Here is a 59111-nt window from a genome sequence, read left to right as displayed (position 1 = left end):
CCATTGTCAGTGCCGTGACCGCAGAGACAATTTTATTTTAGTATTATAATATTCATTCATATGTAACATATATGTCTATTAGGTATTTATAATATATGCCGTTAAAAGCCTGAAAAAAAAGCTCTTAAAATATGTCCACACTAAACTCCTAATTCCATAGCCCTTTTTTAATTAAATGAAATTATGTACCCGCATCCATTAACGGTTTACGCTGGCGGGGCACCAGTGGAGGATGATAAGATGAGCATGAGGTCAGGTCAGTTAGTCCATCGTGACAAATCGAGGAACCGCGTGGAGGTTTACCTGACATGGTATATATTATGAGCAATGGGTTCACTATACGACATTACTTACAATTTCTACTAATGGGATACCTACAACTAGTAGGCCTACATCTAAACCAAAAGTACTACATACTAGTAGGCCTACATCTAAACCAAAAGTACTACCTACTAGTAGGCCTACATCTAAACCAAAAGTACTACCTACTAGTAGGCCTACATCTAAACCAAAAGTACTACCTACTAGTAGGCCTACATCTAAACCAAAAGTACTACCTACTAGTAGGCCTACATCTAAACCAAAAGTACTACCTACTAGTAGGCCTACGTCTAAACCAAAAGTACTACCTACTAGTAGGCCTACATCTAAACCAAAAGTATATATAGTAGGCCTTGTCTATATACTACCTACTAGTAGGCCTACATCTAAACCAAAAGTACTACCTACTAGTAGCCCTACGTCTAAACTAGTGACAACTACTAACGACAAAACTACCAGAAAACTCATCAAACTTTGACACATACACGCCGTATATCCACGACCGCGATGGACTGTATAAAGTTACCTGCATCTGTATCTATATCATATAGATATATGAGGCATTGTTATATACATACCTATCGTTGATTAAATAGAAAAATTACATTTTTCAAAATTATTCTGCGTCAATTCAAAGCTTTAAAGGAAAAAGAATTTAAATAAATAAAAAAAACAAAAACTTTAATTGCTTGTTTTGTAAAAAAACTTACGTTTTGAATACTGCCATTTTTGTATTTAACCGATGATATATGGATATCGTATTCTTTGTAGTTTGTTTTGATTGAAGGTAATATATTCTCTGTTTCCTTTCAGGCTGTTATGTAATCACCGAATTGTATTGAAATAAAACAGCGCAAGTTTATAGAACATAATTTATTACATATTGTCTAACATAATATAACACTATATGTACGAGACCAATGTACATAACAATAAATAAACATGTCACAGCAAATTAAGTTTATTTTATTTACAGACTAGCTGTGTCCGCGTGGAATTTAACTTTATTTTTCTAAAATAAAAGTAGCCTAAGTAATTCCTTATTTCATAAGCTACCTGTCAATAAAAGTCCTCTCAAAATCGGTTCAACCATTTCAGAGATTAGCCGGAACACACAGACAGAGAGACAAAAATTATAAAAAAAAATATTTTGGTGTATGTGCTGTATTTATATTCATATGCATATAGTAAAAAACTGTTATTTCAATATTAAAAACAGATACTCTAATTATTTATATGTATAGAGTATAGATTTCACAGATTTTATTTTCTCAAAGACACATTTAAAGTTTATAAATTATCAATAACTCTATCGGTGTTTTTACTCTATGGTCAGATGTCCGCCATTTTGCAATGATATTTAATTATTCGAATAGGGCGCTAAAGCACGCACGATAGAAGGACGCGGTAATGTGTTCAATGTTCAATATACGCGCGGCCTCTGTCCTTCTCTTTGTCTACATTTACATGCACATTCTCTCCAGCGAGAAAGCAGATTCACGCGTGACAGGACGTTACGTCTAAAAGCAACTAATGACAGTTTTAAAACCCGGTGCAATGATTCTGGACTTTTCTAATAACAAATTCTCATTGAAAAGCTGAGTTTCTTGTCAGTTCTTACCTTGAAAGCACTAAGAACTGACGGTAGATTTGAGACATCATAAGAGTCTGTAATAGACCTACATGAATAAAGATATTTTGACTTGATCCAGCGGACTTGGTTATGCCTCTTATGATATGATGAATGGCATATCTAGATGTTGCCATTCCAGAAAACTTGAACGTCTTGCTTTTCCGTAATGCATAAACTAAAAGCCAGTGACATCTCTGATGGCTTTCTCTTCGTCGTGAGGAGACATCTGCTGGTGGGAGTGGAACTCCATGGTGAAGGTGGCCAGTCCTGAGCTGAGGGAACGCAGCGTGGTCGAGTACCCCAGCAGCTCCGACAGAGGCGTCAGGCTGTCGATTACCTGTAAGTATATACACATATATTTATTTATGAACATTACAATACATAGACACCCTAATATCACTGATGAAGAGTGACCTAGATTCTACATGGATTTTGGTGTCAACCAAACGCAATGCTCCAACGCTGATGTAGCGGAAGGTGCACCAGCGCCGGCAACGTGACTTCGCGGTTGTGTAAATGTGCAACCGAACCGGGCTTCCGTCCGCCATTTCTATCCTTGCCTCGATAGAGTCACCTCTTTTTATTATAATTAGTAATAAATAATTTTGAATATACTGTAATTATAAAATAAATTTATATTTAAATAATTTTAGTATTTATAAGTCCTAAGGCTGCGATTTACGTAATTAACAATTTACATTTTTTTATTGTATATACTTTCAATTTCTGATAAAGAATGTCAATATGATTAATAAATTAGATACGTAATAGGGTAGATTCATATTAAAAGACGTTCTGTTAAAATAAATGACAGTAAGTCTCCGTAAGACGGACGGACGTGTATACACACGCTTCCACATGTGTGTTGCGTGTGGCAGAGTGTGTGTGTGGGAACGTATGTGTTTTGCTTGTAGAAGTGGGAATGTAATAATATAATAATAATAATCTCAGGACAATTCACACAGCGCCATCTAGACCCAAGTTAAGCTATCTAAAGCTTGTGTTATGGGTACTAGATAACTGATACTAATACATAGATATTTTTTTAGTAAATACATACATATTATACATAGAAAACACCCAGACGATACAAACAATCATATTCATGAATACAAATGTTTGTGCCGTGCGAGGAATCGAACCCGCGACCGTCGGTCGTAAAGCGGTGTGCTTGACCGCTAGACCACCGAGGTCGTCATGTGATGCATGTAGGAGCTTGTGCGTGCGTGTAATCCGTGTGTTGCGTGTACGTGGGCGCGCGTGTGTCGAGTCGGTGGGAGGTGTCGCAGTGTGGAGACCTTGTGTCCGTGCCGCAGGTGCACGTGGTGCAGCGCGGCGCGTCGCCGGGCGAGGTCTGCCAGCACCCGCGCCGAGTGAGACTCCGGACACGACACCTGCAGCCGCATCACCGGCTCCAGCACCGCGCACCCCGCCTGCTCCAACAGCTAGAGCCACATCAATATATATTCAAATTAAAAACATATAATTCATATAGGACCTTCGTAATAGTACCCAGTAGCGTTCCTCAGGAGACTAACTGCCGTTCGCACAGAGGTTATAAATTAAACTGAAGTACTCGCGTTGCGCTAGCAGTTACCTCGCATTTGTATTGCGCAAATTATGTGTGATGTTAAGTGGTAAACAGTCAGGTTAAGTTTTTTTCGGACTACTGTAATTGCAGCTGGCCTTTACAGCTTCACCGGACGATAGTGGGCGTGTGCAGATGACACTCCAAACCAAAGGAAGACCCATGGAGCGGATGGAGGCCAACACCCCTCGGACGGATACGACTTTAGTCTGAGGGTACCGCTAGGGGTTCGAACTGCGGCTTCGGCCGTCGTAATTTCGATCCCCGTTTGAATTGGACGGGGGACCGATCGGAGGGAGGTGGTAAAGTGTATTTTTATTTCGTATATGCATGAGTATGCAGTACAGCCACATATGTGTAGTGGCGTTTTCTTACTCTATTTAATTTTTTCCCAGTTTTTTCATTTGGCAAAATTGAGTATTATAACTACAAATGTCAATAGAATAGTCGCGGACAAATATACGGTCGATCTGATGGTGAACGGTCACCAAAGTCTCAAGCTATCTATTGACCTATCAAGGAAAAATAATATTTTTTATTACTTACCTTTCGCAAGCATTGTGCGACAGTGGCCGTGACTACCGATTCGGAAGTGCCCCTCGCGGACTCGAACCAGTGGAGCGTCACTTGTACGTCAATAATCTACAACGTCAACACATCGTCACACAATTATGCTAATAAGTGATTGACAAATGTCAAACTTCTTTTTATAAACGGCCGTGGCTTCGGTAGTCTATGACAGCGCTTTACTTCCGATGTCACGGGTTCGATTCCTCGCACGGCACAAATATTTGTATTCACGAGTATGATTGTTTGTATCGATCTGGATGTTTACTATGTATTTGTATCAGTTATATAATAGTTAGTTAGTACCCATAACACAAGCTTTAGCTCGCTTAACTTTAGTCTAGGTGGCGCTGTGTAAATTGTTTACTTAATCACAGATTTCGCTAAGCGGCTATTATTTTTTATTTTTTCAAGCAAATCATATAAAATTTAAGTAATTAATTTTTTTTATACTGCTATGGTTGCAAACAAGGAAACGGCCCATGTGATGGTAAATGGTTACCGTTGCCTATGGACACCTGAAACATCAGGGGTTGCCAACCCTTAAGAAACCTTAATATACCCTTCTTAAAAAATTCCATGCTGTAGTCTTGTGAGAAAACCTCGGCAGGTTCATTGCACATTAAGTGTACGCGGGAGGAAGCTACTCTGAAACCGCACTGTTTGGGAGCACTTAGGTTCCAGCGTGTGGGGCTGAATTCCCTGTCGATTGCGAGCGGTGCGATGGTAAAAGGTAGCCGTTGTCTGGAGATATTATTATTATTGTATTATGTGTACCGGGCAACCAATTTTGGGTCCATGCTGCAAGGCGGAGTGTACACCTTGACGGATGGCCTGCAGGCTGCGAGGATGCAGGTGGGACAGGTTTGCAGCGCTGTCCTGCGATTTATCCAATCTACAACAATTTAAAAAAGTATTAATGCATTAATGCAATTATTTATATTAGAGTTTTAAAACTTGTATATTACTAGATGTGCACGCGACTTCGTCCGCGTAAATTGTCGAAACTTCCATGTAACTTTCATTTCCCCTTTCAACCCCTTACAACCCTTTTTTCGGATAAAAAAGTAGCCTATGTCCTTTCTCAGGTTCTAGACTACCTGTGTACCAAATATCATTTAAATCGGTTCTATAGTTTTGGCGTGAAAGCGAGACAGACAGACAGAGTTACTTTCGCATTTATAACATTAGTAAGGATTGTATATTTATATATATAAATATGAAATATATATATGTAAATGAAAGTCATTGACATTCATTATTTGAATTTGGCGCGCATTTGTAGGTGAATTAAATTTAAACGTCAGAATGACGTACGTCATTTGTCGAGGAAGTTTCTAGATGTTTCTAACAGTATATATATATATATATATGGCGCATATAAAATATAAATCATTCATACATATAAATATATATATGTATGTATGTATAAATATATATATGTACAAGAATTTAATGAATTTACTATCCCCCTCAGATCGAGTCCCCGTCCAATTAAAACAGGGATCGAAATTTCGGTAACCTAGTGTCCTCGGACTAAAGTCGCCGTCAGGCGGGAGTTGGACTTCAGCCGCTCCGGTTTCGAGTGCCATCTGCACTTATCCCGGAAGTCCGGCTGTGGCCAACAGCATTAGAATGGTTCGAATAAACAGAACTTGCTATGTTTCCATCTTCCATGATAATTGTTTGGACTTCATCAGGGCGATTCGAGTGCCATCTGCACTTATCCCGGAAGTCCGGCTGTGGCCAACAGCATTAGAATAGTTCGAATAAACAGAACTTGCTATGTTTCTGTCTTCCATGATAATTGTTTGGACTTCATCAGGGCGAGGACGGTGCATCCATTACAGTATAACACCTCGCATAATTATCTGCCTTTACACGCTTTTTCACGTGGAAATCTGCTTTCATGCAGGAAATCATGTGCATGTAAATGTAGACAAAGAACGAGAGAGACCGCGCGCAAACAGTGAGCGCGTTCACACGTACAACAATCGTGCGTGCTTTAGCGCCATTTTGTAATAATTATCATTGCAAAATGGCGGACAATTTTTTAATTTATAGCCTATATGTTATTTGTGATACGTAAGTTATATTATTGTAAAGTTTGATCAAAATTCGTTAGTAATATTTATGTGAAACAGTAACAAACATACATTCATCCATACTCACAAACTTATGTGTTGGTGTGGTGTGTTATAAACATGGTGTGTTATAAACACGGTGCGTTATAAACACGGTGTGTTATAAACACGGTGTTATAAAATCTACATCTACTGGATTGTTTACGACGATTTATGACGACCTCGGTGGTCTAGCGGTCCAGCACACCGCTTTACGTCCGATGGTCGCGGGTTCGATTCCTCGCACGGCACAAACATTTGAATTCATGAGTATGATTGTTTGTATCGGTCTGGGTGTTTTCTATGTATAATATGTATGCATTTACGAAAAAAAAATCTGTGTATTTGTATCAGTTGTCTAGTACCCATAAGACAAGCTTTAGCTAGCTTAACTTGGGTCTAGATGGCGCTGTGTGAATTGTCCTAAGATTATTATTATTAAAAAAGCAACACACAAGTTTCTTGCTCGTACTTCTTGTGATGAGACAGCTTTCCGAATGAGCGATCGTTTAAAAAAAATATTATGACTATTCAAAAGTGTTTAAATTAAGTTTATTTGAATGACTGGTTTTCTATTCTATTCTAATATCCTTCTCATACAATTCTAAATGCACTCACTTGAGGATCCTATCGGCCGGAAGACCAGGCACTGGGGCGACGGAGAGATCAACCTTGAGGACTTGGCGCTGACCACCAATCTTACGGTCGACGGCGGAGGAGCCTCGTGCGGAACTCTGCAGCATCTCCTTGTAGGCAATCTGGAGGGGTCCAAGATCTACATCGATCTTGTACTCGCGGACTATCCGCTCCTTTATGATTTCCAAGTGCAGTTCACCCATACCTGCGTGCAATAAATAATAATAATAATCTCAGGACAATTCACACAGAGCCATCTAGACTCAAGATAAGCTAGCTAAAGCTTGTGTTACGGGTACTAGATTACTGATACAAATATATAGATATTTATATATTTTTTTCGTAAATACATACATCTCCGATATCCAGACCGATACAAACAATCATACTCATGAATACAAATGCTTGTGCCGTGCGAGGAATCGAACCCGCGACCATAGGGCCTAAAGCGGTGTGTTAAACCGCCAGACCACCTAGGTCGTAAAATATAACTAGTTTGTTCATTTGTACTTAGTAACTTAGTAAATTCATAGCGCTGACAATGTTATCTGATTGAACAGAGATTAAGTGCGTAGCGGTTTCTATGTTGATTGTCGCATGCCTAACCCCTGTTAATGTAAATCTAATTAAAACAATACTTATTTAAAAGTGCAACACATAAGTTTCTTGCTCATTCTTCTTGTGATGAGTCTACATTCCGAATGAGCGGTAGAATAAAAAAAAATGTGAAATAAAGTACTTATATCAAATTTATTTCAATAAAGATTATTTCTATTTCTAATGATTATCTTTGCACCGCCAACAAGAATAGCCCATCCCAGGTAATAGCTAGTGCTAAATGTAGCACAAAATATGCGTAGTAATATATGCAATCGTTACCAGCCAGCACCATCTGTCCGGTGTCCTCGTCGACGGACACGTGCAGGCTGTGGTCTTCCCTCTGCAGCTGCTGGAGCGCTGTTTCTAGCGCGTTCTGTGCTGCTGCGCTGGGCGGCTCGATGGAGCACAGGAACACCGGCTCTGGAGCCGTTGTACCTGTTCCATTGAAGCATACAATCCTTACATCATTACTAATATTATAAATGCAAAAGTAACTCTGTCTGTCTGCCTGTTTGTCTCGCTTTCACACCAAAACTAATGAACCGATTTCAATGAAATTTGGTACACAGATAGTCTAGACCAGTGATTCGCAAAGTGGTCTATATCTGCCTCCAGGGGTCTATGACAAACTGCAAGGGGTCTACGATAGCGGTCATCTTGTTGTTTTTACTTTATGTTTTAACACTAAACTTTACTACAGTTAGAAATTTACAAAAAACAATACCAGGTAAGAATGGGGTTCTCCCCAAAACCGAAAAATATGACAAGGGTTCTACGACTTAAAAACGTTTGGGAACCTCTGGTATAGACCCTGAAAAAGGACGTAGGCTATTTTTTAATGCGAATAAAGGGTTGTAATGGGTTGAAAGGGGAGATGAAGGGTTCTATGGAAGTATGGTCATTTTTAAAACTAGAATCTTGAAATTAATTTTTAGGCTGTTCATTAAATATAAATAAATATGACTAAGTTTGTAAAATTTTTACCCTTAAGGGATAAAAAAATGGGGATGAAAGTTTGTATAGAAAATCGTCATTTATGAAACTATAACGAGGAATCTTTTTTATTTGCCTTTTTTGGGTTAGATTATTAAATATTTTTTTCTATATTTGGTTAAGGTCATTATAACACGCGGACGAAGTCGCGGTCACAACTAGTTACATGTATATTTGATTAAACTGGTGACCCATATTATAGTTTATACTTATATCAGACTCCAGTTTCCCACAGCTATTAATTGTATTATAAATTTCGTATTGTTAATAGTATTTTTTATACTACTTTGATGGCACAACAACAATGGCACACCTGCGTATATATTACATAAGCTGTTGATTATCTAAGAAATTCAGAAAAATAATTACCAATTCCCAGCAGTATGTTGGCCAGTTCTTCCCTGGTGGGCTCTTCCAAACCCTGGATCCGCTGGCGGGCGCTCGGCAACGTGAGCCTATCCAACTGGTTTCCATCTGCCAGCGTGGTAGCCAATTGCTTCTTGGCCCGGTTCGCAGCCGCCTGGGAAGACGTCACTAGATCCCCGGTCATAGTTGCCTGTAATAAAAAAAAAATATAGCGGGGTAATTATTTATTGTAAAGGGAAAGTAGGTAAGTGGGATTACTCATTTCCAAAAAACAGCAAAATTTATAACATTAATAGCATTCAACCGGGCGACAGCGCGCGCCCGGGCGCTCCACACCGGCGCCCCCGGTCGCCCCTCCGATCGATCCCCCGTCCAATTCAACGGGGATCGATGTTACGACGGCCTGAGCCGAGGCTCGAACCCCTAGTGGTGCTCTCAGACTAAAGTCGTATCCGTCAGGCGGAAGTTGGCCTTCAGCCGCTCCATATGTCCTTCCGCGGGTTTGGAGTGTCATCTGCACTCGCCCCCTATCGTCCGGTGAAGCTGTAAAGGCCAGCTGCAGCCAACAGCATTAGAGTAGTCCGAAAAAAAAACTAAATTTAAAAACAAACTTGCTGTTCCTAAATATCGTTTAGAAAAGTCAATGGGTCTTTTATGGGAATGGGTACAAAAAATTACAAAAAGATACCGAAGGATATACTGGAATTACCCTTAAATAACATCTGTTAAATCATATGTACAGTGCAGAGCCTATTACTTACTAAACGATTACTTGAATGGTGATGACGAGCGTGCATGGCAATAGTTGTTCAAGCACGAGATTTTCATTTCATGCTAGACATAGACACCTATATAAGTAAAATGTACCTATGTCAAATGTATATTTATATCAATAATGGTTGCCAATAAATAAATTTATTTATTTATTAATAAATAAACAAATAAACTTTTTCTTTCTTTTTCTAAATAATGTAAATAAGCTGCCGTTTAAAAAATAAAAAAGGAAGTAAATTGAGTTTCTTGGCAGTTCGTTTCAATTGAATCTATATACTGAATTGGATGGTAGGGAAAAAATATAATACAAAAAATTTAATGTTCATAAGCAACTAAAATGTCCTACATGAATATATGATTTTTAAATTTGCATTTGATTGTTAGTAATGTGGACGTATAACCACAATGCTAGCAATGTACTATAGCAGTTGACATCCACGTGGTTCCCCCTGGAAACCATCATGACAATACATGATGAATTTACCACGATGTGCTAACTGACCTGACCTCATCCTCCACTGGTGCCCAGCCAGCATAAATCGTTAACCATGTGGGTGCACTATATTGGAGAAAAATATTATTAAAGAAAACAACACGTATTGGTAGACATTTGTAAAATTGTAATACAAGAAGTAGAATGACAATCGACGTCAAAATATTATAAACCACTAGCTGTCCCGGAAAACGTTGTTTTGCCTTAAAATAAAAAAAAAAATAGTGTGTTAACCCCTAACATTTAGGGGGAGAAAATATATGTTGGCCGATTCCCAGACCTACTCATACGCTCACAAAATTTCATAATAATCGGTCAAGCCGTTTCGGAGGAGTATGGGAACGAAAACTGTGACACGAGAATTTTATATATAAGATTGAGTGATTTGTTACATGCTACAACACACCATTCCATTATCATCAAGAGCTATTGTAAGTACAATAATAAGAATAACATCTCAGGACCAGGACACGCAGCGTGATCATGACCACAATGCTATAAAAAATTACCTTAAGTCCGCTTACGACAGCTATGTTACCAGGTGTGACCATCTCCACCTGTTTGTACTCGTCTGCCAGCGCTACGTACAATGCACCACCCTGGTAAAGACAACTAGTTTTTACTCACGTTTTTCCCTACTTCACCACAAACTTTCGTGATAAGATTTGGTACAATAAAATAGGGGATTTTATTGTACCAAATCTTATCACTACGACTGATTTAATCTTATTGTATATTTATATCTGACCCAAAAAAGGTAGTTTGTATTCACACGTTTCGACTTGTAAATGTAAACTTACAAGGATTATTTAAAAGAGCAACACACAAGTTTCTTGCTCATTCTTCTTGTGATGAGACGGCTTTCCGAAAAAGTGGTAGATAAAAAACAAATTTAAAAGTGCTTAAATTAAGTTTATTTGAATGATTTTCTATTCTATTCTATTCTATTCAAATTTGTAAACAATTTGAATGTCATTTCATCAACAGCTTAAAAAATAAGTTTCGAGCTTTTAACTTTAAAAATGACGTTACTTCCATACAACCTTTTATCTGACCTTTCAACCCCTTACAATCTTTTTTCGCATTAAAAAGTAGTCTATGTCCTTTCTCAGGTTCTAAACTATCTGTGTACTAAATTTAATTTAAATCGGATTAGTAGTTTTGGCGTGAAAGCGAGACAGACAGACAGAGTTACTTTTGCATTTATAATATTTGAAAAATATCAGAGCATTACTCACCTGTTCACTCTTGTCCCTGGCCAAGTTATAAATCTTCTGGGCCTTACTGATCTCCCCACTGTACAGCCTCAGAAAAGTCAGCACCCCTCTCTGATCATCATGCTGTACCTTAAATGCTCTCGCTGACAAATCTGTACCAAAACTCTTATACAGCTCATTGCACTCCAGTGGTGATGGGAGATAATTAATCACAGCATCCATTAGGGTCTGAACACCTATATTCTTATACGAACTACCACAGACAATCGGAAACACCGTCATGTCTACGCAACATCTTCTAACAGCAGCCTCAATTTCTATATTTGACAGATTATCCATAGACTCCTGTTGTATAATTTTATCTGCTAGCTTGTCGTCTAAAGAGGAGAGTGTATCTACGAGTTGTCTATGGTCATTCACAGAACTCTCCCATAGAGCTCCGTCATCTTTTTCAGTGAGTTTCCGCCGCGTGAAGTTCCTCCCGCGACCTTGCGTCCATATTATTTCTTCTAGGGTGATCAAGTCAATGAGCCCTAAAAATTGATACTGGTATAAAGATTTTCAATAAATTTACTTTGCACAAACTCAGACTCAGAGTGCGTAGAGGCGACCACAAAAAGTATAATCTACGAAAGCAATCAATCATAAGGCCCGTCTGATGGTTACCATAACCTATGGGGGCCTGAAACACCAGGGTCATATGCGTGTTGCCGACTCTTAAAAAACCTTAATATACCCTGCTGAAAATACCATGCTGTAGTCTCTAGAGAAAAGCTGGACAGGTGGTTCATTCCGCATAAGTTATTTATTTGATTGTAAATAATAAATTCCAAAAATACTATGCATACTTTAAAAATTATATTTTTTATTTGATTGTAAATAATAAATTCCAAAAATACTATGCATACTTTAAAAATTTCAGCTACAATACGCTAAATTATCAACGAGTAGCACAGACTGTATTTAAACTAGCTGATCCGCGCAATGTATGCATCATACTGACTTGACATTTATCATTATATATGTTCAAAATCTACCCTGTACCATCGTAAGCACAGATTATTATATTAGAGTCCGTTAGTTTCTGTTCCCCTCCCTTACCTAGTACTGAACTGACCGTACAGCGGCCTTGACGCGCGCGCGCATTGTGTTGTGAATTAAAATAAATTAGACCTGTGAAACCTACTGTGAAACTGGAAAGCTAGCGAAAATATCTTCGAAACCCTGAAGCCCAAGAAATCCGCAGAACCATACAGGTACGTGACAGACGTTTCCACACATATTTTTCCCTATATATATACATAGTAAATTCCCTAACATTTTGGTGCCAGAGAGTATATTCCCTAACAATATATTTAGTCTTGTGTATAAGCTATCTTACTGTAAAGTTTCATCAAAATCCGCTCAGTAGTTATTACGTGAAAGTGTTACTTCCATCCATCTCTTTTATAATATAAGCAGATTGAACAATATGGCAACATCTCATACACCTATAAGCCGATCCTGGATCCGCACCGGCTGATGCAGCAGTAGGGGGGTGGCGTGGAGACGATCTCGTATGGATTGAAGGCAGGCGGCGGTATCGGCGCCGGGCCGGTCCATCTTGTTGAGGTATACCAACCGCGGCACCCGGTAGCCGGTGGCCTGCCGCCACACTGTCAGGGTCTGGGCTTCAACTCCTGTATGTAAATATTTTTATAAATTGCTTTAATTGATTAATGAATGTAACTCTATTGTTCCTCTCACATAAATTACAGTTATATCCACAATTGTGAGTAAAGAGATAAAAATAAATAAACACGATAAAGAGATACCAATGGGCAACATTATAATGTTAAAGTGACTTCTTTTAGGCAACCTTACGATGGTTAAGAGTGATTAGACTTGCTTCTGGTACATGTGCAACAATATTGGGAGAAGTGATATTACTATAATTTATTAGTGGTAGATAAAAAACGGAGAAGAAGAAAGTTGATGCGTTAGAGATGTGGTGCTGGAGACGGATGCTAGGAATATCGTGGACAAAGTTTCGTACAAATGATTCCATATTAAAAGAACTCTGCATCAGACAGCGCCTATCATCCACAGTGCAATCACGCATTCTGACCTTCTTCGGCCACGTATCTCGAGGTGGTAATGACTCCATAGAGCGTCTCGTAGTGCAGGGAAATGTGGAAGGCACCAGGCCACGTGGTAGATCACCAATGAGATGGACAGACCAGATCAAGGCCGCAACTAAGTGCTCAGTTTACGAATGTACCCGGAAAGCTACAGTCCGCGACGAATGGCGCCGTATTACCAAAAACCTCACTCATCGTGATTCAAAACGTTGACCACGACCACTCTGACAAGAGTGTACGGACTAAGAAGAAGAAGAGATAAAAAATCAAATTGTTATGACTATTGAAAAGTGCTTAAATTAAGTTTATTTTAATAAATGATTTTCTATTCTATTCTATAAATATATACACATATTAACTTTTTTATTATAAAAATCTAAAATAAAACCAGTTATTATACTTGAAAATGTCTTTTAAAAGCAGTCCAGCCGTTCCAGAGATTTAACAGACAGCAAGAACAAATACATAGACATATATATTTTTTTAAATACTTTTTTTATGTAAGTACCTCATTTACTGAAACAAAATGCTTACACTAAATTCATATGAAATACAGTATATATTATATATAAACAAAAATATATTTATTTAATTTAGCAAAGCTGTTAATTTAAAATAACAGATAGACACTTTAATTTTATTTATTTGTATAATGTTAACCTTGGCATATATTTTTATAGATCTTACCCGCAGATGCATCTAGGACCACAACAGCGCCGTCTAGAACAGCGAGGCTCTGCTCCACCTCCATTGTGAAGTCTATATGGCCAGGTGTATCTATCAGATTAATTTGATTTCCATTCCATTGAAAGGATACAGCTGCAGCTGTAATAAAAGTTTAATATGCAGAACTGACTTGTTAAACAAAACACCGCTGACGCTCGCACTGGCCACTCTTAATGAAATAGCAGAAAGAAAAGGTTTGTTTGTGAGTAGTCTGTGTGAATTCACATAGTAGAAATAGAAATAGAAATAATCTTTATTCAAATAAACTCATTACAAGCACTTTTGAATAGTCATATTTTGATTCTACCGCTCATTCGGAATGCAGATTCATTACAAGAATGAGTAAGAAACTTGTGTGTTGCTCTTTTTATTAGATACACTGTTCTATTGGGCTTAGGCCTGTAATAATAGTTGTGTAAATAAATAAATATTTTTTTATAGTTACCACATTTTCCTTTAGGCAAAGAAAAAAAAATCCTAAAGATAACCATTTTTTACATGCATATGAATATAAATACAGTACATACATCAAAATAACATTATTTACAATTTTTGTCTGTCTGTCTGTTTGTTCCGGCTAATCTCTGAAAGGGCTGGACCGATTTTGACGGGTTTTTTTAACAGATAGCTGATTCATTAAGGAGTATCTTAGGCTATTTTTATTTTAGAAAAATAAGGTTAAAATCCACACAGACGAAGTCACGAGAACAGCTAGTTTATAATAATAACTATTAAAATTGCATTGAAATATACACACAACTATATGAATAGCCTGAACTTACAAGTGATTGTGATGCCTCGCTGCCTCTCCTGCTCCATGTAATCCGTGACGGTGTTCCCATGGTGCACTTCACCCATGGACCGGATGGTCCCTGAGTAGAATAGCATCCGCTCTGTTGTTGTTGTTTTGCCTAAAACCAAATATCCCATATACCTTCCCATGTACTTTCTTCTTTCTTTAATGTATTGTTATATTTTAAAGTATCTGCTTTTAATATTGGAGCAATAAAGGATTATAAATAAAATAAGAATAAATATAGGTAGATAGATAGATATAAAATAAAACTTTTTATAGATAGCTGGCCAGGTCAATGTGTTCCCTCTAATATGGTTGAGTGCAATGATGGCTGGCTCATCCGTCATACTCGTGAACGGGTGCTGCTTGTGGGGACTGGTCTGTTCAGTTTATGAACACTGATTGGACTTTTTGCTTTTGCAATATCATATGGTCACTCTCATCATCGATGGGTCGGCGTAATATGTTTTTCGCTTCCATTCACCCCTGTTCGCAGTCATCGCGTGGTATGGTATCAATATGGTCACTCTATTCTCCCAAATTTTAATTTATAATGAATCTATATTATTGTAAACATGTATAACATTTATTTGAAAAGAATACAAGCTGAGATTCTTGTCAATTCTTCTCATCTCGAAATCATTCAGAACTGATGGTAGATTTGACATATCATAAGTCTGTAATGCACCTACATGAATAAACATATTTTGAATTCGCAAATTTGAATTTCCAATGTACAGAATATTTACACTCTTTGTCCTGAAAAATTTCTGTTAGTGTTAGCACTAGTGAAGGATGATGGATGAGTATGACGTTAGTTCTCCCTTCATGGGGATTTACAAGTAATAATTTTCATGTGGAGAAAGCTTTATTAATTAACATGTCAGAGGTTTATATAATACATTAGAGCATACAACAGCAATATAGAAATACTAGACAGGTTCTAGGTTTTACTTTATCCTTACTAATATTATAAATGCAAAAGTAACTCTGTCTGTCTGTCTATGTCACTTTCATGACAAAACTACTGAACTGATTTAAATTAAATTTGGTACACATATAGTTTAGACCCTGAGAAAGGACATAGGCTACTTTTTAATGCGAAAATAGGGTTATAAAGGGTTGAAATTGGGGATGAAAGATTGTATGGAAGAATCGTAATTTTTGAAGCTAAAACATTGAAACTTATTTTTGAGGCTGCTAATTAAATATAAATAAATATGACATAAAAAGTTTTTAAAAATTTTACTCTTAAGGGGGTTAAATAAATTAGGGGATAATTTTTTTTATGTACTTAAATTTGTCATTTTTAAAGCTAGAAACTTGAAACTTATTTTTGAGGCTGTTGATTAAATATAAATAAATATGTTGTTCTAAGTTTGTAAAAATTTTAAGGGGATAAAATAAAATAGCGGATGAAAGTTTACAGGTCACTATTTTATGCGACCAAAGTGGCGGGTACAGCTATAAGAAATATGTTCAATATTCCACAATACCCAATACCAATTACCAATAAGCAGTATTAAAAATAAAAAAAAAAGAATGTGGTCACCATTAGTATTTCCCATTACTACTAACTAACAATATCTTACCATCTGGGGCGCTTATTAGATAGTATAGTTTTTATGGACATAAGTGACCTTCAATAGTTATTGTTCAAACAATGTTTGTCTTATTTGTAGTGTTTAGAATCCTATTGTATATTTCTAACAATAGGATTCTAAACACTACAAATAAGACTGACACTGCATTTGAAGAGACTTAGAGAACGTTTCAATTATCATATTTTCCATATTAATATTTCTAGAACATTAATATTAAGGCCATAAATTTATTGTTAAATCATATAATAGTATATACTAGCTCCTGCCCGCGTGACTGATTAATAGGTACAAAAAACAGCTTCTTCCCCAATGTTAAAAAAACTATTTTTACTTATTCCCAAATGTTAAATAAAACAAGGCAGACAAATTAACATGGTCATTTTTCATTTATAAATTTATAGTAAGGATTTATAGTAAGTTTTTATGTAACCAAAACAATAAATTCTAACCTGCATCTATATGCGCTAGAATGCCGATGTTACGAATTTTGTCGACTGTAAGTTTCGCTGCATTTGTACAATACTTTCGTAAAGTTGTATGTCTTAAGAGTTTCTTATAATACATAATTACACCAAAGTTCATAAAACATATAATAAATAATTAAAATAATATTAAATAAAATTATTTCAATATTTGATAATATCACAGATAATAGTCAAAAACTGACAGCTGACAGCCCTGACATGGGTACAGACTAATTAGAATTTGGCCTTGAAACCATCTATTTTTTTTTATTACTAAGATTACGTTTTTTATTACTAAGATGTAATTAAAAAAACGTAAATTAAACTTATTTTTTATATTTAATATCTTTTACCATAGATCATAGGGAAAATATTTTCCAGTGAAATTGTTAATTGTTTAATCTGTATTATCCATAGAGTAAATATATTTCTGTCTCTGTTTAACCGTCTTTGTCTCGCTTGCTCTCAAAACGCGATACTGTCGATTTGTTTGTGTTGAAAACTTTTAATTATTTATTTCTATTTGACAGAAAATTATAATTTCATCAACAATTATTAATTAAGCTTTCAATATGGGAGTTCCAGCATTCTTTCGCTGGCTAAGTAGAAAGTACCCAAGCGTCATTGTCGAATGTATTGAACAGAAGGTAAATATATAACCTCAAAATATTTACTTTGTACTATGATAAATACAGAAATTTTCGTATTATTTTCGGTTTTACCTATACCGGCTTGTACGATTATCTGTGTCCTAACTTTTTTATAAATGACATTTATTAGCTTCAGACAAATTATCTACAAATCTATACAGGAGCGATAATTGCTGGCACTCTAGATCATTAACATGGTTTTTTTTGTTGATGATGATGGAATGGTTGTTTTGCTTGTGCTATGGTTAAACCTGGCGAGGCACAATTCAAGGATGAAACGGACAAAATTTCATTAGGTCTTGTTTCTAACGTTATAATTAATATTTTATATTTTTTATTATGAAAAAAAATAGAATTTATTTATAACTAGCTTGGCCCGCGGTTTCACCCCCATTAAATTTCAATAAAAAACAGCCTATGTCTTATTCCGATGCATTAGCTATATTACTGTAAAGATGCATCAAAATCTGTTTAGTACTTTTTAGGTGCATGAATTGAATGAATAACAAACATCCAAACTTTCCCGTTAATAATATTATTAAGATACAGAATAGTCTAATAAAGATTTTGGCAGATACAACAGGTCTTTTAACCCATGTATTAGTCAGTTTTTGTTAATGAATGATAATGGTTTGGTTCACCCACCTGCTAATGGTCTACACTGGCAGGGCAACCGCAAAGAAAATGAAAGTAGTTTGGTACCCATAACACAAATTCTTAGCTTGGGACTATATAGTGCTGTGTAAATTGTCCTGAGATGTTCTAATTATTCTAGTTACTAAAATAACCTGATATATTTTACCAAGATAGTCAGATAGGACTGACTTTTTAAGAATGAGGAGCTGCTCTGTTGGAAGCGGCACTATACCTGTTATATAGGGAACACCACATCTGCTTATAGTCCATGTGACTGATTGCAAGATATCTAATAGGAAAAAAAAAAACTAAAATAACCTATTTTAAATTATGCAGCCAACAGACGTAGACGGTGAACTGGTGCATGTGGACTCTTCACTACCAAATCCCAATGGAGTAGAATTTGACAATTTATATTTGGACATGAATGGGATCATCCACCCATGCACACATCCTGAGGACAAACCCCCGCCCAAGGATGAGGATGAGATGATGGTTGCTATATTCGAATGCATTGACAGATTGTTCCGCATCGTGAGGCCTAGGAAGCTACTGTATATGGCCATTGATGGAGTTGTGAGTATTCATTTTTAATATTTATGGTTTGTTTCAACATCGCAACACAAAACTCTATGGTACATAAACAATATTCTTAACAAAGCAAATTAATAATCATTTATTCCTGTAAACATTGTAGCCGTTTATGAACCTCAAGTTTTTTGTATTAATAATTTTTCCCCACATCCAGTGTATTATACAGATTCAATTGAGAAGAACTGACAAGAAACTCAATTGAATTTCTTTTTATATAAAGCTAGTTTATTTACATTATCTAAATATATATATATCTAAATATACTCAAAGGTGACTGATATAGTGGTCTATCAACGCACAGCCCAAACCACTGGATGGATCGGGCTGAAATTTGGCATGCAGGTAGATGTTATGACGTAGGCATCCGCTAAGAAAGGATTTTGATAAATTTCACCCCTAAGGGGATAATACAAGGGATGAAAGTTTCTATAAATCTTCTTAGGTTTCCAACTGATTGAACTGAAATTAAAGAGCTACTATTATGAAGATGTTCGCTTAAATAGGATTTTGATAAATTCAACCCCCATGGGAATAAAATAAGGGATGATGCAGGATGTAAATGTATTAGTTTGAACCTATCAGTACCTAATGGAATGAATAAATTAAGACCACGAACAAAGTAACTTTTAGTTCTTAAGGCTACTTTTATGTTAGAAAAATAGAGTTGAATTCCATGTGGATAATGTCGGGGAACAGCCAGTATACTTATATACATATGTATGTCTAACATTAGATGAATATCCTGTGACAACTATTGTATGTATACCTGTCAACTAATATCATGCATATTTGTCATTTAAGTAATTGTTTAGTGAGTGATGCTTTACTCAAGAAATATTATATGATTTAACTGATGTTTTACCTGAAACTATAATAAATGTCAGAGCCTGTTTTATCTCATGTCTTGGTCATAATTTTAACTCTACAATTAATGCATTTGCTTCAAATTTATTAAAACTTGATATAGCTACTGGTATCATCTAAACAGATTCAGAGATTCTTGATTCTACTTATCTGTTCTATATGTGTATAATAGAAATGTTGATTGCTGTTCGTACATTTAAAATATATGACAAATTATTTTTGGAAGTTACAACATAATAAGCAACATAGATCTAACATCTATTCTATGCACCACCTATGGTTGCCTGGTATAATGGTGCATGCCGCATGGTGTTAAGAATAGAATAGAATAGAAAATCATTTATTCAAATAAACTTAATTTAAGCACTTTTGAATGGTCATAACAATTTGTTTTTTTATCTATCACTCGTTCGGAAGTCCGCCAAATGTACTTTACTATACTTTGTATATTGTGTGCATTGAAGTTAAATAAAATAAAAGAAAAGTCTTAGCATCTAGAAATAACCCTAAGTACTCCATAAAAAAATGTTAGAATGTTTAGCAGTGTTTGTGTGCAAGCTAATATCAGAAAAGGCTTAACTGTTTACTGTGTGTTTATCACTAATGTATTATTGTAAGTTTGACTTAAAGTTTTGTGTTTATTTAATTCCAATTGGTTAGCAAACAAACGGTTATACAGGTACAAAGATCAAATTGAATGCATCAATATTTTATTATTTCAGGCACCGCGCGCAAAAATGAATCAGCAGCGCTCACGTCGTTTCCGAGCCTCCAAGGAGACGCAGGAGAAGATTGAGGAGGTGGCTCGCATACGATCCGAACTGCAAACTAAAGGGGCGTATTTACCCCCTGAGAGGCCCAAGGAGGCGCACTTTGACTCCAACTGTATCACACCTGGTACACCGTTCATGGACAGACTGAGCAAATGTTTACATTACTATATACATGACAGGTGAGTATATCTATACATATAAATAAAATTGGAGTGTCTGTTCGTTATATTGAAATAACCGTTTTTTACTACATGCATATGAATATAAATACGCAACATACACCAAAATAACATTTTTTATCATTTTTGACTGTCTGTCTGTTTGTTCCGGCTAATCTCTGAAATGGTTGGACCGATTTTGACGGGACTTTTATTGGCAGGTAGCTGATGTAATAAAAAGTAACTTAGGCTACTTTTAGAAAATTCAGATGTATTCCATGCGGACGAAGTCGCAGCTAGTGTATAATATGTATAATAGTGATGTTATAATTCATAACATCACTATTATACATTACACTTGACGTTCTCGGTAGTCTAGCGGTTTAGTAACACCGCTTTACATCCGATGGTTGCGGGTTGCATATAGCAGCGGCTGTCCGCTCGCGGACACATTCTAGAGCCGCACGCGCGTCTTTAGTTTTATTAACGTTCTGTAATATTAACAAATTAAGAGCGGGGTAAGTATTTGTACTCCTATTAATAACTCGGAACGGGTATATATACCGGCCTCGCTCATAATGTGTTGATATCCGGCTAAAATAGATAAGTAATAAGCCAGTTGGAGATCTTTCATAATCCACTATTTTATTTCTTGACGCGAACATGGTCCTTCGAGCCGGATTATCGGTAATTTTCGGTTCGAACGCGCGGTGCACGAAAATTATTACTCGGTATATTTCTACGAATTATCTTTTGTTTTACTTATAGTATTATGGGTGCTATATTCTGTCCATATACATAGATAGACGGTCCCACTGTAAGCAGTACTTATCATATAGACAACAGATACTTAGATTTTTTTTAAAATAATATACATAGAAAACACCCTGACTAATTAAAACAATATTTATTTAAAATAGCAACACACAAGTTTCTTGCTTATTCTTCTTGTGATGAGTCTGCATTTCGAATGAGCGGTAGAATAAAAAATATTGACTATTCAAAAGTGCTAATATTAAGTTTATTTAAATAAAGATTATTTCTATTTGTATTTCAAATATTGTTTATTTGTACTCAGATTAAACAGTGATCCAGGGTGGAAAGGCATCAAGGTTATATTATCAGACGCCAACGTTCCGGGTGAGGGTGAACACAAGATTATGGACTATATACGCAGGCAGAGAGGTCAGTGGTTTACAGAACTACAGTGGTTGACGTTGAAATAACGTATTTTAATGTATAATTTTAAATAATGAGCATTCTGCACTTCTTCTCTATATAGACTACAGTCCGACCGCTCAGAGTTTGCGTTTCTGACAGATCGGGATCCAATGGGCTATGTGACTTTGAATTGATGTATAATTTACGGAAAAATTTTAAATATCTTATATAACATAAAAAAATTAATAATTATTCCAATTTACAATAAACGTATTAATATTGTGCTAAAATTATTATTAACTACTTAACAAATATAAAAACAATAGTTTTAAAAGTCAAACCACATCAAACTACGCTGTTTCAAGGTTATATCAAGTGTTTATTTTTGATCACTACAAAATCAAGCAGTTGATATAACCTTGAAACATTTAAAATTTTGCCGGAAATTGTACGTCAGTTCAAAGTTACATCGCCCATTCGATCTCGACCTGTCAGAAACGCAAACTCTGAGCGGCCGGACTTTATAAGTGTGTGATATTTCATATACCTCATAAATACATACATCTATACATAGAAAATATTATATGTGTAATATATATGTATTTAAGAATAAATTATATATCTATGTATATGTAATAGTTATCTAGTACCCATAGCACAAGCTTTAGCTAGCTTAACTTAGATCTAGATGGCGCTGTGTGAATTGTCCTGAGATTATTATTATGATTTCAGCCCAGCCCGACCACGACGCGAATACCCAGCACGTGCTGTGCGGCGCGGACGCGGATCTCATCATGTTGGGGCTCGCAACCCACGAGCCCAACTTTACCATCATCCGCGAGGAGTTCAAACCCAACAAACCGCGACCCTGCGACGTGTGCGGACAGCTTGGTAAGGATATGGTGTATGCTAAGCTATAGGACATAGTTACCTACATATATATCTCTCAGTCTTGAATCTTGATGTATATATACCTACATATATATATATACATCAAGATTCAAGACTGCCTCGGTGGTCTAGCGGTTTGGCACACCGCTTTACATCCGATGGTCGCGGGTTCGATTCCTCGCACGGTGCAAATATTTGCATTCAGGAAGGCTTATATATATAATACATGTGCACCCGTGTGAACCTGGGGCTGGGGCTAGTTACATATATATGATACTCGTATATATGTAACTAGCTACTCAGCTAGCTACAGAGTTAGTACGAAAGGGTATACTAGATTAAAAACATCTTTAAGTTTCCCAACTGGAAATATCAATATCCATTTATTCCCAGGGCACGAGATGAAGGAATGCACAGGTACCACCCCGGACGCCTCACTGGTCCGGTCAGACCCAGCTTTTGGAAACCAGGACAATTTCATCTTCGTCCGTCTCTCAGTGCTCCGGGAGTACCTCGAGAGGGAACTGCAGATGCCTAACCTGCCATTCCCGTATGACTTTGAGCGAGCCCTGGATGATTGGGTGTTCATGTGCTTCTTCGTGGGCAATGACTTCCTGCCGCATCTGCCCAGTCTGGAGATCAGGGAGGGAGCTGTGGATCGACTCGTGAATCTGTATAAGAAATGTGTTTATAGGACGAAGGTAGGTGTCTCTTATTTTTATATGTATTTAAAAATCAAAATCATTTACTCATATAGAACACTTTCGGTTGATTACGCATTTTTACGTCCAAATTGTCCTCAATTACCGGCTTGAAGGTCACGGCCCCGCTGAGCAGAGTTTGTGTTGTGGGTACTAGACAACTGATACATAATATGTATCATTTCAAAATGTACTTAAATATATTATATTTAAGTACATTTTGAAATGCATGCTCAATTCTTTATTGTACCCACACATCTACACATATAAATAAAATTAGAGTGTCTGTTTGTAATATTGAAATAACCGTTTTTGTTGTAGTAATGCATATGAATATAAATACGGTACATACACCAAAAAACCACTTTTTAAAATTTTTGTCTGTCTGTCGGTCTGCTTGTTCCGGCTAATCTCTGAAATGGCTGGACCGATTATGACGGGACTTTTTTTGGCAGGTAATGGATGTAATAGGGAGTAACTTAGGCTACTTTTGTTTTAGAAAAATAAAGTTAAATTCCACGCAGACGAAGTCACGGGTGCAGCTAGTAGGAAATAAAAACAGTAATACAATAAATGTAATGTACAAGGGCAAGTTTATCTCTAAAAAGAGATATTTAGCTCACCTATTGTATAAACTGTTGCGAATATACCTGATTGTCCGCTCCAGAGGCACTGGATAACGTTGCATTGTGGACCCAGTGCTTCTGGACGTGGACAATATATGAAACGTACGTATATTATACAATAAAATCAGAATTCAAATTAAAATAAATAAATAAAACTTTCAATAAAGTTTAAATAAATAAAGCTCAATATACATAGAAAACACCTAGGCCGATACAAACAATCATACTCATGATACAAATGTTTTTATCGTGCGATGAATCGAACCCGCGATCATTGGAAATAAAGGAGTGTGCTAAACCGCTAGATCCCCAAATCTGTAAATTCAAAGGAGCTCGTAACAAAATCTTATTCTAATTTTTAGATAATATACTACAAAATAAATAAAATTCAAATATATATCCAGGGCATATATCTAATTATTACTATTTTTTTTATTGGAGGGTTTTGGACTATAGCATGTTACACTGTGATTTGTATAGATCGACAGCCTCGGTGGTCTAGTGGTTTAGCACACCGCTTTACTATCCGATGGTCGTGGGTTCGATTCCTCGTACGGTACAAACATTGGTATTCATGAGTACGATTGTTTGTATCGGTCTGGGTGTTTTCTATGTATAATATGTATTTATGTAGAAAAAGTGTATCCATGTATTTATATCAGTTGTCTAGTACCTATAACATAAGCTCTGCTTAGCTTGGGACTAGATGGCGCTGTGTGAATTGTAGGGAGATATTATTATTATTATTGTGCTCGCTCTTTCTCAAAGCTCTCTACCTAGACTCGTCAGGGACAACAATTGAAGGATATTCTTAGGAGCGATGGTTTTTATCACCTCCGGATAGAGTGTAAAGTTTCCAAAGGAGATATTTCGTTTATGCATGAGTGGGCTACAACCACATAAGATGCGTGGTGGCGGAAGGTCCGTTGCTACTACGTGGGCCGGTGCTGGCAGGGAGCCGGTCTAATTCCATGCCATCAGATATGCTGAAGCGTAAAGCAATCATATATGGTTTCCTCTTCTGCTTGGCAAAATCTGTAGATTGTTAAAAAAATTATGACTAAGACAGTAAATGTATCACTCCCCAGGGCTGGATCACAGACTCCGGCGACGTGAACCTAGACCGCGTGCAGGTGATCATGACGGAGCTGGGCCACGTGGAGGACGAGATCTTCAAGAGGCGGCACACCAACGAGCTGAACTTCAAGGCGCGCGACAAGGCCAAGAAGAAGCAGCAGAGGGTCAACTTCTCGTTGCTGGAGAAGACACAGTTCGCTCCCATGGTGATTATGTATATTTTTTTTTATTTGAATGGTAAACAAGCTGATGGTAAATGGTAACCGTCATCTATATACATGAACAGCACTATGTACAATACATTATTTATATATATGACGGCCTCGGTAGTCTAGCGGTTTAGCTACACGGCTGTACTTCCGATGGTCGCGATTCGATTCCTCGCACGATGCAAACATGTAATCATGAGTATTATTGTTTGTATCGATCTGAGTATTTTCTGTGTATATTATCTATGTATATACAAAAAAAAGTATCGAAGTATTCATATCAGTTGTCTAGTACCCATATAACACAAGCCCTGCTTACCGTGGGGCTGGATATATATTCTTCTTTATATATTCTAGATTCTCATGAAATTTTGTGAGCGTATTGAATCGGCCAACATTTATTTTTCATCCCCCTAAATGTTAGGGGTAGTCCACCCCTAATTTTTTTATTTTATTTTAAGGCAAAACAACGTTTGCCGGGACAGCTAGTAAAATATAAATATAAATTGTCTGTTGTCACGGCACTGATGATGGTAATCTGCCACGGTAGCGCCGATATATAAAAAAAAATAACTATGACAATTTAAAAGTGCTTAAATTAAGTTTATTTAAATAAAGGATTTTCTATTCTCTTATAGCCTATCGGCCAGGGGGGCTCGAAGACGGTGCAAAACGCTCGCCAAGAGGCTGCCAGCATACGGAAGGCGGGCATGGAGGCTGTTGCAGCTGTAAGTTATAGGCAAATCAACTGAATCAGCTGAGACAATTATTTAGACGCTTTGACATTCAATATTAACTATTTATTTCAAGCTACTAGGCCCATTTTATAAATATCTTATAAACTAACATATATATGAATTAAAATTTAAAACTAATATGTTTTGACGGCCTCGGTGGTTTAGGGGTCTTACTTCCGATGGTTGCGGGTTCGATTCCTCGCACGGCACACAAATATTTGTATTCATCAGTATGATTGTTTGTATCAGTCTGGGTGTTTTCTATGTATAATATGTATGTTTTTACGAAAAAATGTAAAGATTTATATCATGTTATCAATTGCCCATACCACAACCTCTGCTTACCGTGGGAATAGATGGCGATGTTAATTGGCCAGGGTTATTTATTTATATTTGGGTATATATAAAGTTTATTTTAGCCTACATATATGGCAAACAAAAATATATACGATTCTATCGGCTGATTATAGGAGGAGTCTCATGGGCGCGGCAGGAAGCGTACAGCAACGGACGCAGCCCTGGACGAGTCGGACGATGACGACAAGCACGACGAGGTGCGCCTCTGGGAGGAGGGCTTCAAGGAGCGCTACTACGAGAGCAAGTTCGAAGTCGGCAGGGACAACCTTGAGTTCAGGTATTAGTAATATAATATTCCGGACAATTAACACAGCGCCATCTAGTCCCAAGCTAAACAGAACTTGTGTTATGGGTACTAGACAACTGATATAAATACATGGATACATTTTTTTAGTAAATAAATACATATTATACATAGAAAACACCCAGACCGATACAAACAATCATACTCATGAATACAAATATTTGTACCGTGCGAGGAATCGAACCCACAACCATCGGATAGTAAAGCGGTGTGCTAAACCACTAGACCACCGAGGCTGTCACCCCCTAATAGAAAACACCTGACCGATACAAACAAATAATACAATCTTGAATACAAATATTTGACCCTCCGATCGATCCCCCGTCCAATTCAAACGGGGATCGAAATAACGACGGCCTGAGCCGAGGTTCGAACCCCTAGTGGTGCTCTCAGACTAAAGTCGTATCCGTCAGGCGGGAGTTGGCCTTCAGCCGCTCCATAAGTCCTTCCGCGGGTTTGGAGTACCATCTGCACTCGCCCCCTAACGTCCGATGAAGCTGTAAAGGCCAGCTGAGGCCAACAGCATTGGAGTAGTCCAAAAAAAAATATACATTTGTTCAGTACAAGGAATAGAACCAGCCACCAATGGAAGTAAACCGGTTAGCAAACCACTAAACTATCGAGGCCGTCAAATATGTAGAGATGGAGATAAAAAATGTGTTTTATTATCAGGTACCGCGTGGCGCTGCAGTACGTGCGCGGGCTGTGCTGGGTGCTCCGCTACTACTACCAGGGCTGCGCCAGCTGGAAGTGGTACTTCCCGTACCACTACGCGCCGTTCGCTTCTGACTTCGTCAACATATGCGGCCTCTCCACCAAGTTCGAGAAGGGTACGCAGCCGGTGAGTCTTTCCACACGAATAGTAATAATAATAATAATAATCTCAGGACAATTCACACAGCGCCATCTAGTCCCAAGTTAAGCTATCTAAAGCTTGTGTTATGGGTACTAGATAACTGATACAAGTACATAGATTTTTTTTTCGTAAATACGTACATATTACACATATAATGTTTTCTATGTATATATTTATTTATTTATTTATATAACTTTAATGCACAAAATACCAAGGTAAAAGTACATATGGCGGACTTAACGCCTTAAGGCATTTTCTACCAGTCAACCATAGGCTGTGCAGAGAAAAACTGTATATATATGTATGTATTTACGAGGTATATGAAATATCACACACTTATAATGTCCGGCCGCTCAGAGTTTGCGTTTCTGACAGTTTTTTTTTCGTAAATACATACATATCATACATAGAAAACACCCAGACCGATACAAACAATCATACTCATGAATACAAATGTTTGTGCCGTGCGAGGAATCGAACCCGCGACCATTGGACGTAAAGCGGTGTGCTAGACCGCTAGACCACCGAGGTCGTCATAACGAATGTTTGTTGATGAGTTTTTATGTTAAATATTTTTGTATTTTTATAAATTCAATATTGTAATGGGTGAATACTGAGTGTAACCTTATAACCTATGCTCTAAGTACTATAAATGGCGTTGAGAAGTAACTTTCAACAGTCATGATTGCTGTAAAATTCTAACTTGTGGTAGCATGGTGAGCCGTGGCCTAATATGGTTGAATGCAATGATGGTTGGTTCATCCGTCATACTCGTGAACGGGTGCTGCATGTGAAGATTAGTCTGTTCAGGTTACCGCTACTGATTAAATTATTTCCTTTAGACAAAAATGCAACAGCATATGCTAATGGCCAATACATTCTTACTAATTGAATTTAAAAACGAATCAGTATGTTTGTAATCACGTACAAGCTCATTTGAAAATAATAATAGCCGTTCCTTGTCACTTTTCTTTGCTCGAGAGCACTCCATACTGACGGTAGATCTAGACACGCGGTAGCGTGTCAAGCCGAGTTTCAAGTAAACTGGCAAGCAGCACCATGTGTATATTTACACGAACCATTTGGAGCCACTTTTGACCCCCTCATAACTCAAAAACTCTTTCACATAAACCTGTCAAATTTGGTTCATATATTGAGACTTGCGAGATAAATATGTGTTCCAAATATCATAAACATATCTCAAACGGTTATTTAGATATTAATATAACTTATAACTTAGGATAATATACTGTAGCCTAAGGTCTAACTTGGCTAGTTTTCATATACGAAATATACTGTAGCCTTCGCAAGTTCTAAACATGTTACTTGTCGGTTCCTATTTTAATATTAGTAGTAACTAGCAATCGAAAGTAATAATTGGTATATGAGAACTGGCCAAGTTAGAACTTAGGCTACAGTATATTATCCTAAGTTATAAGAAGAAATGATATTTTATATTGTTTATAAATACATTTCTGATCTCATCTCTTTTGTCGTAGAAGTCTACAATCAAGGCATATATCATAATATTAAACTCGGCTATCATTTCACATTTATGTTTTTGATGGGATTTAACATATCACAAGTCTGTAATAGACTTGTAATGCAAATTGAACTCTATTATTACTACTAGTAAAGATATTTTTATTTTGTTATGTTACAGTTCCGACCGCTGGAGCAGTTGATGGGCGTGTTCCCGGCGGCCAGTTCGCAACACGTGCCGAAACCGTGGGCGAATCTCATGAGTGATCCCGTAAGTGTTTACATTACTTTTTATATTGTAAGGCAGTGGTATGTTCATCACTGTAGCGCTATATATGTTGTGATGAGGTATCGCTACTTAATATATTATTTATTGTAGTATGTAGGTAGTGAGTATACCGGTAAAATGATTGTATTATATATTAAACATTAAATTCAAATTCAAAAATCATTTATTCATGTAGGACATTTTAGCCGCTTATGAACGTCAAATTTTTACATTATAATTTTATTTTTTCCCTACCGTCCAGTTCTATATAAACGCTTTGATCAACTTTATTTACAATGTATTTTTATATAGGTGTCATTCAAGTAATCGAAAATTAGTGAGTAATAACTTTGCTCAGTCAAATATCATTTCACAGATGTTTTGAAATATTTAAGGGTAATTCCAACATATCCTTTGGTATCTTATTGTAAATTTTTATACCTATTCCCATAAAAGACCTATTAACTTTTTCTAAACGATACTTGGGGACAGCAAGTTTGTCTTTAAATCTAGTATTAATATTATGAATATTGTTGTTTCTTGGAAATAAGTCAAGATTTTTATGAACATATACAATATTTGAATATATAAATTGAGAAGCAACGGTGAGAATATTTGCCTCTTTGAATTTCTCTCTTAATGAGTCACGACTCTTCATACAGTAGATCGCTCGAACGGCACGTTTTTGTAATATGAATATATTTTTAATATCTGCCGCTTTTCCCCATAGTAATATTCCATAAGAGAGTAAACTATGAAAATAACTAAAATAGACTAATCTAGCAGTATCAGTAAAGTTTATTGGTAGTGTGCTACTCGGTTTATTAGTAACGCGTCCAGTCAACGCGGAGTCGGGACGGAGACTGATTTTTACACTTAAATCTATGTTAATGGAGACGTAAACTAAGGAAAGGGTCTCAATTGTCGACAGAAATATTACAAGTGTAGGCACAATATATATACCTTTAGAGATTAGCGATATAAAGGACAGATATATACACTAGAGAGTTGTGTCTACCATATATTCTTTAACTAGTTCTGCCCGCGGTTTCACTCCCGTTAAATTTCAATATAAAATATAGCCTATGTGTTATTCTGATGCATAAGCTGTACTGTAAAGTTTCATCAAAATCCGGTCTTTTGTTTTTGCGTGAAAGAGTAACGAACATTTTTTTTAACCACTATGGTGGCACTATACGGCCCATCTGATGGTAAATGGTTACCTTAGCCTATGGACGCCTGAAACACCAGGGGTGTCACGTGCACGTTGCCGACCCTTAAGAAACCTTAATATACCCTTCTTGAAAAACCCCATGCTGTAGTCTCGTGAGAAAACCTCGGCAGGAAGTTCATTCCACAACTTAATTGTACGCGGGAGGAAGCTCCTGAAATATCCTTACTTACAAACTGTCGCGTTTATAATATTAAGACAAGCTGACTTACGTAACTTCGTCTGCATCACACTTACTTGACGTTTATTATTCGCCCAATTTACATAATAGCTTTTTAAATTATATCCAATGTGTTATTCTTATCTATAAGCTATATTACTGCAAAGTTTTATCAAAATCCGTTCAGTAGTTTTTGCTTGAAAGAGTAACAAACATCCATGCATACTCACAAACTTTCGTATTTATAATATTAGTAAGTTTAAAATACTTCTTGCTGCTACATAAATAAATGCTTTTTTCGTCAATTATTGCCCTGCGGTAGAAAATTTCTAATAGTTAAAAAAGTTTTGTTATGAAGTTTAGGGAAATCCAGCTGCGGTTCTGAGGGTGGGTTGAGGAGAATCATGAGATAGGGACACACCATAGGCAACGGTTAACGTTTACCATCAGATGGGCCGTATGCTTGTTTACTATGGGACACAGTTACCTAGATACATCAAAATAATAATTACATTTAATAATGTCTAGTAAGACAAACTCAATATTGACTACTAAGCAGTGCTGTGTCTAAACTGTGTCACCCCACCATTTTCCTATTGGTATTTAGTATATAAGATCATTATTTCTACGTACATATTGTCAGTTTATTACCATCTGTAATATACATCGTCTCGACCAACAACGTAACGTATCATACACCCGCAATATTTGCCACCTACGTCGTATAAAAAATCGTAACATTGTGATAATGTCATACATATCTTGTTTCAGTTCTCGCCCATCATAGACTTCTACCCGACGGATTTCAAGATCGACTTGAATGGCAAGAAATTCGCGTGGCAGGGCGTCGCGCTGCTGCCCTTCGTGGACGAGACAAGACTCTTCAAGGCACTGGAGCCCTATTACAAAGAATTGACCCAGGCTGAGAGTAAGTATTTAATTTAAACAAGTTATTCATTATGAAGTTTGAGCGCGTTTGGCGGTGATCTTTACTGATGTTAATATTAAGCGACAGTGCGGTTTAAGCTGTTATACGTGTTAGAATTCATATAATTATTGTAGATCCGATATTTTAAATATATATTAAAAGAAGGTAGTTTGTTTTTAGTACTAATGAAGTACCCAATGTAAGGATTATTACGAATATTATAAGTAGCGCCATCTAGTATTTATAGACCAACCTACTACACTGACTTTGGTCTATAAATACGGAGGTCGGTAGTTGAATAATTCTCTTTCGTTCCGTGAGCCGCGGCATTCAGTCGACAAGCGCAGAGCGTGCCGGTTGTGTTTTGGATGCTAAAGTGAATTGTATTAGAAATGGGTTCATCCCGGTCTTAGTTGGGTCTGGGGGGAAGCTGCAAGTAGTGAAGGTGAGTGTTAATGCATTCTAAAGGAGCCTTTTAAACCTACACCCGTGTCACAAGTCACGGGCGCTACTTAGGGTTTCCCTTGCGGTAGCCGGCTTCAAAGCCTCAGTCGTCCATCATAATTAGTGCTTCTTACATACGTAAGCTTAAATAGTGCTTTACTCTTGATTTCAAGAAACACTTGGCACTGTTTGTTCCACTCCTCAGAAAGATGATGCAATTTGGGTGGTACGAACGGCAGGTATCTCAACTGTTCCGGGATATAAATATGATGTTGTCGGTTGAGAGAGTCGATTGAGTTTCGTCAGTTTAGTACCATCCATAATATACATAATATTATGGATGGTACTAAACTGATGATGACGAAATGTACAATAAAATAAAACTCAAAGGTGACTGACATAGTGATCTATCAACGCACAGCCCAAACCACTGGACGGATCGGGCTGAAATTTGGCATGCAGGTAGATGTTATGACGTAGGCATCCGCTAAGAAAGGATTTTGATAAATTCTACCCCCAAAGGGATGAAAGTTTATATGAAACTTTGTCAATTTTAAACCGATCGGGCTGAGACTTTGCTTGCATAAAGCTACTATGACGTAGCCATTCCCTAAGAAAGGATTTTGATAAATTCTACCCCCAAAGGGATGAAAGTTTATATGAAACTTTGTCAATTTTAAACCGATCGGGCTGAGACTTTGCTTGCATAAAGCTACTATGACGTAGCCATTCCCTAAGAAAAGATTTTGATAAATTCCACCCCTAAAGGGATAAATTAACGCGAGCGAAGCCGCGAGCAAATGCTAGTGTACAGTAAAATAATATGTAGTAAAAATGTAAGGTTTTGCAAACAATATTCAATTTGTCTTACTGGCCTTAATTAATTGTAAGTATTACATTAAAGTAGTCAAGGAAAGCTTCTTCGTATGCCTCTTTCCCGCGGTTTCCTCGTCCAGCCCGACTCTTTGTATGATAAATTAATATGGTTTTAACTAATCTTTTTTATTGTGATGTGTCAGTACAGCGCAACATCCGCGGCCACGACCGGCTGTACGTGTCGCCGGCCAACAACAGCTACGAGTACGTGTCGGGGCTGCACGGCGCGGCCGGCCGACAGCTGCGAGACCTGGTGGAGCGCGGGCAGCGATACCCCTACCGCTGCGACGGCGTGCGCGGTGACGTCATGCTCAGCGCGGACTGTGTCTGCATCGGCGGGTCAGTAATCACTACTCTGTGCTGATTGAAACCAGTAGACCACAACGTTATTTTGAAGCTTTCTGAAGTCGAAGATAACTGCCCCTGGTGAAGTGAAGAAGATGATGTCTCAATGGCTATACATTCTCATTTTCCCCTTCGGTCGATCCTTCGTCCAATTTAAACGCGCTAGCGCTACCCCTACCGCTGCGACTGCGTGCGTGCGTGCTCAGCGCGAATTGTGTCTGCATCGGCGGGTCAGTAGTTTCCAAGGCCGTAAAATACTTAATAAAAAAAAGCGGGTCAGTACTTACTACTCTGTGCTGTTTTAAAGCTTTAAGACAGGAGTCTGCTCTAGGAGATAGAATGGCGATGTCGTGCGCAGCGACCTCATGCTGATGATGATCAGCGCTGACTGTGTGTGCATCGGCGGGTCAGAATGCACTACTCTGTGCTCCGTTTTTAAACTATAAGTTTATATAGGAGCTAGTCCGGCGATGGCGTGGGCTTTCTGACCTCGAGGGTAATCGCTTTCTGAGAAGATGATGGACTTATAGTCAGCGCAAACACATGCATCGGCGGGTTTTTTTTATGGATGATAATGGAATGGAGCGTCCGCCTTCGCGGTTTACGCTGGCGGACCACCAGTAGAAGATGATAAGATGAGCATGAGGTCAGGTCAGTTACCCATCGTGACAAATTCACCAGGAGTTTATTACGATGGTTCCCGGGGGGAACCGCGTGGAAGTCAACCTGACATGGTACATTGCTGGCAATGGGATCATCAGTCCACATTACTAACAATCACCTTCCCCCTACATCGGCGGGTTAGTTCGCACTACGTTGTGGTACATTTTAAACCAAGGCCACGACTTTCCTCTTGGAACTAGCCCCGGTGAAAGAAAAAGAAAGCGCTTGGCTACGACGCTGCTCTTGAAGCCAGCACGGCTACGGCGTGCGCGGTGACGTCATGCTCAGTTAAAACTGCGTGTGCATTGACGGGTCAGCATGCACTACTCTGTATTAAATTTTAAACCAATAGACCATGTCATTCCTCTTGAAGCTTTTAAGTTGAGCTTGAAAGTTATAAGCCAATGGCTACACCCTCCCATTTTCCCCTCCGATTGATCCCTCGTCCAATTCAAACGCGAGCAGCGCTACCTGTAGCACTATTTCGTACTTCGGTGAAGCTGTAAAGCTTAGTATAGATATAAAAAAACTTCTTTAAGAGGGTGTAGAACACCCGAGTCAGGCAGCAGGGTTCAAAAACAATTAAACTAATTAATTATAGAGCCACGACCGAATATACTTACGTCCATCAGTAGGCGAGACTCCGAAACCGCTACTCCAACATAACCCTTATGTTCCCAGGCAGCTGTCGTCGCCCGTGATCGGTCTGACCCCAGTGCTGGGTAACCAGGTGATGTGCGTGCGGTTCCAAGACCCCCAGTACCCTGATGACTTCGTGTTCCCCGCGCGCCGCCTCAAGCTGGCCGTGGAGCCGCCCCGCGTCCTCAAGCCGGGGAACCTCAGCCACGAGCAGAACAGGAACTGGCGGCCTCAGATTGGTGAGCGCCTTGCTGTTTTACGTTTTATATACGACTAGCTGCACCCGCGACCTCGTCCGCGTGGAATTTAACTTTATTTTACTAAAATATTTCATTTTTTCTAAAATATAAGTAGCCTAAGTTACTCCTCATTACATCAGCTACCTGCCAAAAAAAGTCCCGTCATAATGGGTCCAGCCATTTCAGAGATTAGCTGGAACAGACAGACAAAAATTGTAAAGAATATTACTTTGGTGAATATACCGTATTTATATTCATATGCATGTAGTACATGCAGACACTCCAATTTTATTTATATGTATAGATGATGGAATGGTGACCTCGCCTACTTTAATGATATATATAATTTATTTATTATATTATAGATCTCTTTATATATAAAAATTACGTGTCACGTTATTTGTCCGCCGTGGACTCCTAAACTATGAACCTATTGCAAATTTGTGTTATTGAGTATATATATATGTATGTAACAATGCAATGGATGATAATAAATCTTTCTTTTCTTTTCTGTTCTTTTCGTGTCTTTTCTTCTCTTTTGTTTCTTTCTTTCTTACTGATTGGTAACTATAATCATACGGTATCACGGCTGTCAAATGATCACATGATGTCCATGGTGTTGTTCATGTATGTAGATGACTATTACCACTTACCATCAAAAATGCAGTTACATACAGTTAAAAAACAAATAATTTTGTATATGTGCAGGTATGGTGCGCTCGAACACGGTGGCATCGCTGGAGGCCGCCGGCCACCGCATGCTCGGACACGAACTGCCGCGGCAGCGCGCGTACAGCTCCGTTCCCCCGCCGCAGCATCAGTCAGGACAAGGTCAGTCACTCATATCTTATATATAAAATTCTCGTGTCACAGTTTTCGTTCCCATACTCCTCCGAAACGGCTTGACCGATTCTCATGAAATTTTGTGAGCGTATTGAGTAGCTCTGAGAATCGGCCAACATCTATTTTTCATCCCCCTAAATGTTAGGGGTAGTCCACCCTTAAATTATTTATTTTATTTTAAGGCAAAATCAACCTTTGTCGGGACAGCTAGTAAAAATATAAATTTGGATTGCACATAGAAACTTCCTTTTTAGAAGTCGGGTAAATTATACTATCACTGAATTCACACAGCGAGATCTAGATCCAAGCTAAGCAGAGCTTGTGTTATAGCCTCTTTTTTTAGATGTCGGTTAAATTATAATAATATATTTGTACCGTGCAAGGAATCGGACCCGCGACCATCGAAAGTAAAGTGGTTTGCTAAATCACTACATTACGGAGGCAATCTACTTTAATATTCATATTTAATAATAATAATAATAATCTCAGGAGACCATCGACTTTAATATTCATATTTAAATGACATCTGTGCCCGAGATTACACCGCCGTGAAATTCGTGTGCTACATGATAATAATATTATTAACTAGCTGTTCCGGCGACTTCGTCTGCGTGGAATTTCTTTTTCTAAAATAAAAGTAGTCTAAAGAACTAAAAATTATTTTGTACGTCTTAATTTATTCGTTCCATTAGGTACTGATAGGTTCAAACTAATATATTTACATCCTGCATCATCCCTTATTTTATCCCCATGGGGGTTGAATTTATTAAAATCGTATTTAAGCGAACGTCTTCATCATAGTAGCTCCAATCTTTAATTTCAGTTCAATCAGACGATAACCTAAGATTTATATAAACTTTCAACCCCTATTTTATCCCCTAGGGGTGGAATTTATCAAAATCCTTTCTTAGGGGATGCCTACGTCATAGTAGCTTTATGCCTAAGTCTCAGCTAGATCGGTTTAAAATTGACAAAGTTTTATCCCCTATTTTATCACCTTGGGGGTAGAATTAATCAAAATCCTTTCTTAGCGGATGCCTACGTCATAACATCTACCTGCATGCCAAATTACAGCCCGATTCGTCCAGTGGTTTGGGCGGTGCGTTGATAGATCACTATGTCTAGGATTTTGATTAATTCTACCCCCAACGGGATAAAATAAGGGATGAAAGTTTGTATGAAACTTTGTCAATTTTAAACCGATCGGGCTGAGACTTTGCATGCATAAAGTTACTATGACGTAGGCATCTCCTAAGAAAGGATTTTAATAAATTCCACCCCTAAGGGGATAAATTAACGCGAGCGAAGCCGCGGGCAAAATCTAGTAATAATAGATAAATGTACCAAAAAAAAAACTAATTTTTACCTAACTAACGTATGTAGGCTTTTAATTAAATTATTTCTTTGATTTTCTATGACGCAAGGGGGTAGTCAGAATATTTTAACCTGTAAAGGAGTCGCGAAATTATTATTGGTCGCGCTATAGCATTATGTATAAAAAAATAGTTTGTTTTATGATTTTATAATTTTTATTAATTACTAATTAATTAATTAGAAATAGAAATAATCTTTATTCAAATAAACTCATGATAAGCACATTTGAATAGATTTTGATTCTACCACTCATTCGGAATGCAGATTCATCACAAGAAGAACGAGCAAGAAACTTGTGTGTTGCTCTTTTTAATAGATGTTTTTTTTATATAAATAATTACAGTATAACAAGTAAGAGGCATGCGATAATCAACATAGAAATCGCTACGCACTCATTATTAGTGTAATCAGATAATATTGTCAGTGCTATGGATTTAAAGTTTTTCTATAAAAACATTATTATCGTGAACGAATTCTTCAATTTTATAGTAAGCTTTTTTGCAAAGCAACTGTTTTATTTGACATTTAAATCTTTTTTCTGGCAGATTTATAACAGACTCTGGTATTTTATTGTAAAACCTTACGTAATTTCCATAAAACGAATTACTAACTTTAGCCAAACGACATTATTTAATGTAAATGTATATAAAACAATATTTATATAAAAGAGTTTAGCGGGTAGATTGTTACAGCTATTATTTGTGTTTATGTGTTCTCTAGCAGCAGCAGGAAAGGAGATGAAGTGATAAGTCCAGTGATTGCTATTTACATTATGTATATTAACTAAATATTTACAATTGATATATATACAAGAAGGTGATTCAGTCTCGACTGACAGCTTGTTATTTCCTGCCCCATCGTAACTAGGCAACGGTGTTGCCGCACGATGATAGTAGATTCGCCACAAGGGCAACACACAAGTTTTTAGCTCATTCTTCTTGTGATGAATTTGCATTCCGAATAAGCGGTAGGGTAAAAAAATGTGACTATTCAAAAGTGCTTCTGTTAAGTTTATTTAAATAAAGATTATTTCTATTAGTTTTTTGTTCTTACCGTCGTTTACCACCGTTCGTTTACCGGTCACATTTACCGCAGTCGTTAACTGTGCAATAATTGACATTTCGTCTGTTAAATAGAAAAATGTCAGTATTCAAAATGTACATTTTTTTAGCAAACATTTAAAGTTTTTAAATTTATTTAAATTATTTTTCCCTTTAAAGTTTTAAATTTACACATATTTTATATATTATTATTACACATACATAGAAGTATATCATTTTAAAAGTATTTAGATAATAATTAAGACAGCGTGGTTAATTTAATTGACTTATATAAAACAAAGGCAAGCTCACCGGTGAAAATTCTTTTTTCGACTTCTCCCGATATATATGTATATAAAAATTCTCTATATCTATATGATAACACTAATATTTTTATAATGTTTTTCTTAAAACTTCTTGATCAACAGACACAACACATTACGGATTTATTCTCATTTATTTTTATTATTTTTATTAACATTTTTGTAATCGCGATTTGATAAAATTGAGCAGCGCGACGGTCGATGTCAGAACGCAAACTAATAGCAGCCATACAACAAAACATGAAAAAATAACTGGCCGCACGGGCGTCGTCTTTCTATTTCTTCTTGTCCTTTGACATCTTAACATTTTAATAATTCAACTCTATTATTACTCTATATGGGATGACAATCGTGAGTGAGACAGATATGTTTATTAAAACGCGCGCTTATGTTTCTATTATATTGGTAGTTAAAAAATGAATGAACGAGATTGACGCGGCTGCGTGTGACCTGAAATAGAGCATAAATTCCTGGTCGAACTATCGCTGCGTAAGGAAAGTATAAGTAAAATGAAATAATGTTAAGTTTCGGCGTAAAACGAGCGTGGTTAATTTAATTGGCTTATATAAAAGGAGGCAATTATAGATTCTAATTTTGAAAATGTATTTTTTCTATTTAATCAACGATATATATATGTATATAACAATACCTCATATATCTATATGATATAGATACCGATGCAGGTAACTTTATACAGTCTATCGCGGTCCGTACTACTTATTTGAACTATCTGACCCGGCACTTGTTTTGCCATATAAATTATTTCTGGTCTATTCTTTACACTTATATTTTTATTACACATTTTTCTATTTAATCGACGATTTGTCATAACAATAGTGATTACGCGCGACGGTATGACTGTCAGAACACAAACTAATAGCAGCCATACAACAAAACATGTTTATTAAAAATTAATCCGCGCCGCACGGGCGGGCGGACTATAATTGGGTCACGTGACTTCACCCCCCCACACTGAACATTTTAATAATTCAACTCTATTATTATTTCTCTAATTGATGACAATCGAATGGTGAACCTGCCTGTGTTTATGGGGAAAAGGGGATTGTGAGTAATGTGGACTGATGATCTTATTGCTAGCAATGTACCATGTCAGGTTGACGTTCACCTGGAAACCGTCGTGATAAATTCCTGGTGAGTTTCTCACTTGGCTAACTGACCTGACCTCATGCTCATCATATCATCCTCCACTAGTGCTCCGCCAGCATAAAACGTTAGCGCAGACAAGTGCTTTATTCCATTATCATACATAAAAAAATAGTTTACGCTCAGAGGAAAGGGGATTGTTAGTGATGTGGACTGATGATCTTATTGCTAGCAATTTACCATGTCAGGTTGACGTCCACGCGGTTCCCCCTGGAAAAATAGTGGTAAGCGCGGCTTACCACTACGTAGTATCAGATGAGAATGACAACCTCACCAGCATTGTGAAGAATTCACGAAATTAACAAAGATAGTTCATACTCTGAGGCTGATGGTAAAAGTAGCCTTAATTACTCCTTATGAGAAAAGCTTGCAAAAGCCCCGTCATAATTGGTACAGCCGTTTCAGATAAATTTCTGATGAATTTCTTATATAAAATCTAGAATATGTAGATACTTTTTTATACTACTATGGTGGCAAACAAGCATGCGGCCCGTCTGATGGTAAATGATTACCGTAGCCTATGGACGTCTGAAACACCAGGAGTGTCACGTGCGTCTTGCTGACCCTTGACTGGAGAATATCGAAAACTATGTACCTACACACTTAATGATCGGCTATAAATTCTAAAACTTTTTTTTAATTGCTTCAAAGATAACACTATATCGTTTACATTAATAACAAAGCCCCGACAAAATTATAAATATAGCCCATTATGCTGTATTCGCAGACAAGAAATTTAAGAAAAACAAAATTACACCCAATAGCTGGCTGTGAATGGAATCCATTATTCCAAATTCGAAATTCAAATTGGCCTATCGGCCCGCGGGGCATTGACGTGTAATAGCGCGCGAAAGCAAACAGGAAGTGCGACGGGACGCCATTGTCCGACGTAGTGTCGCCAACTACGAAAATAATAATTATCGAGGGTTGCCAACACAATGGGGCGTTTTTTTTTAAATAACGGGTCGATAGACTGAAGTGCTTCCTATTATCCGCCCGAGAGGATTACTGGTACAATGTCGGAAGCTTTTTTATTTATTGATTTTTCGTTAAATCTCTAACCAGGTGCCTTCCGAGGTGTTGTAATGCGTATTTTATTTACTTTTTACGGTAATCGGATAAAGAGATATCTCTTAATATTAAAAAATGTTAACATATTTCCTTATTCAGCTATACCTTAAATAGAATAGACATAACTCCATTTTTTTTTAATTCCGAGTAGATTCGTGCTTGAGTTTATGTAAAAAAAAATTATTTCTAATCAAAGCAACTGTCTGTATACAGATACTACAAAATAAAAAAAGAGTTTGAAGTCACTGACATGACTTCCAATTAATTTCTATTTAGTTTCGCATTCAAATCGAAGTGCCAATCAAATGGTTAACTGGTATAACCTCTGTGCTCTAGTCGATAGGGGTCAAATTGCAATAACTTGCAAGAATCAATTTATAAGAGGGAACACGCCACGTGACTATTGTTTGAACGCCCCCGGAGTACAAGATTTTTTTAATTGAATACGCTTATTTGAGTTCGGGATTGACGTCTCACTGTATGTCACTAAGTACTTTCAAACACAATATATCAGGGATGTTATGGATATGAAATTTCGGATACGGATAGGTTTCTTAGGTAACTTTTTATTTTAGCTATTTCCATAGCATTATGTCGTATGGTATTTTGTTATGGGGCAAAGCAGCTGATATAAATACAATATTTACTTTACAAAAGAGGGCTTCGCTCCATTTATGGTATGGGTTCATTGCGAGAGTGTTTTAAGGAATCAAATATCCTCACCGTTGCTTCTCAATACATTTATGAAAATATCATCTATAGAAGGAATATAGACAATTTCAAAAGAGTTAGTGATTGCACTAATAAAAGCTTACGTAACAATAACAAACTGATTTTACCTAAATATCGTTTGGCTAAAGTTAGTAATTCCTTTTATGGCAATTGCGTAAGGTTTTACAATAAAATACCAGAGTCTGTTATAAATCTGCCAGAAAAAAGATTTAAATGTCAAATAAAACAGTTCCTTTGCAAAAAAGCTTACTATAAAATTGAAGAATTCGTTAACGATAATAATGTTTTTATAGAAAAGCTTTAAATCTATAGCACTGACAATATTATCTGATTACATTAATAATGAGTGCGTAGCGACTTCTATGTTGATTATCGCATGCCTCTTACTTGTTATACTGTAATTATTTATATAAAAAAAAAACATCTATAAAAAGAGCAACACACAAGTTTCTTGCTCATTCTTCTTGTGATGAATCTGCATTCCGATTGAGTGGTAGAATCAAAATATGACTATTTAAAAGTGCTTGTAATGAGTTTATTTGAATAAAGATTATTTCTATTTCTATTTCGGATATAATAATGATTATTATACCGGATACGGATACAGATATGAAATTACTTCGGATTATCCGTTAGTTTCGGAAAATTTCGGTTATGAATATTAATTTTTTAAGGAATTTCAAAAGTAAAATACAAATAGCTAATAAAATGGTTACATAACGTGTCTCTATTAGGTTCAGCCCTTATCCGGTATTACCCGAAACTTTTATTTCGGATTCAGTTACGGTTACGGAGCTTCTTAACATCCCTACAATATATACCATGTCAGTACTAGTAGTTTGCTGCTGTTTCTATCGGCTGTTCCCTCGACTTCATATGAATTATAAGATGTAGTAATCTCTAATACAATCTTTTCAGAACAAATAAATATATATTATGATCCTAAGTTTTTAAAGTCTTCTTCTATCTTCTAAAGTTTTCTAAAGTCGAGTGACAGTAAATATTTACTTTACAGTAAATGTTTATTTGTATACTCCTCATCTTTCTAACTTCTCATCCCAATCCTTCACTATTTCTGCTATTAATCTTTGGAATGCACTTCCTGTTGGCCTCAGAAGATGTCAAACCAAAATTTCCTTAAAGAGATCCTTGCGTGAACACTCGAAATTCCTATAGCAATATTCACACAAACCACTGTCCGAAGATATATGTCATGAAATCATATGTGTTGTATATTTATTATAGTTTAATATTGTATTTAGTTTGTATGATAATTATTAAGCTTATATATTTAGCTTATTTATGTAATTATATAATTTTAGAAGTAAAATTGCACCGCCTTACTGTCTCTGATCAACGCGACTGTTGACTGGTAGAGAATGCCATCAGTCATCAAGTCCACCATGTATACAATTTTGTATGCAAAAGAATAAATAAATAAATAATTTAGATTTTGGTAGGATGGTAGTAGATTATTTAGTAACAAACTTAAAATTGTCTTTTTTATTATTTACTATAATGTGTATATATGACATCGTCGTAAGTGTGCATACATTTATAACAGTACAGATCGGTTTGTTTGTTAATTAATTAATTAAAAAGTTACACCTTCCGCCTCAATTTTTTTTTAAATGGGTAATTATGTAATATCCGTCTGCGGTACCTGTTTACGCTGGTAGAGTATTAGTCGAGGATGACAGGATGAGTATAATCTCAGTCATTGACAGAGTCATTTGTGCCATCGTGATAGATTCCTGGAGAATTTAAAAATTCCTAGTTTCTAAGGGATCTGGGTTTTTTCTGATTAAGTAGTATATATTTTCAAAAAAAGAATTATATACTCGTATACATAATATTTGTATCAGTCATCTAGTACCCATAACACACTTGTACTTTTTTTTCGGACTACTCTAATGCTGTTAGCCGCAGCTGGCCTTTATAGCTTACCGGACGATAGGGGCCGAGTGCAGATGGCACTCTAAAGCCACGGAAGAATTTATGGAGCTGCTGAAGGCCAGCTCCCGCCTGACGGATACGACTTTAGTCTGAGAGCACCGCTAGGGGTTCGAACATCAGCTCAGGCGGTCGTAATATAGATCCCCGATCGATCGGAGGGGAAATTGTACTTAGCTGGGACTAGATGGTGCTGTGTGAATCTTCCTAAGTGTTTGGGAAACTACTCTGCTACCAAAATGTTAGGGAAGCGTCAGTCATTTACCTTTATGGTTCTGCGGATTTCTTGGGCTTCAGGGTCTCGAAGGTATCTTCGCTAGCTTTCCAGCTTCACAGTAGGTTAACACAGTTCTAATTTATTTTAATTCACAACACAATGCGCGCGCGCGTCAAGGCCGCTGTACAGTCCGTTTGTTACTAGTTAGGGAGGGGAAGGGAACGCGCGGGAACAGAAAACTAACGGACTCTAATATAATAATCTGTGCTTACGATGATACAGGGTAGATTTTGAACACTAAGATATTGTTATATCCATCAAGATTTCGAATACCATGCGTGCGAAGTCACCGTAACAGCTAGTACTAAATAAAAGAAGATATCAAACGTTAAAAAACATAGGAGCGGCCGCGTGACACGGCTGGTGACACTCGACATTGTCGCGCGACGAGCAGCGAAATCCGCGCGACGTTCCGCCGTGATAATTAGAGCCGCGCTGCCGGAGCGTGTTCAAGTGGCTAAAACGGCGGAGATGCTGATTTCGCGTTTTTAGGGTCCGCACGGAAAGTCAGTTTACATATTTTTTCGTTTTTAGGGTCCGCACGGAAAGTCAGATTTCATATTTTTTCGTTTTTAGGGTCCGCACGGAAAGTCAGTTTACATATTTTTTACCTTTTTAGGGTCGGCACGGAAAGTCAGTTTACATGTTTTTTCCGTTTTTAGGGTCTGCACGGAAAGTCAGTTTACGTATTTTTTACGTTTTTAGGGTCCGCACGGAAAGTCAGTTTACATATTTTCACGTTTTTAGGGTTCACACGGAAAGTCAGTTTACATATTTTCACGTTTTTAGGGGTCCGCATGCAAAGTCAGTTTACATATTTTCACGTTTTTAGGGTCCACACGGAAAGTCAGTTTACATATTTTTTACATTTTAGAGTCCGCACGGAAAGTCAGTTTTAATATTTTCTCGTTTTTATGGTTCACACGGAAAGTATTTATTTTCACGTTTTTAGGGTCCGCACGGAAAGTCAGTTTACATATTTTTATGGTTTTAGGGTCACGTTTTTTTTACGTTTTTAGGGTCCACACGGAAAGTCAGTTTACATATTTTTATTTCGATCATGATAACGTGATGTGTCCGCAGTGCTTATCATATTAGCTTGTTTGTCATTATAATTACATAAAATTTAAATAGTACAAGAATTTCAGCCAAAAAGTTTATTCATAGCTATCTCTCCCTCTCTCTCTTTGCCTTTATAATATTAGTATAGAAGGATAGAAAATTGTAAAAGGATGTTAAAAAAAATAAAACTTCAGAAATTTACTTTCCTCATAACAAAATCCGCTTTCCCTATCTCTCTTTCTCTTTATGATATTAGTATTCACAAATAGACATTTGTACATATATATTTGACGCTACGAAACCGAAGATTGTTGTTTTAGTTAAAAAATCTACAAAAGATATGCTTTTGTGTTGGATTAATACCGCAACGGCAGGTATCTACAGGATGGAGATTATATTTTTTATGAAAAATATTTTTCCTAAAAAACCGAGATGTCGAGAGCGACCCGTCCTCGACACAAACTTCAAGTTACTTATTTGAAAACAAGAGCAGTATCAAAAATGAGTGGACGTGACCAAGCCACTGAACAGGTGAACGTAACAAAGTCACAAATATATCACAGTAACATAATTTTAATAGTAAATCTTTGTTTTTTTTAATAATAAATAAATAAATGAACTGGAGATATATCAGAAAACCACGTTATTAAATTAGTGACTTTGTCACAAAACATATAAGTAGACGCGACTAATATACAAAATAAAGAAATAAGACAAATTACAAAAAATATTAACGTGAGTCAAACAAAAGGGAAATATAGGGTATCCTTTCTACGCATTAAGACAGTGCTTATGACTATAGATGCATAAAGCAATTGGACTAGTTCCCCAGTCCAATTCCCAGATGCCTAATGACCTCCACGGGAATTTGTCACGATGGGCTGACCTGACCTCATGTATATCTTACCACCCTTCGGTAATATGAATGCGGAATGGTGCATCAGCCTGCACCATTCCGCATTCATATTTAAAAAAAATGTTTCTCCATACATTCCCATAACACTATAAGTGTTCGTAAAAGATATCCAAACTAAGAATTATTAAATAGGAAATTGCAATACTTTGAGAAATAAAAACACAGCAGAACGTGGCAAAGCCACCAAAACACGACTCCGTGACAATGTCACTAAAAGATTTTATTTACGAATAATCTAGCTGTTTATATATTTTCATGGTTTCCTATAATAATATTAATATATATATTAGGAAGTATTAAATGAAGTTGCAGACAGAAAATGTAAAGACCAAAATTTCTCTACTTGGGATGTAATTTTGGCGCCCAACGTGGGACGGTTATTGCTCTTATTTGCGACTCTTTCATGGCGGGAACGTGTCGCGGCGGCGCCATTAGATGCCTATTATGTCTGACGGGTTACCTTCCGGCGTCTCTGGTTTTACATTTTTTTACTTTTGCTGTAACAGTTGCTATGTGAATGGATGCAAGGCAAGGCTTGGTACTAGAGTGCTCAGCTTTATCATAGTGTTGAATATTTTGGTACCAAACAATTTTATAATAATGAAGGTTAGGAGGGATGGTGATGTTTATTAAAGGGGGTTAGTGATATAATTGACCTGGGTGGTCTAGTAGTTTAGCATATCGCAAATTTGATTCCTCGCTCGGCACAAACATTTGTATACATGAGAATGATTGTTTCTATCAGTCTAAGTGTTTTCTACGTATAATATGTATGTATTTATGAAATATATATGTATTTGTATTTGTGTGTAGTTTTTAGCTTTAACTAGATTAACTTGGGTCTAGATGGCGCTGTGTGAATTGTCCTAAGTTTATTATTGTTATCATTTCTAGTAGAATGGGGATGTTTAGTAATGGAAAGTGCTGACAATTTAACATGTCTAGAGTGGAGGTAGATTTTATAAGTATCCCTACCGACTGTATTATATTAATATTATATCATATCATATATATGACGACCTCGGTGGTCTAGCGGTTTAGCACACCGCTTCACTTCCGATGTTCGCGGGGTCACTTCCTCGCAAAGTACAAACATTTGTATGAATCAGTATGATTTATATCAGTCTAGGTTTTTCTATATATATACCTAGCAAAAAACCAGGAATATCTAAATATTTTTACTAGTACTCCAATATACATAATACAAGGTCTCGTTAACAATTATGTATTAAAACATATCTTGAGTTATGTCTACCAGAAGTGAACTGATTGGGGCTGGATGGCGCTGTGTTTGGTCCTGAGACATGATTTATTTTATTTATTTATTTATCTTCTTTATTGCACCAATTACAGAACAAAACAAAAACAATTAAAATAGAAAATATACATTGATACAAAAGGCGGTCTTATCGCTAAGCAATCTCTTCCAGACTACCTTTAGGTGGATAGAGAAATAAAAATAAGAACAGGGTAGGTGGCGCACGTAATAAACAAAAATAGAGATATATGACTCAAATATACATATATTAATAAATTATACATATATATATATATTAATACATATCTACATACACATATACTTAATAGTCCACATACATTTGAAAGAAGAATATAATAAGAATAGAAAATCATTTATTCAAATAAACTTACATTGGAGCACTTTTGAATAGTCATTACATTTTTTTTAATCTACCGCTCGTTCGGAAACCTGTCTCATCACAAGAAGAACGAACAAGAAACTTGCGTGTTGCTTTTTTAAATAATTTTATTATTACTTTACATTTTTAAGTTTAAGTGTGTGAATACAAACCACCAACACTAATTCAATTAAATAATCAAATAGAAAAAATATTGAATACACAACAACTGGTTAAATAATTAATAATTAAATACTCAAATAGAAAAATATTGACATTTTAGTGAGCATTGACCACGTCATAGACAATTGCCATCTGATAGTTATAGTATTCACATTTTACATAAGAATGCATGCGGCAATCAATACAAAAACCGCTACGCTTTCATATTTCTAAAATAATTAAATCAAGAAAGCAACGAGATAAACAAATTATAACGTTATATGCTAATAAACTAATTATTTACTTGATATGTTGTCATCTATGAATTCGTCTATCCTGTAACATCTTGAGTATGTCCACCAGAAGTGTACTGATTGGGACTGGATAATTGGTCCTGAGACATAATTAATATATCATATCATATTATATTATATTGTATTAAATAGAGATACGCTGCAGTTGCAATGATAATTGCGAGCCGTGACGATGTCGAGACGAGTACGTAATTAGGCGACGCTGTTAATATTCTCACACTGTGCGCCCAGCGGTAAAAATTACCAAAGTAGACTTTATAAAAAGTCGTCATATACATGGGATTGTTTGTTTGTTAGTAATACTTTATCTAAATATATATAACTCAAAGGTGACTGACATAGTGATCTATCAACGCACAGCCTAAACCACTGCACGGATCGGGCTGAAATTTGGCATGCATGTAGATGTTATGACGTAGGCATCCGCTAAGAATTTTGATTAATATATATATACTTTATTGCACTTATTACATTAATAGACAAGACAGTTATACTAAATTGTGAGCAAGGGCGGGCTTATCTCTGCAAGAGATTTCTTCCAGAAACCTAATGCTGTGACAGATGGTAATTAGCGGGCAACGATAGTGCTTGAGTTTTTAAGTGGTTGTAATACATAACCATAGACATTCCAATGTATACTTAAAGAACAAACAAAAAAAAAAAGCATACACACACTAAATATATAAAATACAATACATATAATAAATAAATATTATATTATAAATATAATAAAATAACCATATATAAATACCTAAACAAATACGTAAGCAACTATTACATATAATGATTACATTTGAAACCTCGTCATGTATTGATGGAGAGAAAATGAGATTTTAATCTTTTTTTAAATGTGGTGATGGAAGGACTTTCCTGAATGTGAATTGGCAGATTATTCCAAAAAAAGCAGCTCTAAAAGAGAATGAATTTCCCATAAAATGGGTTCTACATGTAGGAAGCTTCAACATTCTAGACTGAACCTGACATGCTCGTTTTGGACGAGTGGGTGGAGGAGTAATTGAAACCGGGAACGGAGGTACGATGGAGAATGGGATCATAGAGTATATTATACAGTGTGGAAAGGATATGCATATCACGCCGAAGACGAACAGGGAGCCATTTTAATTTATTACGAAAAACATATATACGCAGACCAAAGATGAATCTGATGGCTAGGTTTTGAAGACGTTCGAGTTTGTTTAGAAGCTCTTCAGTCACATCAATGAAACAAACATCGGCATAGTCGAGAACGGGGAGGAGAATAGATTGAGCGAGCATAATTTTGGTATTGAATGGGAGAAAGTATTGGAGACGTTTGAGCGAATGAAATGAAAAGTGCATACGTCTACTAAATTAATGTGAGGCGACCAAGACAGCGTACCGTCCATTACGAGACCTAAATTTGTTAACTTATCGGTGTAAGTCACAGTAACACCGTTGTAGAATATTGGTGGTACTTCAGTCCAGTCTAATCTAGAGCGCAACCTACTGCTACCTACAATCATGGCTTGTGATTTTGCAGGATTAACAACGAGGCCAAATGAATTATTTTGAATGGCAGATAAATCTTTATTTAATGCTCCGATAGCTTGTGGTAATTCTGACAGTGAAAAGTGCCGGTATAATTGCAGGTCATCAGCATACAGATGGTAGGGAGACGAAATGATGCGTGATATGTTGTTAATAAATATCGAGAAGAGTAAAGGAGAAAGCACACCGCCTTGCGGCACGCCAGCAGTGAGGGTAGACCAAACTGACGAGGCGTCGTTTACTTTCACGCACTGCTGACGACCGAGAAGATAGGAAGAAAACCATTCGATAACAGGAATAGACACATTGACTGCACGCAGAGCACCAAGCATAATGTCAAAATCAACAGAATTAAAGGCACTAGTAAAGTCCAGTAAAATAATAGCAGTAAGCTTAGTGTCATCCATAGCTAGTCGAATGTCCTCAGTAATATTGAGCAGTGCCCCAGTAGTGCTGTGAGAAGGACGGAAACCAGATTGGAAGGGACATAATAGGTGGTTGGCAGAGAGATAATGATATAGTTGATTATGGACAACTGATTCAAGGACTTTGGAAAAGAAGGGAAGAATGGATATGGGACGGTATTGGGAGAAGCTAGTCGGATTGGAAGTTTTAGGAAGAGGAATAACAAAAGCCTTTTTCCATTGAGTGGGAAAAACATTGCACTTAAGGGAGTAATTTATAATGTGAGTGATAACGGGCAATATTTCCTCCAAAACAGGTAAAATCATATCGAGACTTAAGCTATCACTACCGATGGCTTTGGTAGTTATGGAAAGGATAGTCTTTCTAACAGCATCTACGGACACTGAACTAAAGCTAAAAGGAGAGCAATCCGGTGGTATTATGTTAAAGAGATGTAATAGAGAACTGGCCTTGACAGCGCTGCTTAAGATAAAGGGGGAGTAGAGAAATGAGTGTTTAAAGTGTCAAGGTCCAAGTTATTTTCACAAATTACGGTGGATTTACCCACCCCTAGTGATTGAAGAAATTTCCACACTTGAGACTGGCTTAGGTTTTGAATGGTGAAATGAATGTAACGGCGTTTTGCATCCCTACACATTCTGTTACAAATGTTACGTAGTTTTTTATACATTTCAAAATTTATTTGTGACCTGTCAAGTTTATACCGGGACGTAGCCCTGTCACGCTTAGTCATAGTCCTCCTTATTACTGGAGACAACCAGGGAGCAGGCGCATGCCCGAACAGGACGAATGGGCGCATGAGTGTTGTACAAATTCAATAGTTCACTGTTTAAGGTTTCGACCATCACATCAATGTTATCAGCTGATAGTAAACTAGACCAGTTGATGCCTCTCAAATCATCGCGTAAACGGTCCAGATCCATATGCTTAAAGTCAAAAACCCTACCCCTAGTTTTAGGAGGGCGTACTCTATACGAAAGATAGATAAGATCATGTTGGGAGAAAGGAGAGCACATTTGCCCATGAGAGAGCCGCCAAATTGGGATGAGATGTTATAATGAGATCTATAAGTGAAGGTCTACTATTTGGAAAATAATGGGTTGGCTTCTTTAATGAAAGTACCTGAAGATCAAAAGCAGATGTTAAAGTTAATAGTTTGTCGGATCTGTAGTCAGCCTTTATTAGACATGTATTTAAGTCTCCCATAAGAATAGTATGATCGTAGACTGGCACTAATTTTTCTAAAACATTTTCCAGAGTATTAAAATAATCTATTTTATTATTTGGGCTGTACAGTACTCCAAGTAAAATCTTTTTATGGTGAACCACTAAAGAGATGAAAAGGTATTCAAGAGCACCAGTGGACTCAGGTTGAGACATTAACACCACTTCGGCTGCAAGCTGACTACGAAGATATATTCCTACACCACCACCACCAACTAAAATACGGTCATTGCGGAAGAGTTTGTATCCATTAATGGAACAACTGGTAGATGGTATTGAGGGCTTTAACCAGGTTTCAGATACAAGGATACAATCGACTATGCCGGCGCTGAAAGATGTTAGAAAGTCCGTATGATGAGCTAAAATGCTCTGAGCGTTGACATGCACAAGGAGGAATTTGACCTTATCAAAAACATTTAATAATTTAGTATCTAGTGAATCAGAATCAGCTAAAGGGAATTATGACTGGAAGCGGTTTCAAAGTCATCAGAGGAAGAACAGGAAAAATAATCATCATGTATATGCATATAAATTAAAATATAGCTAACTATGAATATATAAAAATAAAAGCTTTAGAATAAATTCACAATACAAAAATATTAAAACAAAAAAAAATTCTTAACAACTAACTTGCATACAAGACCCAGATTTACTTACAGTTAAACATTATATCTAAACTTACGCATGGAAACATATTATATACAGTTAAAAAAAAAAAACTCAATAAAACGTCATGTAACATAAAAATAGCAAATATAAAACGCAGGCCCAAGCAGAATGTATATAAATAAATATGACAAGTGATATATATATATGAATGACAAATCATAAATTAATAGGAAAGTCAGATGTCAGTTCTATGTTTATACCTACATTAGTATATATATCACAAAATTAAAACTAAGTAACTGATATAAACAAAACAAATATATATAACTATATTTACTATAATGGGCCAAATTAACAAATTATATAATAGTATGAAAGGGACTAATCACGGGCGATATTCATCGAAGCAACTCGGCCATCGAATATTATATATATGTAATTATATATATAAAATGGTTACGAGCTGCTACGAATATCTCCTGCCGAAGTTTTGTTAAAAATTCAGAGATGGAGATACTTGAGCCCCTTTGGTTTTTGCTATATAGATGTCTTATGTATAATATAGGACGTGCTCGCTCCTTCTTAGCACCTAATCTGTGACAATCAACAGCTACAGGCTCAACACCATTCAGTTTCATCCGATCAGCTATAGTTGACAATACCTTCTTAAGGGTGTCCTCCTCGGCGTCCTCTTTAACTCCATGAAAAAGTAAGACCTTCCTGCGAGAATGAGTCATCTATCCATTCCATGCTGAAGCACCCACCTGCGACTTAAGCAAGCCCAGGGATTTCCAACGAAGGATTTGAAGGTAATCATGTCTTCAATTGGACGACGATTTTTGTCTTTTTCAAAGTCCTCCATTCTGTTGCTGAACATAACTGCCAGTTCATTTATTTTCATCAGTTGCTCTGCTGTAGTGTCCATGATGAAGCAAATGTGATGAGTGTTTGTGAGAAAGTGTATTAACGGTCAACCAAACTGCAGGTTAGTTTAAATTTTAATACATATGTAAAATACTAAAAAATTGAATTAAATAAAAGGAGCACAAAAAATTACGACTGTTATGTATTGGGTCTACCCACAATGTCTTAATTCTACCCCCAAGGGGATAAAATAAAGGATGAAAGTTTGTATGAAACTTTGTCAATTTTAAACCGATCGGGCTGAGACTTTGCATGCATAAAGCTACTATGACGTAGGCATCCCCTAAGAAATGTAATTATTTATATAAAAAAAACATCTATTAAAAAGAGAAACACACAAGTTGCTCATTCTTCTTGTGATGAATCTGCATTCCGAATGAGTGGTAGAATCAAAGTATAACTATTCAAAAGTGCTTGTAATGAGTTTATTTGAATAAAGATTATTTCTATTTCTATTTCTAATTAATTAATTAGTAATTAATAAAGATTATAAAATCATAAAACAAACTATTTTTTTATACATAATGGTAAAAATATTCTGACTACCCCCTTGTGTCATATAAAATCAAAGAAATAATTTAATTAAAAGCCTACACACATTAGTTAGGTAAAAATTAATCAAAATATGACTATTCAAAAGTGCTTGTGTGTTTGAATAAAGATTATTTCTATTTCTATTTCTATTAAATGATTTTGATGAATAAATTAAATCTGGATAAATTAACGCGAGCGAAGCTGCGGGCAAAAGATAGTTGTACAATAAAATTATAAATAAAAGGACATTACAATGGCGGACTTATCCCATAAGAGGGCTTTTTTCCAGTCAACCTTGGTGACTGAGAGGAATCAATGAAAATATACAATAAATAATACGCGTCACAATGAAATATATATACACGAATATAAGCAATCTATACATATAAGTAAAATTGGAGCGTCTGTTTGTAATATTGAAATAACCGTTTTTTACTACATGCATATGAATATAAATACGGTACATACACCAAAATAACATTTTTTATCATTTTTGACTATCTGTCTGTCAGTAATGTCTGTCTGTTTGTTCCGGCTAATCTCTGAAATGGCTGACCTATTTTGACGGGAATATATATATAAATGTAATAAGGAGTAAGTTAGGCTACTTTTATTTTAGAAAAATAAAGTTAATTTCCACCCTAACTAGTCGCGGGAACAGTTAAATAAATAATAAATATTGTCAGCTATTTTCATTTCTGCTGTAAATAACAAATCCTCTGAAATAACAACACATTATATATTAAAGCTTTATATATAATTAATTTATTTTCTATATATATGTGTAGTTCCATTTCCCTCTATTCCCCGGCCACTTCTTTAATGTCATCAGACCATCTCTTTCTCTGTCGACCTACTCGCCTTTTTCCTGTCGGTTTTGTTATTGGTATTCCACCTTTTGTCTTTGTAACGACCTGAACTGTCTTAGGCCATGTTGAAGTGAATCTTTTATTTTTGTCTTCTCGCGAATGACTGTGTTCCTTATTTTATGTATTCTGTAGAGTACAGATTGCGTGCTGACAGGACAGGACTTTGTTTTTTAATTTTTCCGTATGTACCCATATTTGGCTTGCATAAGTTAAACTTGGCAATTCCATTATTACCTCCGCCCTTCCTCCTGTACAATTTTGATTACATCACTTTATGTAATTTTGACGGCCATGACGAGATGGCTCTGAATGTGTGAAAAAGCACCAAGAGCAGAAACTCAATTCGCAGAAATTTAATAATGCTATCAATCAAAAACATCCACGTTCGAGGTTTTATATACATACAGTAATTTTAGAGAGCAATTAATTTTCATGTCATGCGGCGACCATCAGACCACATGACAAGAACAGTGCTTGACATAAGATCCCCGTCTCACATGGATGTCCGTTATAGATATATAAAAAGCGCCAAAATAACATCCCAGACGACCCAGGATAAATATACAACGGGCCGAAAATAAATACCAAGGCCAGGCAAAAGAAGAAAGAAAGACTTTATAAAATATATATTAATACACACAAACGCAAGTACAAAAATATTACAATGTTGATGTATGCAATATATATTGTATTTGTAACGTATTTATATAGTATTGTATATATATCGGTTTTGTATTATATATAAACTATAATTTATATAAACTAATATCATATGCGGAGATATTATATATATAAATACAAGAAACGCAAGTAATGAATTAAATTTTGTGGTGCTGTTGAATGTTGAAGTTTTTATTTATTTCTAAACTCTTTATTGCAGTGATTGATTTTATACCTTTTATTACCTTATATAGACGATTTATTGTTTTATTTATTTACTTAAAACAGAAAACATGTGTATGTGTAACTGAAGAAACGATGATATTCACAGAAGTGTAAAACTGTGTTGCGAATATCGAATATTTTTTGGAATTGACGACCTCGGTGGTCTAGCGGTCAAGCACACCGCTTTACGACCGATGGTCGCGGGTTCGATTCCTCGCACGGCACAAACATTTGTATTCATGAGTATGATTGTTTGTAACGGTCTGGGTGTTTTCTATGTATAATATGTATGTATTTACAAAAAAAAATATATCTATGTATATGTATCAGTTATCTAGTACCCATAACACAAGCTTTAGCTAGCTTAACTTGGGTCTAGATGGCGCTGTGTGAATTGTCCTGAGATTATTATTATTATTTTTTGGAATTATATAAACTGGGTGGAGGCAGTTTATATAATTCCAAAAAATACATGCTACGACTTTACCCATCACGTATTGTCTAATCAAATTTACAGTTAGTTATATATATATTTACTAGCTGTAACCGAGACTTCGTCCGCGTGTTATAGTAGCTCTATCATGTATTAGTATAAAAATAAAACAGCCTCAAAAATAAGTTTCAATCTTCTAGCTTCAAAAATGACGATTCTTCCATACAACTTTTCATCCCCCCTTTTAAACCCTTACAACCCGTTTTTCGCATTAAAAAGTAGCCTATGTCCTTTCGCAGGGTCAAGACTATCTGTGTACCAAATTTCATTTAAATCGGTTCGGTAGTTTTGACGTGAAACCGACAGACAGACAGAGTTATTTTCGCATTTATAATAGGGTTTTATTCATACTTACTAAAAGTATGAATAAAACCCTTTATATCGTATCGTGGCTGTATTTGCGCCAAAACTTGCATGCACAAAGGCGCTTAGCGGATTACGGACCGACTCCTCACCGAGATTATATTAGGTAGGTGTTACTTTAGGTACATAGAATTGCTGGATATGATATTAAATATATTTCATTGCACTTACTTGTACACTCTGTAAAGTGCGAATACTGTAACTACCATATAGTAATTTTTGTAGCTGTGACGTGGTCGTGTGGAATGAGTAGTCATGCTCACTAAAATGTCCAGACATGTGGCGGCGTGGTGGGCCGGGTCATCCCTAAAATATGGTCGAGCGCAGTGATGGCTGACTCATTCGTCATACTCGTGAAACGAGTGCTGCTTGTAGGGACTGGTCTGCCCTTATCACTACGACTGATTTAATCTTATAGCATATTTATATTTGACCCAAAAAATTAGTGCTTGTTGGTAGTTTGTATTCACACGTTTCGACTTGTAAATGTAAACTTACAAGAATTATTTAAAAGAGCAACATACAAGTTTCTTGCTCGTTCTTCTTGTGATGAGACAGCTTTCCGAACGAGTGGTAGATAAAAAACAAATTGTTATGACTATTCAAAAGTGCTTAAATTAAGTTTATTTGAATAAATGATTTTCTATTCTATTCTATTCTACTCAAGAGTTATGAATACGGGTCACTTAAAAAACATATAAATCTCGGAAACTTAGAATGCTATCTTAATGATATAAATTATGTTTAGTTGTATTTAATATACTCCTTAAATTAAGGTATTAATTAAATACTCCTTAAAAAAGATATTAAAAAAAATTACTACGAAATTACTGCATCTGATTTTGCTTTTGTTTCTAATCTGTGAATCTGTCAGTTAAGTGGGTATATACATATGTGGGTATATATAAACCATATTGATAGTGTTCAATATTTATTATTCAACCTGTAATCCTGTCACACCTGAAGAATGCACCAGAATCCGCACAATGCTGGAAAACGGTGGGACTCAGCGCGATACAGCCAGGACTGTCGGTGCGATGATAATTTTCTTAAAAAAACCCACACAAACACTAAAAACATGCGAATAATCTGAAAGAATACTCTTAAAAAAATGTTTGCGAAGGAGTTATGAAGTTACTAACATTAAAACAAATAAAGAAAGTTTTCTGTACGGCTTTTTTTTTTTTTGTGTGGAGTGAGTTAATTTACAAATCGCTTTAATATAAATATATAATAATAAACGACGGAGTTATGAAGTAACGAACATTTAAAAATAACCGCTGAACTTGCTCCTACTTTATTGGAGTCGGTTAAAACACTAGGAAGCACTTTCCACCGTTCAAACATTAATGTTCAAAACATTAGGACGGCACAAAGCGAAAGCGAACGATTAAACACTTGCGGCGCGCCGTGTGCCAGGCTTGTCTCTACTTATAGGACGATTTGCAGTCGTGTTTGTCGAGAATGTCTAGGGTTGCTTCGTAGAGAAATTTTAAATAGTTTTTACCCGCGGCTTCGCTCGCATAACTTCATTACTGGCTGCTAGATGGCGCTGATTTAAAATTTATTTATAACTTCATTTACTGATTGATAGATGGCGCTAGTAGATGAAGTAGCAAAATGTTGATCTTTTTTTATAAAAAATATTTGTTTTTTTTTTATAAAAAGTGTGTACAAAATTTCATAATGATCGGTTCAGTAGTTTTTGCGTGAAAGCGTAACAAAGTTTCAAGCTTCTAGTTTTAAAAATGACAATTCTACCATAAAACCTTGCATCTCCTTTTTTAACCCCCTTACAAACCCTTGTTTCGAATTAAAAAGTAGCGTATGTACTTTCTCAGGGTCTAGACTATATGTGTTCCAAATTTCATTTAAATCGGTTCAATAGTTTTGGCGGGAAATCGAGACAGACAGAGTTACTTTCACATTTATAATATTACTAAGGATATTAAAATAATTGATCAAGTATTTTACGAACAGTTTATAAGTTCTACTTACTTAAGTACTTATGTACTATTTTACTTAAGTTCTTTTCACATCTTTTAAGTCGACTGTCTACAATTCGATCTCCGTTTGTTGCAGATCGATCATCGTTCGGACCACACCGGGGCGGGTACGTGCCCCACCAGAACCAAGGTTACCAGCAAAGCACCAATCAGAACTACCAGAGTTTCCAAAGCTTCAACCGCTCAGGATACGGCGGCCAGGACAGGTCCAATCAGGGGTACCACAACAGATACGGCAACCAGGGTCAAGGCTACGGCCACCAGAATAGGTACAATAACCAGGGTTCTCATGGTTATCATCAGTCCAACCAGTACCGCTCCCAGTCACCGCAGTACCATCAGAACAGGCATGGCAACCAGCCCCAGCAGAATAGGCGGTATCATGGAAACTCGGGGAACAGAGCCGGGTGGCGTTGACAGGTTTAAAATAGTTTGTATAAAAAAAATGAATCCAGGATCAAAGACGACGCCATCTTGTACTATGAGTACTTTTAATCTATAAAAATTCTTGTTTGTAAATATATATAGAACATACAATGGAAATATGCCTAAATACAAAATTTGTATTGTACGGGCATCGAACTGACCTTTAGATAGCGAGGCAGGCAGATATCGCTACACTGACTCATTAACAAAAAAGAAATATATTAAAAATGCAATGTCTATTGCAAAATAATACATAAATCTATAGTCTATGATTTGTTCCTTTAAAACGTGTGAGCAAAGTAGCATATATTTCACGCTCCCTCACACCCAGATCTCATTGTAACCAATAGGGTTGTACAATGGTCGTATCGTATTTACTGTATTTTATCGTAATCGTAACGATAACATATACAAAATTTATATTACTTATTTTTCTAATACTGCGGAATTTATGTATGACATTACTTTTTTAATATTTGTTCACAAAATGAATAAACGTGTTTTTGACAATAGCTGTCACAGACAGCTATATTTTAATAATATTGTCTATGATTTCCTTTTACTATAGACTTAATACAGAGTAGATTGCACAGGTACCTCTGATTCACTTTTTTGTAACGCCAAACACTCACAGAACGCCATCTAGTCCCACACTAAGCACAGCTTGTATTATGGGTACTAGACAACTGATACAAATATATATATATACATTTTTTTTTGGAATTACGTACATAATATATATAGAAAAATTCCATACCGATACAATCTTATGTATACGTGAATACAAATGTACCCTATAATACAAAGAATCGAACCCGCGAGCATCTGAAATAACGCAGTGTGATAAACCGCACGACCACTGAGGTCGTGTATACTAGGTATATAATATAATTATATGTAAATACATATAATTATTGCAAGATATTTTATATTACACTTTAGAATTTCCATAATTCAGTAGCTCAGATACAGCAGATACCTCAGAACAAGTGGCTCAGATGAATAAACACAATTAATGATAATTGTGTTTATTTATCTGAGCCACTTATTTTGTGCGATTTTTAATT

The 59111-nt window shown here is 36.4% G+C and overlaps 2 protein-coding genes across 2 annotated transcripts; one reads left to right on the top strand and one right to left on the bottom strand.

Annotated features, from left to right (window-relative positions):
• Positions 1 to 1743: 1743 nt before the first annotated feature.
• LOC131842973 (ribosome-releasing factor 2, mitochondrial) lies at positions 1744 to 17139 on the bottom strand. The gene is made up of 13 exons (XM_059191564.1): positions 17007 to 17139; positions 14940 to 15068; positions 14119 to 14256; positions 12802 to 12990; positions 11333 to 11844; positions 10604 to 10693; positions 8831 to 9017; positions 7748 to 7903; positions 6851 to 7073; positions 4887 to 5004; positions 4089 to 4184; positions 3253 to 3399; positions 1744 to 2291 (listed from the first exon to the last, which is right to left on the bottom strand). Exons 1-13 carry the CDS (start codon positions 17137 to 17139, stop codon positions 2130 to 2132), a joined length of 2280 nt encoding a protein of 759 aa, XP_059047547.1. The 3' UTR covers positions 1744 to 2129.
• A 344-nt stretch (positions 17140 to 17483) lies between these two features.
• On the top strand, positions 17484 to 58618 carry LOC131843462 (5'-3' exoribonuclease 2 homolog). Its single transcript, XM_059192113.1, has 16 exons — positions 17484 to 17668; positions 18644 to 18883; positions 20488 to 20717; positions 21775 to 21881; positions 22590 to 22748; positions 23142 to 23449; positions 25164 to 25358; positions 26000 to 26089; positions 26569 to 26732; positions 27432 to 27600; positions 29279 to 29368; positions 31528 to 31684; positions 33148 to 33343; positions 34694 to 34890; positions 35599 to 35721; positions 57695 to 58618. The coding sequence occupies exons 1-16, from the start codon at positions 17594 to 17596 to the stop codon at positions 58033 to 58035; spliced, it is 2841 nt and encodes a 946-aa protein (XP_059048096.1). The 5' UTR covers positions 17484 to 17593; the 3' UTR covers positions 58036 to 58618.
• Positions 58619 to 59111: the final 493 nt, after the last annotated feature.

The sequence above is a fragment of the Achroia grisella genome, unplaced genomic scaffold (assembly GCF_030625045.1).
Source record: "Achroia grisella isolate CSIRO2021 unplaced genomic scaffold, CSIRO_AGI_Agris_v1 utg1086, whole genome shotgun sequence".
Lineage (NCBI taxonomy): Eukaryota > Metazoa > Arthropoda > Insecta > Lepidoptera > Pyralidae > Achroia > Achroia grisella.
This window is presented reverse-complemented; position numbering and strand designations above follow the sequence as displayed.

Bases quoted from the DNA above. Each gene is read 5' to 3' on its own strand.
- LOC131843462 (XM_059192113.1), top strand. From the start codon at position 17,594: ATGGGAGTTCCAGCATTCTTTCGCTGGCTAAGTAGAAAGTACCCAAGC. The intron at 29,369-31,527 runs GTAAGTGTTTAC...ATCTTGTTTCAG, and splicing joins CGAATCTCATGAGTGATCCC to TTCTCGCCCATCATAGACTT. The intron at 34,891-35,598 runs GTGAGCGCCTTG...GTATATGTGCAG, and splicing joins GAACTGGCGGCCTCAGATTG to GTATGGTGCGCTCGAACACG.
- LOC131842973 (XM_059191564.1), bottom strand. From the start codon at position 17,139: ATGAACTTTGGTGTAATTATGTATTATAAGAAACTCTTAAGACATACA. The intron at 15,069-17,006 runs GTTAGAATTTAT...ATTTGGTTTTAG, and splicing joins TCTAGCGCATATAGATGCAG to GCAAAACAACAACAACAGAG. The intron at 12,991-14,118 runs GTAAGATCTATA...ATTTACATACAG, and splicing joins GGTCCTAGATGCATCTGCGG to GAGTTGAAGCCCAGACCCTG.